We start from the raw sequence: 72,089 nt of genomic DNA, 5'->3' as shown, positions 1-72,089 counted from the left end.
GGATGGGAGAAACTTTCTGGAGCTCACACCAGGCTGTGCCTCGGGAAACTTTCAGAAATCCTGGGGAGGGAAATTCTACATTTTGGATGTAGGAAGAAAGTGTGATTTCATTTTAGATATAGTGACGTTTAAACATAAGTTACTGACATATCCAACACATTCATTTCCCAGATGAAGAAACGAGGGGTCAGAGGGAGACTGAGAGGGTCTGCTGTCTGAGGAGCACGTATCGCCCTTTGACAGGAGCGACAACACGGGGTCCCCACGGTCTTGTGAGGACTTCTCAACGCCTGCCTTGGCTTAGACTTCGGGTAACAGTGGTACAAGTGAGGCCAGATCACACAAACTCCTTCCCACACATCTTAAAGTGACTGAAGAATAATTTTTTTTGGAAAAAGCCAAAAGTTAACCAGAGTCAACCAAATATGGAAAATAGTACAACCTTATAATGTTGCCCAAAACCTAGCCTCTGTACCCCAATAGTTGAATTGAGAATTGGAAGCGGTTTTGGGGAGAATTAGAAAAGAACAGCTTTATTGTTGGGCCAGGCAAAGGAATCACATGCTAGGCTGATGCCTTAGAGACTGGGAGCCCGTCTTGGGGGAGGGTCCTGGGGCTTTATAGAAAAATAGGATCAGGAGGGTGATGACAATCAGGGTGTGAGCAGGGGCAACATTCCTTTCATCTTGATAAGAACTTGCTGTTGTTACAGAGGAATTTAGGAGGGTCTGTCCACTTTGGGGGGATTTAGTCCATGAGCTTCTTTCAAGACCTCTAGGGTAAAAGGCTAAGTTATTCTAAGAAAAGAGGCGCAGGGAGGGGAGCGTGGTGGCTGTAAGATCAGCTTAGCTAGAAGTACAGGCTGAGCAATTCAGTGGCCACCTTGTTTGTTTTCTGCTCTTTCAATAACGTAAGACTGAGAATGTGTCAAGAAACAGAGGATTCCAGAACAGAACGTTAGTTTTCTCTCCCCCTCCACACACCTGGAGCTGAGTGAGAGAAGAAGGTCCGAGAATAAGAGCCCAGGAAGTGTCTCCAGTACCTCACAATTTGGCACAGAGAGGACTGAGGGGCTGAACAGGCAGCCTGGGGAAAGCTGAGGAGAAATTCTAGGGAGAAACCCGTCAGGGAGGCCAACAGGGGTGGAGGAGTGGATACACCTGCTTTTCTAAGGCTCCAAGCTAACTTCCAGGAATGAGCCAAGCCCTAGGAGGAGGCCACACCCCTGCCAGGTGAGGAGGACCCTGAAGTGGGGCACCAAATGGATTTCAAGAGAGAGAGCGGAGCCCAGACCTGCCCCTGTGACCCTGTGACCCTCAGACCTCAGTGAAGCAGGAAGTACTCCCATCCCCTAAACGCTAGTGTCAAGGGAATGACAGGTCGGAGGAAAGGGTGTCAGGAGGAACTCACCCTCACACTTCAGAGCATCGGATGGTCCAGCCAGACCTACCCTCGCCAAAGTAAGAGAAATGCCAGGGAGGCTAAGCCCACACGCAAGATTTAAAAAAGAAGAACAAGAAAGAGAAAGCAGAGGCGGGGATGAGGAAAAAAAAAAAATAAGAAACACAATATGAAAAAGACAAAACCAGTCTAGAAGAAATCACTGTCCCAGGTACAGAAGAAAATTTCTAAGACTGCTTCGCACTGTAGAACAAGTATGAATACTTAATATTTAGTTAATCATATTAATTTAATAATTAATGATACTAATTTAACACTTAATAAATTATATCCATTTAGTAGCTAATTAATCTAAAGAAATTTAATGTTCAGGAAGTTTCATAAAAAAGTGCCCAAGGATGAGTTGATAAATCAACTAAATAAAACATAAAGGAAATCCAGAGTGAAGGTAAAAAATTAAGGACAAAAACTAGAGATTTATAGAACTATTAGGTAAGTTAGAAACATCAAGGAAGCTAACACATCTTCTGGCTCAGAGGAGAAGCTTGCAGTATAGTGAAGGTGGAGGAAAATGACAAAGTGACCCAAGCAATTAAGAACATGTTGCTCCACGGAGGACAAACACAAATCATCCAACACAGGCATCACTGGTGCTGAATTTCAGGTCAAGATAATGAGCACGAGGTGAGTCTCCCCTACTGCCCTAGCTTCCTATATCAAATACATCAGAAACCTGGATAAAATATAAAAACCTATTTTAAAATGACATCTCCTTCGGTATATTTCCACTTCCTTCGTCCACTTTTCTATTGAGTTGTATTTTTTTCTGAATAATTTCCACATTAGTGACATACGTCACATGTCATATATGACAAATATTTTTCCTAATCCATGATCTTTTCATTCATTCTATATATAATGGATATTGCCAATATAAAATGTTTAATTTTAAATACATAAATAAATAAAATGACATCTCCAAGCGCCAAGCAAAAAAGGCAACTCTCCAGGGACAGAATAAGAATGATACTGAACTAAACTTAGGTCTGCTCACCAGACACACAGCAAAACCAAATCTACCAACACTGGGGTTGTGGTGAAAGAAAATACGGCGCTTATTTTAGGGCACCAAGCAAGGAGAACAGGAAGCTCATGCTCAAAAGACCCACACTCCCCGATGTCTTTCAGGGAAAGGTTTTTAAAGATAGTGTGAGGGAGAGGGTCTCGGGGTGTGTGATCAGCTCATGCACAATTCTCTGATTGGTTGACGGTAAGGTAACAGGGCCATGTTTTGAGAATCTCCGTTTTCTGTGTTCTGGCTCCAACCTGTCTGGGGTCCACCTGCTGGTGGGCAGCATGCAGTTAACTTCTTCCTCCTGGTGGGGGTTTCAGTATCTGCAAAACAGCTAAAGGGCATGGCTCAGAATATTATCTACAGCCCTTGAGGAGGAATGAAAGGTCTTTGACTTTGTTTTATGGCTAAATTGTTATTACTTTGTCTTGCTTGACTGGTTTTTTTGGTTTGTTTCTGCATTTTCTCACTTCTCTGATTAAAGCCTAGGAGGCTAAAGCTTTTCTATAAACAAGAGGCCAGGGACCCAGGGGAAGGAGGGTGGGCTGTCCCTAGGAAGGCCCCACAGAATCCTGCTCAGTTTCGGGAACAAAGATGTAAATAAGAGCTGAAGCTGTAGGGCCCACAGGGCACTCACCCTGGGTGACTGTGGATGGGGTTTCAGTGAGTCATGAGCCCCGCATGCAGCAAAGTCAAGAGGTCAGGAGGCAGGACCATGCTGCCCCTCCATGAAGAGGACCAGCCGGAGGTTGTGGCTAAACAAACAAGCCACCTACCCAGCTATGGGTGGAAACAGAGTCAACACTCGTGGTCCACGAGCCTCAGACTTGGTCTGGCTGTGCTACATCCTACAGGACAACACTGAACCCTCCCTTGGAGGAATCCTCCCTCTGTAGCCCAGAGAACACAGGGGAGACGCCCCAGGAAAGATGACTGCTGTGGAAGATGAGCTTATAGGCAAGAATTACAAAAGCTATAAGGAAGACCAACAACACTAATGGCAGTTTTTAGACCCCCCAAAACAAGGAAATGTACACTTAAGGAACTGAAGATAATATGCAATCTTAAAGTGATTTTAAATTAAAATGTATACCAAACTTCAGAGAACTAAATGAATAAGCAGCCACCACCATAAAAAAGAAGAGGTGGTTATGAAACAAAAACAGGCAAGTATTTTACAAAGTAGAACCATTAGAAACTAAGAATGTAGTTACTGAGATAGCAAGACATAGGCTTCTCTGTGTTTTACAGGCATGCGAGTGCTTTTTATATACAAGCTTCCACATGTACATACACAGGAGATTTGGAAGAACACACATCAAATTGTGCATAGGGGTTAACTCTGAGAATGGAACTGAGGTGTTTTTTATTTCCTTCTTTTTGCCCACCTGTATCTTCTTTTTTTTTTTTTTTTTTTTTTACAGTGAATATGGAACGTTTTATCAAAAGAAAAATCAGTAAGGGGCATAATTTTAAAAGGATGGGGAGTTGGCAGGGCTTCTGGCTCAGCCCATGTGACTACACGTAAAACAACCATGACTTAAACTGTGAGAAGTTAATAAAATTGTATTATCACATGAAAATTGTTGAATAAATTTTGACCAAATGTTTAGAGTATATTCAGTATTGTCTAACATTTTACAGACTAAATGTCACACCCAAAATCCACCAGAAAGAGGCAGGCATCCTCCAGAGAGGCTACAACTGAGGTCCAATGAGAGAGAGACCAACGTGACTGCAGAGAACAGAGATGCGCCCTGTATAATCAGGCCCTGGGACCAAGCAAGCAAGTAGTGGCTTTGAGTATGAGCCACCCATCTAAAGCCACAGGGCAAGTGCTCGAAATTCCGGGCACTGACTGGGGCTCAGTCTGCTTCTCATGTGGGAAGCAGTGGTATCATCTGGGTGGAGAGAAACAAAGGTTATTTATTTAATGGTACCTAATGAGTAAGGCCACTAGTAGTACATTTAAATAATTTAAAGAACATGGCCTAAACAAAAATTTTCCAACCCCAGTGTAATATGTTCTCCCCAGACGCAGGGTCCTAAGGGAAAGGGTCACAACTGCGGTGTGACAGAAGTATCTTTGACTCCAGTCCCTTGCCCCTTATCTTTGGTAGGGGACTTTGGTATCTTATCAACACCACCTCGGCTGATAAAGCCTTTCTGTACTTCTCTTTGGTGCCATTCTCCTCTTTGCTTCAATGGGATTGCAGTGGGTTTTGCTGTGATTGCCAACCTACTTATCACCAAGGTGAATGTCATTGACTCCACATGTCACTGCTGGTGTTGGCCATTAACAATACAGCTCCCAGGTTTTTGTTGTCACTGCCACTGCCCAGGGAGGACATCGACCTATACTCTGAGCATGGCCACCACTACTCCATATTGTGCCCCTGTGCCATTTAGACCAAAGGATGCCCCTCCTCAAGACGCTAGACTCCTTCTGTCAGAAACCATCATGACAGTCTGATTTTGTTGGGATGCAACCCTTGGCTGCCGTTTGCTGGAAAGATTTGTCTCCAGTGTCTGCTATGTAAATGCATTTCCTCCGATGTGGTAGACCACAGTCTGCACAGTCTTCTGACCACCCTGGGGAGAGATGTCTCTCCTCACCCGTATTCATAACTTGTTTATAAGACGCCAAAAGGAACACTCCTGCTAGTTCCATTTTTTTATGGTCTCTTGGCTTCTTCCAACCAGAGCCAGGTCAGGAGTCATCAACCATCAACCACCATCAACCACACAGCAGTACGTTCAAGAGACTCATCCGCACTCACTTCAAGCCATAGCCTTCTACATTGGAGTGAACTCTGCCTACTTAGGCATACTCTTCAGGGGTCAAGGTCTTATTTGTCTCTATTTTTTTTTTCCCCTAGAGATGTCAACCTGCTCTCTGAGGGTCCAGCAGTTAATCCTTAAAGTTCTTTTCATTTCTTCCAGCAATCCTGGCAGGTTCTCATGCAAAGCAGAGCCCTGAAATCCCACTTGGATATGCCAACACATAGCCCTTCCCTTGTATACAGCTGTAGTCCCACACCATCGTGATCTGTCAGACAGACCCTACGCTCAGCAGCCCAGGCCTCACCTGCACTGAAAGGGTCCACTTCCCAGCACAGATTGCCTGCTGCCTCTTAGTGTTATTTACAACTCTTCAACAACCAAAGCCAACCCAACCTACGTTAAGGTGTTTGAACTAAACCAAGAAGCCTCTCCCTTTAAATTGGCCCTGGGTTAGATTTCTTGGAACAAGAGCATCTTAAAGAAGCAGACATGGGTCGGTGTTTAGGGAGCATCTCTGTGGATGAAGCTCCAGGCTTCACAGAGAGGGGGTCTCTAAGATGGACAGACAAGGCCTCTTCCGGGAAGAGGCTCCTGTTTAGTCACCACAGGCCTCATTTACACACATTGTCCCAGCGTGATTAGTATTTACACACCCTTTCACTCTTAAAAATGTCACGGTTTGGAGGCTAAAAGCTAGAGTCACCCTAGAGATAAGGCGTATTTATATAAAAAGAAAACAGAAATCCAGGGGGGAACACACTATTGAGTGCTGGGTAGAGGGCTGTCCTGGAGTTCTCAGAGGGGAAACTGAGGCTCCAGACCTTTAAGTGGCTTCCCAGGATCCTGAGGCCTTTGAGGACCACTGGATCCAGTATCTCAGGCTCCTTTCCCTACCAGCCCCGTCACACACATCTCCCAGGGCAGGAAGTGAGGCTTCCAGAGAGGGAGAGAGGTGCCTGGGGGTAGACACAGCATACCCCAATAAAGTCTGCTTTCCTTGCTTGTAAAGACAAATAAAAGGTTTAACACATTTTTAAATGTGTTTTTAAACATTTTTAAAACACACTAGAGAATTTTAAATGTGTTTTTAAACATTTTTAAACACACTAGAGAGTTATGGATTTTAAACCTGTGAGGCATTTCCACACCCACAGGTTGTGAATGCTGAGTGGAACAGAGCTGAGGGTCTGTGTGAGCTGTGTGAGGGCCCAGGGGGAGGCGGGGAATATACATCTATCCGACTGCACTTTAGAAGAACGAGGAAATCATTTAGAGGCTCACTGCCCAGGTTCGCCCAGCTCCTCCTAAGTGCCATGTTCCTGATTCTCCTGTTGCAGGTGAAAAGGGGAAGGCTCTCTTCTCACCAGTGTCTTCTGCCTTTGTCTGAAGTAAGAAGCTAATCAGGGGACATCTAGCTTGTGCACCAATTATCTCCCTTTCATGTGGTTAACTGACTACCCACACCCCGAGATGTCCCAAAGCACCCTGCTGATTAAGGGGTTTTCTTCTCACATTGAATTCACCTGGGTCCTGGGAGCCTTACAAGGGAGGGCAGGCAGTGGGGGAGCAAGACAGAGCCACATGCTGAAACCTCAAGGCTTTCCCCCAGGCCTGACAGAAGGGGCCGGAGAGGGAAGCCCCACAGGCTGGGCGACTGATGAAGACAGGCCAGCAACACTCCAGTCACTGACATCTTTCTGCAACCTGTCAAAGAATAATTTTCAAGAAGTTGAAAACATGGTAACAGATGCTAAGTGAAATAAGCCATTCACAAAATAACAAATACTGTGTGATTCCATTTCTGTGAGGTAGCGAAAATAGTCAGATTCATAGATCTAGAAAGTAGGATGGTGGTTACCAGGGGCTGCAGGGAGGGGACAAGGGGGAGTCACTGTTTAGTAGGTATGAAGTCTCAGTCCTGGAAGATGGAAAGGTTCTGGAGCTCTGTTTTCCAACAATGTAAATATTCTTAACACTCTTGAACTGTACACTTTTAAATGGTTAAGGTGGTAAATTTTATTTTATTTATTTTTTTGCCACACACACACACACACACACAAAGTCAAAAACATGATTCTGTGGAGACGGCACAAGGGAGTGTTTTGGCGGGGATGAAATTGTTCCGTTTCCTGATTGGGGAAGGGGTTACACAGCTCTTTAAATGGGTTAAAATTCATAGAACTGTACATGAAAAAAAGTCCATTTTGCTATACGTTAAATTTTTAATTAAAAAATTTTAAACATAGCTGTCATACAAATGTAGAATGAACATGTATCAAAAATGTATGTAACTAATTAATGAGAGAAACTGCAAGATGGTAAAGTTGCTTCAAAAAAGTACAGGAGATACTGAAGTATTGATAATAACTGAGAGAAAGAACATTGAAATGTTCGTTATATAAAATAAAGCCTTAGCCTTTTGACAAAAATATTTTTACTTGCATCACTATGTAACAACCCTGCACTGCTGTCAGTTTTCTGGCTTTCCCTATAAAGTTGTAAAAGACTAATCAATAGTAAAAAGCAAGTTAGACAAAGGTCTACATCCTAGAAAAGCAGATAATCCTCTGGGCAGGTCTGCTGGACAACACCAGGGCCCAGCATTACTCCAGGGCTTGCAGGAATCCCTTTGGTCCCATTTGCTAATCTGGGACAAGTTTCCCTGACTTTCCAGCAGGGGGCTATCAGGCCCAGAGCTAGGCCAAGGGGAGAGAGTGAGCAGTGCTCTCAAAGAAGTGAGGGGCCCAGGGTTGCCCTGCCGCCCGAGCTGGTCCTCGTTCTAGAAGAATTTCGGTTTTCAGGAATATGGGCATTTGGAGAAAGCACTGTGGGAAAGCAACTGGGAAGGGGTTGCTGGCTGCATGAACCACCAGGATAATCCTCAGGCTCACCAGACTCATTTTTTTTTTATTAGAGTTTTTTCAGTTTTTGTTTTTTTTTTTAAACAAAGGTACTGGGGATTGAACCTGGGACCTCGTGCATGCTAAGCATGTGCTCTACCACTGAGCTACACCCTTCCCCAAGACTCATTCTTGCCCAGGATTCTAGACTCATGAGGGAGTGGCCCCGGCATGGGCCTGGCCTCTCCCCCAGGGTCCACGGGCATCATCTGATCTCCGTGACTTCATGTGGATCCCCCAGCCTTTCTTTCCCAGGCACCGGAAATGGGGCACTTACAGGGGGTCCCTAACCCTCGCTCCCTGGAGCAGATCTGGGAGTAGATTTGGCCTCCTCTGTACACCTCCAGCTGAATGGGGATGTGGGGGGCTGGGATCTTGCCAGACAGCTCCAGGCCAACATCTGAGTACAGGTGGGCCCCCATGAAACCCTGGGTGGCTGCAGGGCTTTCCTTCGGGGACAGAGGAGAAGCAACGCTCCTTTTGGGGAAGAGGAATGAGGAAAATGTGTGTGGCAGGGGAGCTCCGAGCCAGAGAGGGGTGAGCTGGAGCCTGGAAACAATAGGCCTTGAGAAACCCGGGAGTGGGGACAGGAACAGCCTAGGCCAGGGTCCCTCTAGGCCGACCAGGTACCCTGTTTACAGCTCTGGCCACACTGGGGCTGCTGAAACTGGAAGCAGCTGAATTCTTCACCTCCTGGGTGACTGTGAAGAGCGGGCGATCAGTTCCCCTTGGCACCGGGGCCGGCCGGCCTCTCTCTCCCAGGGCTGAATAATTCAGGCCTCTCAACTGCAGGCCTGCACCGAGGCTGTGAGCTGAGGCCGTGGTTTCTCTTTCCCGCCTGTCTCCTGCACGAGATCCCAAAGGCTGCTTTCCCAGACTCTGAGCTTATGGTTGGGGGGGGCAGGGGTGCTTAGGCCAACACCGTCACTGACAAGACCCTCCTCAGGCCCAGCCACCAGCCCGGTTGTCCTGACTGACCTTCAGCCTCTGTCTGGGCTTCTGCCCCGTCTGCCCCTGGGGGCTGTCCCAGAGCTCTGGTTACTGTTCTCAGGCAGCCACTCAACGCCTCCCCTGGGAGGCTGGAATCACACCTCACTGGACACAGTTCAAAGAAAGGACGTTCTGGTCGCCTCTCTCTCTCTCCCTCTGTTCTGAGACGGCCCGCACTCTGTCTATGGAATGTGTACCTACTTTTAATCTGAGCACCCAACCGCCACACCTCATGGCCTTTCTCTTGCCTTTCAATGTATCTCTGAATAAATCTACCTTTACTTAACTGTGGAAAAAAAAAAAAGACGTTCTCATTATCCCCCTTCCTCCCTGCCTTCTCCTCAGCTCGCCCACCCCACTCCCCTGCGTCCTCCATCCCCAGAGCTGACCTCACTGACCTGATCTCACTGCTGCGTTGGGGGGACCTGCACAGCAGACGGCAGGACTCCAGCTGTCCTCTCACTTGAGACCCCAGACTCAGTTCCCCAGCTGTCGAGAAAGCCCCCAGACCACTGACGTGAGAGTGGGGGCGGGGGTGCTAGTTCTATGGCCCGAGCCTGTGGGCCAGCAGGGAAGGATCCTGATGGACTTCAATCCCTCTGGGGAGGCAAAGGGAGGGGCAGGTCCTGCACTCCTGTCAGGAGCCAGAGCAGGAAAAGTGGCCATTGAAAAAGACAGCTGCCACCCCAGACACAGGCTAGGTCTGAGCGTCCACAGCTGACCTGGGTTCTGGGCCACAGTACAGTGCACCATACTGTGGACACGCGAGGGTATGAACAGAGCAGAGAGAGAGGATTCCTAGGGGTGGAACTCTTCACAGGGAGCTGAAACGTGTCTGTTGCTGTAGCAGCAACAAAAACAATCAGCTCACGTGGACCAGGCAAGAAAGCCTTCTGCCTTGGCACATGTAGTCGCCAGCAGAGGTCCTGGCAGGGGCAGTTCAGGGCTTGCAGAGAAATCAGGAGAGGCCTGGGTGAGAGCCGGGAGGAATCTGGGGATGCAGAGGAGACAGAGGTCCCTAGAGGACCCCAGAGAGCTTCCTCCCTCTCGGACAGCAGGAGCTGTCTCAGTGGGGCTGAAAGTTTCTGTTCTCTTCGGTGAGGAAAAGCAGAGCACTGCTTTGCTGACTTTGGACCCAGACAGAGCCTGCTCGACGAGAGGCAACGAAGATAACCTCCTGCACCACCTTAGTTTACGGCTGAACTTCTGGAATGCCACAGCACGTCACTGATTCGTAATAAGATCACTTCGATTTGAGACTGCTCCACATTTGGTCTTATCACTAGGCTTCCTTTTCACTAGAGAGGATCCCCTCCCCTGAGCAGCAGGTGCCAGGGCTGGGCTGGCCCCTCACACCCTCACCATGGCCTTGGGACATGGGAGTTAGTACCCCAAGACAACAGAGGCTCCAAGATCAAGCAACTAGTCCTAAATTATCTGTGTCCCCCTTGAGTTTCTGCCAAGCCTGTTTTGGACCCAAGTGTAGGTTGTCACAATTCCATTCCATTCATAAGAAATGTCCAGAGTAGGCCAGTAGAGACAGAAAGTAGATTGGTGGTTGCCTAGGGCTGGGGAAGCGTTCAGAGGGTGCATACTTAAAGGGTACAGGGTTTCTTTTTGCATGAAAATGTTCTAAAATTGATTATGAAGATTATGAAGGTTGTACAACTCTGTGGATATAATAAAAGCCATGAATTGTATCCTTTAGATGGGCGAGTTGTATGGTATGTGAATGCTCTCTCAGTAAAGCTGTTAGGAAAAAAAATACTTGGTGCAGATTTTGACTCACAAGATGATCTGTCCTTTGGCGAATGGGCTCTGAATCCAGCCGCCAGTCAGCTATCCCACTGACCAGCACGCCCTCCTCAAATGCATTTTAAAAGCTCCTGGTACAAAGGGCTGTTGTCATTCACCCTTGTCCTTCCTCCAGCCCTGACTCGTGGCCATCACGCCAGCCCCAGCTGCAGCAGGGCCCCAAGCTCCATCTGACGCTGTCATGTTTACTCAGGTGGAGAAGGTTGCAGAGGCCCAACCGGCATGTGACCTGCCAGCTCTGCCTGGGAGCGTGGAGGGGAGTGAGCTGTTTGGGTTGTCAAGAAAGTGACTTGAAGAGATCAGCAGAGGCTCCAGGAGGAGGCAGGACAAAACTGTGGGAGACCCTCCACACCCCACCCCGAAGATTCGGGCCCCCAGAGCTATAGGCTTGCACATGGCCAGGGGTCCAATAAGGCCTTCATTTCCAAATAGAAGTCAACAGAAGATCTCTTTAAGCTGTACTTGCTCCTTCCTTGGGGTTGTGCCCAGGCCTTTGGATGGTCTCCCTAGAGGATCGTGTGCCTTAAGATACTGATTCTCCTCACTGGCTGGGGCCTGGGGTGGCTGCAGCTCCTGGCCAGGTAACCTCAGTCTGTCAACAGCCTGGGCTGGGGCTCCAGAACCTCCAGTGCACCCGAGCAAACCAGGTTGTGCCAAGAAGTAAAAATGGCTGGGTAGAATGGTTGCCTCGACTAGGGGTTCTCAAGGGGTGGTCCCACCAACATCACGGCCCCCGGGGAACTTGTCAGGAATGCAGGTTCTCAGGCCACCCCAGACCTGTCAAATTGGAAGCTCCAGGGATGGGGCCTGGCCATGTGTAAATGCTAACAAGCTGTCCTCGGCAGTCTGATGTACATTAGAGTTGGAAAACCACGGCATAGATTCCAAGGTCCATGAAGCAGAGGGACATTCGTCTGGCTCTAGTGTTTATCCTCAGCATCTCCCCGCCGGGCCTGCTGGTATATAGTGAGCAACTGTGGACATGTTATTGAATGAATGAACTAATGAATGAATGAATGAATGGTTTAGCGCTTCTTGTCACTGACTGCTTCTCTCCAACCAAGTGCCAACCAGGACATTTGCAAGCTGATAAAAAGAGAAGGGTGTGGGTATATCTGATAATTCACTCCAGCTTCTCGTTGCCTCAGGTTTGGTCTCTGAATTATTAAGCAGGACTCGCCACCCATTTCACATTTTCTTTTTACAGATGAGGCCTTGGCTCCTTGACAACTTTTTTTCTAATCTCCAGAAACAAAAGCACTTTCTATTTGACTTTGGAACCAAGCTGCTCCCCTACATTATACTGGCCCTGGAAGGAAAGGAGGATGCAGCTGGAAGGATGTTTTTACCTTTTCAAGTTAAAGTTATTATTATACAGCTACTCCCAGGAGACCCAAGAAATAGAGGCCAAGCATTTCTTGGAAACCCTGGGGTGGGCAGGTCACACACAAGGGACAGACCCGCTTCTCTCAGTGATCATTTGGTGGCCAGAGGCAGGGTGTGGTTCCGTGCTTTCCCTCATCTGATTCTGAATCCCAGGCTGACTTGCCGATTCTCTGGTATTGCTACCTGCCTCTAATGCCCCAAAGCTGGGATTTCTTTGGGCTCATATCTCCCGAAACCATCCATTTTGTCACCTAACCCTGTTCCCTTTCTCCTGTAATCGCACACATTTCAACTGGCAAGATGCTGGCCTCAGACAGGCTGGGCGCAGTGCCAGGACACGGAGATGCTATTTCCGGAGCCGTGGCTGCCTGCCGCTGGCCCTACCCTTGTGACGTTACCACACCAACTGATGTGCACTAACCACTGTCTGGGGCCGTCTAACCTCCACCGGAGGTCCAGCACCTTCTCTTTGTTTTACACAGGTCTCCTGCAGCACTGTGATCGAACAACCAGGCTGAGAAACTACCAGTCCCTTGTTTTCTGCAGGCTGTAGGCTCATAATGAAAAAATTCCTCCTAATGGATAACCAAGGCTTAAGTGCCGGGCTTTGGCTTCCCCTTGCCCAGAGAGGTGAGCCTTTGTTTTTATCAAGTAGCTAAAGAGCTGGTGGGATGGCTTGGAAGGTAGCAGGAGAGGGGAGTTGCCCAAAGTGCAGGAAAGGAAGAGGGGCAAGAGTCATACACCCTCACAGGTCCCTTGACTCATAGGGATCAGCTCCCAGGAGTGGTGGTGCTTCAAAGATGAGAGACAGGGGACCTGGGAACCTCTCCAAAGCTGTGTCTTAGCTTAGTTTGAAAGAGGTGGAGCTATGAGCCTGGAAGAGATTATGAGGGCTGTGGACAAAAGGCACTAGGAGAAGCAGCCAACACTGGACTGAAGATGGGGACTCTTCCCAAGCCTGTGCAAGCCTGAGGTTCCTATGCACGCCCACAGGCTGGGTGGGGCTTGAGGGCGAGGAATGGAGTGGGAAAGGAAGGAGGAACCCCAACGGATGACAGAGACTGTCTTTCCCACCAACCCTAGTCGGCAGGGAACCGGATGAGATATGATTCGTCATTCCTCACACTTTGGGGATCTTGAAGAAAATTTCACCTCTCTAAAAACTGTAAGCTCGTAGAGACGGGGGACAAGTCTTGTTCTTTTATATTCCCTCCCAGCACCTAACAGTGACAGGTTCAAGGTAGGTGATGGATTAGCTGGGAGTATGATCATTTCTTTGTGCTAATTTTCTTCCTCCCCCACTTCCCCTCCTCCTCGCTTCCTCTTCCTCATTCCACTTCCGCTTCCCCCTTCTCCTCCCCCTTCCCTCCTCCTTTTTTCCTTTTCCTTCTTCATCCTGTTCTTTTTCCTCCTCTTCTTCCACTTCTCTTTAAAGTAACTTTTTCAGGTGTAATTTACACAATGGAATACACCCTTTTTAGTGTACCATTCTATTAGTTTTTGTAGACCCATCACAATCAAGTTATAGAACATTTCTATCATTCTAAAGAGTTCCCTGTGCCCCTTTGCAGTCAGTGCCTTCCCCCACCCCAGCCCCAGCAATTTCATATCAGTGGGGTCACACAGCACGTTATCTTTTTGTACCTGCTATGTTTACCTGGCATGATATTTTGGAGACATATCTGTGTTTTTGCATGTATGGGCAGTTCATTCATACTTATTGCTAAGTAGTAACCGCTCACATGACTATATCACAATTTGTTTATTCATTCATCTGTTAATAGAAATTTGGTTTGTTATGTAATAAAGTGCCTACGAACATTCATGTATAAGTCTTTCTGTGGGCATGCTTTCCTTTCTCTTCAGTAAATACCTAGGAGTAGAATTATAAGGTCCCATGATAAGTACATATTTAAATTTTTAAGAAACTGCTGAACTATTTTCCAAGGTGCTTTTCTCATTTTACAGTTCTACCAGTAATGTGTGAGAGTCCCAGTTGTCCCATATCTTTGTCAACACTTGGTTTTGTCAATCTTTTCAATTTTAGTCATTCTAGCAGATATCCAGTGGTATTGTATTGTGATTTTTATGTGCATTTCTTTGATGACTAATGATATTGAGCATCTTGTAATATATTTGTTTGGTATCCACATACCTTCTTCTGTGAAGGCTCTGGTCAAGTTTTTTGCTTATATTTTTAAAAATAAATTATTATTTTGGAATAACTGCAGATTTACAGAAAACTTACAAAGAAAATACAGAGAGTTCTGATACATCTTTTACATTTTTGGTCATTTAAAAAATTGGGTTGTTTTCCTTATTATTATTGAATTTTAGGAGTCCATTTTATATTCTGATTCTGAGTCTTTGGTCAAATACATGAAATGCAAAAATTTTCTACCAGTCTTTGTTTTGCTTTTTATTGACATTTTTTATCTTTATGAGTTTCAATTTGTCAATTTTCTTTTCTTCCATGGCAGTGCTTTTTTGTGTGTGTCCTGTCAAGCACAGTTTTGCCAACCACAAGCTTATGAGTTTACCTATGTGTTCTTCTATACGTTTTTGTTACTCACTTTTCACTTTAACATAACTCGGGGGTGATTAGTTAACATCTGAAATGCCCTAATCATAAATCACACTCCAGAGGGGATTATTTAGCAGTTCAAAAATGCTATCAAAATCTACACCAGAGGTTTTGATAGTTAGCCTAAGGGAAGCTAGAAATGCATTTTCATGCCATGCAAGATATCATAGCCATATCAAGTCTGTCAGAGTCATAGTCAAAACATGACAGTTGACTAAGAGGTAGCAGGCTGCAGGAAGGAGTTACAAGGGTCTATCAGGTGGGCCTCAGGGTCTAACACCTTCCCTGAGGATTCCCCTGTGTCCCACCACCCACTCCCTCACTGAGAGGCCAGTTACCTGCCTCAGCCACAAGGCTACCTGATGCTGGGACCCAGAGAGTGTGACATCACTGAGACAGGAGGGAAGGGGACAGGGCACAACCGTTAAAACAATGACACAGCCACTGAGGATACAACAAAAACCAGTTAGAACCAACTAGGCCAAGGTGGTGAAAGATTTACCTTCCAGTAGACCTTGAGCCTCATTATAGGCTCACAGTAACACATTAGCATGCTAAATGTCGCCCCCACAGGCACCATGGCAGTCCCGAGGCTGACCATAAAAGGCCCAAAAGTGGGCGGTGGCCCAATCCCCACCCCTTCCCCAAAGCAGCTGGAATAATCCTCCCACTTGCTAGCCTGTGAAATTACCCAGCCCATAAAAAATAGCCCTGTACCCCAGGGCCGCTCTCGCTTTCTGAGAAGGCCCACGTTCTGTCTGTGGAATGTATCTCACTAAATAAATCTGTTTTCACTCTACTCTGGCTCACTCTTGAACCCTTTCCTGCATGAAGCTAAGGACCAGGGACTCGCCCGGGACCTGGGCTGTGACCATTCTCTCACTCCCCCTTCTCCTGCAGCATCACCTCAGAGAGGAGCTCTCAGTAAAGGGGTCAGGGGGGTTCTCAGGGCAGACAGCAGGGCTTCCTGCACATGCTGTATCACTGTTTTTGTGACTGTTTGCTGAAAACATTCAGGTATTTGGTGGATTTTGGTCTCAGACTTGTTCTCAGTGGAGCAAACAGCCTGGTAGGAGGTTGGTGTGACCTTTAAAGGATCCCAAACTGACCCAAAAAAAAACCTTGAAGCAAATCAGCTTCTGCTGGTTCATATCAGAAGGGAAAGAAAGAAATCATTCCAGGCGTACTATCTAGAATTATTGTGCAAGTATCTTCACAATGAGAATTATAACTGAAGGAAGGAGGCCTTCCAATTTTGAAGATTGTGGCCCACATCAGGCCCACATTGGGCCAGAGCTGTACAGAGCTGGGATGGGGACTCTGTGCCTCAGAACAACTTCTCCTCCATGGCTGCTGAGATGCTCCCAGACCTGACCCTGCTCCATCTGCCACCAGAACCCTCCCTCAGACTCTGAATTTTCTCTCTATAGTCAGGACCCACCTCTGATTATTGTCTTTTCCTCCTGATAACGTGCCCCTCAGCCAGGACCAGAGGGGCCTCTGCCATACAGGAGAACCACAACTGGCCATGCAGGTGAATCCTGCGGTGGGGGGCGGGGGTAGTGGCTCTGCCTTCAAGGGACTCTGAAGGGACCACTGTTTCGCCACATCAAGCCTTTATCCTGACTCTTTCATCCATTATCACACAAGCAATCCTTGTCATTGCAGACAAATCAGATACGTGGAAAAACAAAAAGAAAACAACCAAAATCCCACCAACAGGCAAAATTGAATAGACATTTCTCCAAAAAATATGTATAAACGACCAGCAAGTCTGTGAAAAGATGCTCAACATCATTAGTCATTAGGGAAACGCCATTCAAACCACAATGAGATATCACTTCATACCTATTATGATGGTTATTACCAAACAACCAGAAAATAATAAGAGTTGGTGAGGATGTGGAGAACTTGGGAAATCTCATATGTCGCTGGTGGAAATGTAAAATGGTGCAACCGCTGTGGAAAAACAGTTTGGCAGTTTCTCAAGAAGTTAAACATAGAATTACCATAGGATCCAGCAATTCCACTTCTTGGTATACAACCAAAAGAAATGACAATATATGTTCACAAAAGAATCGTACTCAAAAATTCATAGCATCATTATTCATGACAGTCAAAAAGTGGAAACAACCCAGATTTCCATCAACTGTCCAATGAACAAAATGTGGCATGTCCACACAGCATAATCTTACTTGGAATAAAAAGGAATGAGGCACTGATACATGCTACTACAGGGTGAACTGTGAAGACATGCTAAAAGAAGCCAGTCACAAGAGGTCACACATCGTATGACTTCACATCTAGGAAGTGTCCAGAGTAGGCAAAGCCATAGAAGAGATTAGTTGTTGCCAAGGACTGGGGAGGGGAATGGCTGCTAATGGGTATGGGATTTCTTTTTCAGGTCATGAAAATTTTCCAGAATTAGATAGTGGTGATGGCTGCACAGCCCTGAATATACTGAAAACCACCAAACTGTACACTTTAAAATGGGGAAGTGGAGAGGTGGGTATAGCTCAATGGCAGAGCTCATGCTTAGCAGGTATGTGGTCCCAGGTTCAATCCTCAGTACCTCCATTAAAAAAAAAAGCTAAAAAGCAAAACAATGAAGTGAATGGTAAAGTTTACGGTATGTGAATTACATCTTAATCAAAAGTACGTCTTATCAATCAACCATAAGCATTGAATGTTGAGATAGAGATCTTTCCAGGTCTATATTGCATATATATATGTACTTTTTAAAAAGAGACTCTAATATTTGCATTGTTTGTTAACATTTTTGGAATATCTATATGTCAATAAATTGTCTACTTTTATGGCAACATACATGCTGTCCCATGTGACAACTATTTAGCCAATCTCTTGTTGTTACATATTTAGGCTGTTTCTAGTTTTTACTATTAATAAACAGCATTCTTGAGTATACCTCTTGATTTATATTTCTAAGTATTCTCTTAAGATAAATTTCTAGGAGGACCACTGGATTTTTAAGATGTTGAGGAAGTAACTTGCTGCCCAGAACTTTGTGTAATTTTGTGCCCATCAGGAAAGGTGACGGAACCCCAGCCCCCAAATCTTCTCCCACACTAGGCGTTTTCATTCATTTCCATCTTTGCTTATTTGCAGGTGGAAACGTAGTCTCACATTCCTGTTTGATTTCTAACCACTTTCAGTTCCGAGACTTTGCGGCTCTCCGCCCTCTAAAAGATGACATTTGAGTTTCGTGACCTGGATGGACAGCATTGGGAAAGAAGCTCCTCTTTTATCTGTTTTCCCTTTCACTCTGAGCTTTGAGGCCAGCTGTTCTCAGATAGTAGCTCTAAGCCTTCTTGACAGCAGGCATTCGACCCTGCTGACACCATGACCAAAGTTACAAATAATGATAACACATACTCCAGAGCACCATTGTAGACAATGTTTTTGCTAAAGGAAGGCCGCCTGAGGTGACAATGTGCTGTGGACATATTGAGTAATCGGGACAAACGACTTTCCATCTGGAGCTCCCACAGCAGGGAGATTCTCCTGTGCACGCTCCACGATAGCCAACATGATGACACACACTGTGAGGGTGCAAGCAATGCTCAGTGGAGACAGAGATTACCCCACTCACCCACACCACGTGGGTTTATTCCTCGCACAACAGTTGGTGCTCAGGTCATATAGAAATATAGGTGTCCCGTTGAGGCCTGCAAGGGCGAGGCTGGGACTCTCCAGGAGAGTGAGGTCATTCCCAGAGTCAAGCCCTAGTCAGTCTGCAGAATGTTATCTCTCTCTCTCTCTCTCTCTCTCTCTCTCTCTCTATCTCTCTATCTCTCTCTATCTCTATCTCTCTCTATCTCTCTCTATCTCTCTCTATCTCTCTCTATCTCTATCTCTATCTCTCTATCTCTCTCACCCTAAGAATCCTGATGTCCTGGAATCTGAGATGCTCTTGGGTGGAGAGTGATAAGACGGTAGGCCCCACGTGGAGACCAGTTAGGAGCTAGGAAATCAGGACCTTCCCAAATCAAAAGGGACTTTCATTAATCACTTCATGGAGACTCCTCATGTGTTCTATGCTTCTTGTCCTTTCATTTGGACACGGGTGGAGAGGGGCTGGGACCAAAAGGGGAACAGCAAGTTCATCATAAAATGTTAAGTGAACATAGATAGGATTCTAAACTAAATTGTGTGTAATGCAGTCTCAATTTTGTGTAGCACACAAAATACATACTTGTGTTGATTTTTATTTCCTTCTGTGTATTCTATATTCTCTCCAATGAGCAATCAGTGTATGTTACTTTTATAACAAGAAACACGTAGACATTATTTTTAAACAAAGACTATTGCCAGGATTCCAGTTTACAAAGAACACCAGCTGAAGAGCTGTGAGTGGCAGTCATAGCTGATTGCTTACTCAGCTGCCCTTTCCTCTTCTTTTTTTTTTAATCGAGGTACTGGGGATTGAACTCAGGACCTTGAGCATGTAAGCATACACTCTAATCCTCCCCCTGTTCCTCTTTGTTCTTGATTACAGAAAACTCTTGATTCAGGGTCAGTATACCCAGCTGAAAAGGTTAATTATAATTGGTCCAAAGCTCTTTCTCTTTGTCAGTAATTGGTCTAAGGATGGGTACATGACCCACTCCTGGCCAATAAAACACAAGGAGGAGACTGTTATGGAAGATTTCACTCTTCAGTTAAGAACGAGAGAGAGAGAGAGAGAATCACAAGAAGAAAAAGCCTCCTAAGTGCTCCTTGTTAAAACTTCTGTTAGGATGCTGTCACAGGAAGACAGTATTTGGTGCTACAGCAGACATCCTGTGACCAAGAGGGGAGACACTGCCAACATGCTGAGATGGCAGAAAGAAAAGATGAGAAGACGCTAGGTTTTCAATGACATCACTGAGCCACCAAACTTGTCCTTAAACTACCTACTACCAGACTTGTTATATAAAGTAATTAACTCTGTATTGTTGAAACTATTTTAGTTGATATTCTATTATCTGCTGCCAAATACATCCCAAAAAATATTCACTATCAAGAGATAAGTTTAGAAACCAGGAGTTGAGGATATATTCAGATGCTTGAAGCCACTGGAAGAGCTAGGGAAAAGCCATGTTGAGTGGGACAGGTCAGAGATGATACCCAAAATATTTAATAACTGGTCCATTATGGACGCACAAAAAAATATGAAAGAACACTGGCCCAGCCAGGATGGACACCAGCCACAGATAACAGACAAGTCCATGTCAGTGTGTCCCAGCTGAGTGTCAGCCCCAGATAGGTAGAAAAGGCAACTCAGGGGACCCGATTAAATCCATGTTTAGGGATGAATTTGCTTGGACTAGATTCTGCCATTAAGGGACCAGGTGCTTTCTCTATTTCTCTAGACATGGTCAAAATGTGGCATTTTATGCCCTGGGTTTGGGAGTAAGAAGGCAGCCACAGTCCAAGACGTTCAATCATCATCCAACTCTGTTCAAAGAGAAGTCAATTTCTCCTTATACATCTCATTTTCTCTGAGAGAAACATTTTCCCCAGAAGCCCTGCTGCAGACTTCCCCTCACATACCTTTGGCTAGAACATGCTCATCCATAAACAGTTACTGGCAAAGAGGAATAGAGTTACAATTATTGGCTCATATCAATTGAGATTCATCCGCCAGGGATGGGGAAGGACACACTTTCTCTGAGCACTGCACATCCTGGTACCTGAACTGACTCAATGTGCTACCTGGCAAGAAAAAAGGCTGAAATGTTTATTAGGTAGCAAGCAAGAGGGTCTTCCACTGACACTCTGCTATATCCATCTGTATGTATATATGCAAGTACATTCATAGGTCAAAGTCCTTGCAGTGGACTTGTTTGTTCACTTAAAATATGGACAGACATCAGTGGATAAAAGGATAGATAAAATGTGGTACGTACGTCAAAGGGACTATAATTCAGTCTTAAAAGGGAATGGAGTTCTGACACATGGTATGACACAGACAGACCTTAAAGACATTATGCTAAGTGAAATAAGCCAGATACAAAAAGACAAATATTGTACAATTCCATTCATATGAGGTACCTAGAATAGTCAAATTCATAGAAACAGAAAGTTGAATGGTGGTTACCACGGGCTGGGGTCAGGGAGAATGGGAAGTTATTTTTGAAATTTCAGTTTCAGAAGATTAAAATAGTGCTGGACATGGATAGTGGTAATGGTTGAACAACAATGTGAATGGACTTAATAGCATTGAACTGTACGCTTAAAAATGGTTAAAATGGTAAGTTTTATGTTATGTGTATTTTATTATAAATTTTTTTTATAATGTTGATAGATATTGCCAAATTGTCCTAAAAGAGGCTTTAGCATTTCCCTCTCCCACTCCTAGGACATAGGACAGTGCTTGCGTTGCCCACAATGTGCTAAGCCCAGTGCTAGATCAACAGTCACCAGGTGGTGGCACAGAGGGTCTTCTTGGTGGATATAAAGACCAGCGGTACCTTTATAGGATCAGTAGCAGAAAAGTCCAGTTTCAGAACTAGAAGAGGAAGCTCCAGGAGGGGAGGGCTATTAGTCATTTCTCTGTCTTCCTGGAGTTTCATCCACCTCTGGGCTTCCTTTTCCGAATCACTTCAACCACCCCCCAAGGTTCTACTCCTCTTTGGCTGTCTGACCTCAGTGAGGACAGCGGTCTAGGGCCCTGCTTCCCCTTAAGGAAAATTAACCCCAAAATGGAAATTCAGCAGAAAGATTACTGTATGACCTTTTAAAGCCATATGACTCTGTGCAACAACCTGCCCGTGAGTCATCTGATTTTATGAGGGATGTAACTTGTTTGACCTACAATTCACAATTGGCTAGACCAGGCTCTGTAAAGCTACACTTAATGTGTAAAAGAGTGATAAGTTTTGCAAATGACTTTCTTTCTGGTAAAGATGTAAATGATTTCTGTCTGGTAGAAAAGATAAGCCCAAAGGTCACCATTTGATTGCCCAATAAGGACGCTAACCTGTTTAGTAACTCAGCCGTCTTATTTTAACATTCTTCCTGTTCACTGAGTGAATATCCTTCAGTCTGTTCGCCTCTGAACTAGCTTTGTTATCCTACTGGTTCCCTCCTTCATGAGCTAAAGAAATACTTGACAAGGGCTCACCATGTATTTGTATAAGAGCTCTGTTTTTAACTTTTTGAAAATTAAACTTTGACACTCTTAGCCCAGCTGTAGGAGGCTTTTGAAATGACTTTGCTAAACATGAAAGAAAGAGAATAAACAAGGAATTTAAGAAGCACCAAAGCAGTCTGGCTTCTGATCTGATCACATTTAAGGTGTTATCTACTTCAGGCCTTGTGGTGTCCCCAGAGATAACACAGAGTTGTGCAGAAGGCCACCCTGACCCTCCTGGGTTTCCTTCCTTGCTCCCCACCATCTGCACTGACAGGGCCATCTGACCAGCTGCCAACCCCATGCCTTCCCGCCTCCAGAGTTAGACCAGGAGAGTGTCAAAGTCTACCACTCAGGTTTGGACTGTGTTATGAGATCTGGGGCTCCACCCTTCCCAGAAGGGTTAGCAAGACTCTAAGGATCAGTCACTGCTGGATCCTCCGTCCTCCAGACTCCGCCCGGTTTGTTTGTTGTTTGTTTGTGTATTAATGGAAGTACTAAGGATTGAACCCAGGGCCTCGTGCATGTTAATCACGCTCTCCACCGAGGAGCTATTACCGTCCCGTCCCCCACCCCACCCCGGCACTGCCTGGGACTCTTTCAAGTTCTATAGGAAAACCCCATACTCACTGTACCTGACTCAGATGTGGACTGGGACGTCCTCAGCCTCAGGGAGTGGCCCCGTCCTTAAGCTTTACATCGAAATGGTTCCACCTGTGCCTTCCTGGGCTTTTCCCTTCTCGCGGACACCTCATGCCAGTTTCCTGTTTCCACATCACGCCTCAGTCAGGCACCGCAGCTGTTTCCTTCTCTAGGTCCTAGTCCTAGAACCCAGCTCTCTCTTTATTTTTGCAGAGCCATCACTTGCCCAGAGCAGCTGCGTGCAGCAGACCTGCATCTAGGCTGGAGAGAGGCCACCGTGCGGCCCCGCGAAGCCCCGCGTCCACACCTGCTGCCGAACCTGCGGGCGCCCCTGCGCTCTGGGCTGTTCCGCCGGCTCTCCCGCCGCAGGCCTCGCTCTGCGCTGTCTGGACGTGAAGCGCTCGGTTCTCCTCTCTGTAAGCCTCTCCGCGTGCCCTCCCTTCTCTCCCCTGCCTCGCAGCCTCTCTCTCCAGGGCTGCCTCTAGGAATTCTAAATTCGTCCCACTTCCCCTCGGAAGGCGAAGCCGTGCCTTTGGCCTGGACCTGAGTGAGCGGGCACCGAGGCCCAGAGGGATAATCCCGGGCCCAGAGCCACACCCCTCAGGCAAAATAAGCCGCTCCTCCAGGATGCGAGGGTGGCAGCAGTCGGTACCTCTTTTAAAAAGCCAGCTTTTCTTCTCCCACCACACAAGGGACAGAGCAATACAAATAAATAGAAAAATGGAGGAAGGGAAGAGGAAATGTCTCCTGTCACGGGGCTCTCAGGGAAACCACTCCTAAATTTATCATGTATTGTAAATATTATATTCTCTCTCTGAGTCCAAAAAAGAGCTGAATTAAGAACTGCCCTTAGGAAAGAACCTAGTTTTCCTAAAGGCTCAAGAAGTCTTCCGGGCAGAGATCATTCATATCTGACTCCAGGCACATGGTCTAAGGGCTCTTTGCTGAACCACAAAATAGGTTCCTCCCCCCTGGGTGCTGCAAGCAGCCATGAAGTGGTCAGAACCAAAACAGCAGCATGAGACCTGCTGAGCCAGCAAAATATCCTGCACCAGGCATGGACTCGGAGCTTCCATCCTTTAGGCAGCAAAAGAAATCAAGAAATCAAGGAACAGTTGAGCCGCATGTTGCCATTTCTTAAACTAAAACTAATTCTGAATTTCATCAAGGCTTCATTTTGTTTTGCTATACAAGGATACCTCGTTTTTGTGTGTGTGTTTTGCTTTGTTGCACTTTGTTGATACTACATTTTATACAAACTGAAGGCTTGTGGCAACCCTGCATTGGCCAAGTCTTTTGATGTCGTTGTTGCAACAGCATTTGCTCACTTTGTGCCTGACTGTCACATTTTGCTAATTCTCCCAACATTTCAAGCTTTTTCATTATTATTATGTTTGTTATGGCAATGGTGATCAGAGACCTTTGGTATCACTACTGCAACTCTCTGAGGGCTCAAATGATCTGATTTTTAAGCAATAAGGCATTTTTAAATTAAGGTATGCACTTTTTTTTAGACATAATGCTGTAGCATACTTAATTGACTACAGTATAGTTTAAAATTAACTTTTACATACACTGGGAAACCAAAAACATTCATGTGACTTGCTTTATTGTGATGACTTGGAACCTACCCTGCAGTATCTCTGAGGCATGCCTGTAGTACACATATGTTCTTTACCTGTTATTTTGTCTCAGTTTTCACAAAGGAGACTTTCTTTTGCATGGAGAGGCTGGCCAAAGAAAGCTCAATGTTAACCTTTCTGCTGACTTTGAATATGGGAGGACACTAGACTATATTGGTCCACTTGGGTTGCCATAGCAAAAAACCATAGACTGGTTGGCTTAAACAACAAAAACCTATTTCTCACAGATCTGGAGGCTGGGAGGCCCAAGATCATGGTGCCGGCAAGGTAGGTTTCATTCTGAGCTCCTTCTTTTGGCCTGTGGGAAGCCTCGATGTGTGATCTCTTCTTCTTGTGTGCACACCGGGAGAGAGAGCTCTCTGATGCCTCTTCTTATGAGGGCACAAATTCCATCAGGAGGGCCCCACCCTCATGACCTCATCTAACCCTAACCACTTCCCAAAGGCCCCACCTCCAGATACCATCACACTGAGGGGATTGGGGCTTCCATCTGTGAGTTTGGAGGAGACACAATTCAGTCCATAGCAGGGTCTCAGCCTTTGGGGCAGTCTCTTCAATTCCTAATCTTGTGATGTGAAATGACAACCAAGACCACATGTTGCATTTTCGACTCTGCAAAGTTGCCCTCTTATCTCTCATGACTAGAACTAGGAATGCATATTTTAAATTATTACCTTAGTTTCTAAAATTTTGGGGTTTTTTTTACAGTTCTCTTCAGATACTTCATTAGAATAGTAGGTAGTAGCATTCCTTTGAATTTCAAAAGTGTCTGCCAAATGGCCTTCTTCTGGAGAAAAAGAAATTCATGCTAGCTACAGGAAGATGACAGCTAAGTTCCTCTCCATGGCTATCTAAAAATATCACAGAATGCTACATGTAAAAATGCATTAAAAATGCAAAATGACATTCTCTCCGCCCTTTTAAATCTCCATTTATGGACTGTGATTCATAAGGATGCTGTCACTGGAAAGCATAAAAATCAAGTTTCACCATGGCATTTTTATGACTACCAGGAATATATATATGTAAGACTGAATGGTTCTTTCTCCTTTGGTCTTCTTTTCTTTAATGTGTGGTTACACTGTTGACTGTACAATCATTTGTGGAACAAGAGTAAACAATGATAGCTAATAACACTGATGGAATTATCCACACATGCCAGCAACTTGCCAAGGGCTTCCATTCCCTGTCTCTTCTAATCCTCACAAAGCCTCCTGAGGTAGATAGTATTATTATCTATGAAACCAGACACAAAAATTAATGTTAAGTATTTATAATTGCTTCCTTGCTCTCCTAAGAAGGTAGATTACATGGAGGTCTCTTTCTGTTTCTTGCTGGGGTGCTGTTGGGGAAAGGAAATAGAGAAGCCAGGAGAAAGGGCTACACTGGAGTAGAGAGATGGAGACTCTGAGGGGCTGTAGGAAGTAGAGATAAGAGGGGAGAGGATAAGGAGAAAGTGAGGGCAGAGCTGAGGGGCGAGGAGGCTGGCCAGGGCTGGCAGGTGGGAAAGGAGGCAAGAGATGAAAGAGGAAAGTGTCAGGTCACTACAGAGGGTAGGAGAATGTGAGGAAAGAGTGGGATATTTGGAAAGGATTTTCCAAAGTTCTGGTACATGAAGTATATAACCTATTCCTTTTCTCATAGCTCCAGGAAAACCTCAGTGCATAATCTGCCATATTTCATCTAATCTAAGGCGCCACTGACTGTACGATGTAATCAATGGCAAGATATATCATTTCATGTGCTAGGAAGGAAGGGAGGGAGGGAGGGAGGAAGAGAAAACTATCAATTGCAAGCCCCCATGGGTTGAAAACATGTATTAATTTCAGAGAAATACAGTAGATTATTCTTTAATCCTGTTGCATTCAGATTTATGGGGTTTTTTCCCCTTCTTTTTTATTTGTCAGCACAGTATGGAGCTAAGGCATGACCATCATTATTTGGTGAGGCCAGATCTGAGTTGCCCAGGAAGGCTTGGTTATATTTTTGTTAGATCCATTTCTCACATGAGAAAATTAAGCCTCAGAGAAGCTAAATTACATACCTCTGAGTTCACAGCTATTAAATGGAGAGCCAAAATTCCAACCCAAGTCAGCTTGATTCTGAAACCTGTGTTCTCTACTTTTTAAGATACATAGTCAATAGTTGGCCAGTATTTTATTAAATCTGTAGTTAGCAACAAAAATAACTTGAATGAAAAAATAACAGCTTTATATAACATCTTTCACTTGTAGCTATGATTCAGAACCTCCTGCCCCATCTGGGGTAAATTGTGAGAAACCGTGATTTGGGTTTTGTGACTCAAAAATTCCTTTCTCCTCTTTTCAAATGATCTTGAATCAAATAAGAGTAAGATGGTCAAATGTCCAAATATCCATCAGGAGGGTTTAAATTCAAAGCAGATACACCTCTACTAAGCAAGCATTTCCTCTCCAAGACAATGAAAGGGAAGTCTTTTTGTGATTTGCAGACATAGAAGAACATCAAGCTCTAGAAGCAAGATCTGAGGACAAGTTCTAAGACCAAATATATGAAATGTGAATAGATGAGCAGACCATGAACACAGGAAAAGCTGCTTAACCTCACCAACAATTACAAACATCCTGGACTCTCCAGATCCTAGCAGGTACCTGACCACACGGTTTTCCAACACAACTGGCACTTCTAATGATCTGTGCATCTTTGCTCACCTGATCCTCCATCTGCCTCACACCCCCCATCTTGCTTATCAAGATCATTCAGGGTGGCATCAAAAGCTGCCTGTTTTGATAATCCTTCCCAAATCCTCCAATAGAATTAAGGGCTCTTTTTAGAATCTCCTGTAATAATTCTGATTTTCTTCCTCCTTATTTTACAGGGACTTGATGAAAGACCTCTCAGCTAGATTATGGGCTCCCTTCAGGCAGGCTGGAGGCATCATTTGCTTGTTCATTGGCCTGTTTTAGATGAAGTCATGTTTGTAGAGCTTGAGCACAGTGGCTGGTGTGTAATAGGGGAGTTGACTGAGGTCCAGAGCAAGGGCCACTGTGAATATGCCCCCCCAAATATGCCTCTTCGGCTTAAGGATAATTTTGAGCTCATCATTTTAAGAAACTGCAGACACAGGAGAAACACTGAAAACAGAGTAGAAGTTACCCTTTCATAAGGGACATTTACGTTTACAAACGAAATCTCCACTTGTGGGGTGTCTCCCTCTCTTCACTCTAGGTCACAAGAGACTTATCAGTGAAGAAGGCACTGACTTAAAGCCGCATAACAAAACTTACCCTTGTTTACCATACATTTCCTGTCAGTCTCCCATAACTTACCTCCCCCCAACTTTTCTTCCTTTGTTTTAGCTGAAGATGACATTTAAGCTCACGTTCTAGCCACCTCTTTGAGTTACTCTTCCCATATATATGAGATACTTGTTAATAAACTTCTGTTTCTTTTTCTCTTGTTAATCTGTCTTTTGTAAGGCCCCAGCTGGAAACCTGGAGGTGAAGAAGGAAAAGACTTTTTTCCCTCCCCTATACCACCTCGTTAATGGTGGAATCAGATGGAGCTGAGAACCACAGCCCCAGTCTTCCATAAAACACGGGCTCCTGCTGCTGCCCCCTTGGGTGCTCCAATAGCTATTCTTGCTAACAACAAACATGCATAAAAAGCCCAAAAAGTTAGTACATAAGGAATAAAGGGAAACTTTGAGGGGGCAACGTTCTAGTCTTTTTTTTCTTCAAAATTAATTACGGAAATTGTCAAATCATTGAATCAAAAAGTTGAAATGGATAATAGAATGAACTTTATGTATATTTATCTGTTGTTAACATTTTTGCCCTTTTTTATTTTTGGCAGAATAATATGAAAATAAATTTTACAGCAAAAAACTTCACCACTAATTATTTCAGCATGCATCTCTTAAAAATAAGGACATTTGCCTACAAAACCATAATGATATTATCAATGATAATAAAAATACTTCCTAACATCATCTAATGTCCAGTTCAAATTGCCCCCCAACTGTCCCACAAATGTCTTAAAGCTCGGTTTTGTTTTGTTTTTCCAACTAGGATCTAACTGAGGTTTATAGATTGCATTTGGTTCTTTAGCTTCTGTTAATATAGAATAATCCTTGCTATTTTATTATTTATGACATTGAGTTTTGAAAGATTCAGGTCATAGTCTCACAGAAGGTCCCCTGTCTGGCTGTGCGCACCAGATGCTGTCTAACTTGTTCCTCTGGCACCTGTGTTTCCTACTGAAAAGAGGTAGAGGTTGGGTAATTCAGGTTAAGCCTTTTTTTTTTTTTTTTTTTTTTTTAAGCAGGGGAGGTATTTGGTTTATTTATTTATTTTTAGAGGAAGTACTGGGGATTTGAACCCACGACCTCATGCAAGCTAAGCATGTGCTCTGCCATTTTAGTTATAACCTCCCCCATCCCACCCAGGGTAAGCCTTTTTGATAAAACTGTTTCACAGGTGGCCCTTTATATTTCATAGAATCCACCAGAATGCATATGTCGGATGTTCCACTCTTGGTGACTAGGCTGGAGTGCATGGTTAACATGCTGATCAGCAGATATCTCCCTTTGCAATGAATAAGTAACTTGGGGAGTGACACCCTGTTCTGCCTCGTTCACTTTTGTAGCTCTCAGTTCCTAGCTCTGGCCAACCCCAGTAGATGCATGAGTTCTACCTTGGTCCTACAAACTAGAGTTGAGCACAAGCACCCAGATCTCACCAAGGCATTTCCTTTAACGGATTACCCTGGAGTAACCGAGACCCTGCAGCCCCGAGAGAAGGCAGTATAGATCCTGGCGCAGGTGCAGGGGGGTAAGCTTCCTCTGCAGATGCCTCACGCTGAACTCCCAGACCCACGCTAAGTGCTTGGGAAGAGCTGCTTTCTTTCAGAGACTGCTGGGGGCGGCTACCCAGAACTTGGTAGAAGGCAGAAAAACAAAGATTTTAAAAGCTGTCATTTCAAAGCTGGGAACAGTTTTCTGCCTGCAGTAAGGAAAAAAATCTCCTTTTTTTCTTGGAAAACCACCTGCCTCACTCGTTAATGTTATGCAAATGTTAAGCAGAAAATGAACCAATTGCTTATTATAATGTAAAAGGGTGTCTAATGTTTTTGCAGAGTCAAATTTCTTCAGTTTGTTAGGAGAAATATGATTTTGTTGTTGTTTTTGTTTTGGGGTATGTATGTGTGCACACGTGTATTGACTAAGCATGGTTTGAAAATTTTCTGCATGTTAGAGTGGATCTTTACTGGGATGAACACATTATCCAAAAGTTTCTTGGTTCCTGGAATTCTGAAATACTTTAAACCTTTTAGCAATAAAGATGGGGAACAGTCCACTAATCTCTACTTATCTCAAAACAAATATAAATCCCCCTTCCCAAGCCCCAGGGGCAGACAATGCACCCTAAGGATTCACTCTCCGTAGGGTCTTGGGCAGCACTGGGACTGATTCTGCATGGATGGATGTGGTTGTAGCCCAGGGTCAAGATATCAAAGTCTTGTCATCTTTATTAATTAAATGTTTTCGCCTTAAGAATATAAAAACAAATATATGTATATTTATGCGTGTATGTGTATGCATGATTGGGACATTGTGCTGTACACCAGAAATGGACACATTGTAACTGATGGTACTTCAATTTAAAAAAATGTTTTCACCTTAAGAATTTATCTATTAAGATAGTCATATAGTTTTTCTGTTTGAATTTGTTAATACGGTGACTTTAATTGATAGAATAAATCCTACCTGGTCATAATTATCCTTTTTAGCTACTGTTGGATTCAATTTGTTAAAATTCTGTTTAGAATTTTTGCATCTATGATTATGCTAAATATTGGTCTGTGGTTTTCTTGCAATGTCTTTGCCCAGTTTTGATATCAGAGCAATGGTGGTCACATTAAATGAGATGGGAAGTGTCCCTTCCTCTTCAATTTCCTTGAAGAGTATTTGTGAAATTGGTATTGTTTCTCCCTGAAATATTCAGTAGAATTCACCAGTAAAACCAGCTGACCCTGCCTGTATGTAAGACTCAGCTGGGCTCAGAGTGGAGAAAGCAGGAAGAAGGAATCCCAATCTCTGCAACAAGGAATCTTCTCTCCTGCTTGATGTGAATGGGAGCAGATCGAGGCTTTGTGGACCCTGAAGCTGACATAATTTTGTGACCCTCTTAAGAGAAAAAACAAAACTCCAAATATGCATAAATTTTTTTTCTTAAAATAAGGAAATTACAACAAATTAAAAATTGTATAAAGAGTAGAAATAAAGGAATCCTAACTCCCCAATTACAGATTTTCATAAACTGCCTAAGACCCTTCTATAATGCGTTTCCCCTACATGTTTTGGTCTCCACACTCTGATCGTACCTCACAGAACAACATTTTTGTGAAATGATTTTTTTTTTTAGAGAGAGAAGAGAAGGATCATTCAGTCTTTCTTCTACCATGTTTGATTAAAACTTTCTTTTCATGGATGGTTTAGAAAAACCATCATTTCAGCTTCGTAATTCATTTGTAATGCCATGTATATTGTTAGGATTCTTCCCAAATTTGGGGAAAACTATCAAGTTCCTCCCACATAGGAGCTATAACTAGTTTTAAGAACTTTCAAGTTTTCTTATTCAGTGAATCATATTATTCTTTGAATTGACTACATTTATCACCCAGTTTGCCTCCAACATCCTCATAGTGGCTTATTATGAGCTTTAGGTTATGTCAGTATTTCATATCAGAACAGCAGAAACTTAGGCAGACTCTACATAGAGGTGCGTGGGAGAGGCTATTTCAGGCAGAGGGTGAAGCATGAGCACAGGTGGGCCCAGCAAAGACGGAAGTTCCATGAATCAAGAAAAGGGTACAGGGATGGTGGCAATGGGTGATAAGAACAGGGTATTTGACTAGGTCGGAAAGTGAAAAATAGTGTCAAATGTAGCAAATATCTGAAGACAGACTCTCATGCCTTTAAGTTAAGGAATCAAGCCATTGATGAACCACTGAGAAAATGAAAGTCAGTGTAGTCTAGCATTAAATCCGTGAGATGAGCCTTGGACTGAATCCTAAGTTTGCCAAGTACCAGCCTGGGAAAATTTGCTAGTAACAGTGTGACTCTACACAGAAGGACTGCAAACCGCATGCATGTATATCTCTCAGTCCCACAAAATGTCTCTCCCAATCAACTTCTGCTTAGTCAGATCCAGTCAGATCCTCAAAATGTCCCCACTCATTGCTACACCACCAGACTCAAGAGGAAATATGAGGGAGGGAAAGCTGAAGTAGTAAGAGGCACCAGCCCTTACTGATTTCAGTTAAAATATTTTCTGTCCACTTTACAAAAACGTATGACTATGTGAACATACTGCTTAAGACTTTCCCAGGGCTGCGCAAGGGGATTAGGCAAGTAAGGGGCCCAGAAATTTAAACCTCACTAGTTTCCTAGTAGATCTATCTCTTGGTGGAGAGCATAAAACAAAACACATGCACAATGTATCATTTATCTCCTGTTGAGTAACAAATTATACCAAAACTTAGTGCTTCCACATACATTTATTATCTCATAGTTTCTAAGGGTCAGGAATCTGGGCACAGCTGAGTTGGGTCCTCTGCTTTTGGTCTCTCAACAAGGCTGCACCCACAATCTGTTGGTCTAGGGTCTGCAGCCTCACCTGCAGGCTCCACTGGGAAGAAGCAGCTTCGAAGCCCATTCATGCGGTTGTTGGCAGGACCCACTTCCTTGAGGACTGTTACAGGCCTCGTTTCCCAGAGGCCACTCTCAGTTCCTTGCACACAGTCCTTTCCAACGGGACAACTTGCTCTATTAAAACTAGCAAAAGAGAGAGTCTGCTAACCGGAAACCATTTATAACCTAATCATGGAAGTGACATCTCATTATCCTTGTTGTATTCCATTGTTTAGAAGCAAATCTCTAAGTTTAGACACTTGGAACCTCCATGGAGAAGCTGGTCTCTGGAATAATTTTCTATCTCCTTCCACTGGCGGGGACACTGGGCAGGACTTGACCCAGATGGTTGGCCTACAGTGTGGGGCAGAAATTAGGAGTATTTGTTACCCACTGTGGCTGTAGGCAGGGCTGGAGATTGAATGGCTGACTCCAGTCAAATATCTCGTACTGAGATTCACGTCCCAAAATGAGTCCTTCAAAGCAGGACTGGGACAGACATCAAAGCTAAGAGCAGAGGCACACAGGAGTTGGAGGACAGGACAAGAGTGATCCAGGTAGTCCTTGAGGTTAGTGACTGGCACCTGTGGCCAGGTGTTTACTATCCTCAGGTTATTCTTGAGTGGGGGTTTGAGTCCATGTAAGGGGCCAGGATAGGACAGACAGAAAGGATATAAGAGCCAGTAGGGGGATGAGTGAAATGGGTGAGGGAGATTAAAAGGTACAAGCTTCCAGTTACAAAAAAATGAGCCATGGGGATGACGTGTACAGTGTGGAGAATACAGTCATTAGTAATGTAATAACCTTGTATGGGGACAGATGGTAACTAGACTTATCTGGTGATCATTTTGTAACGTATATAGACAGCGAATCACTGTGTTGTGTACCAGGAACTAACATAGTACTGTAGGTCAATTACACTTCAAAAAACAAACTCATAGAAACAGAGATCAGATTTGTGATTGCCAGTAGAGGGTAGGGGGAGAGGGAATTGGATGAAGGTGGTCCAAAGGTACAAACTTCCAGTTACAAGATAAAAAAGTACTAGGGATGTAATGTACAACATGATAAAATATAATCAACACAGCTGTCTGTTATGTATGGAAGTTGTTAGGAGACTAAGTCCTAAGTGTTCTCATCAAAGGAAAGCCCATATTTCTTTTTCTTTTGTTTTGTATTTTTATAAGATTATGGATGTTTACTGAACTTATTGTGGTGATCATCTCATGACGTAAGTCAAATTATTATGCTGTACACCTTACACTTATACAACGCTGTCTTTCAATTATATCCAATAAAATTGGAAGAAAAAATATTCAGGTAAAAAGCGCCCCACCCAAAATAAAATAAACATTAAAGAGTTAGCAATGATGTGGAACAAACACGTCCCTGCTCGCTCTTCCTTTCCTCTCTGGAGACCTTTTGATTGTCACGCTAACTTTTCTTCCTCCAACAAATACCACCACGTTCATCTATTCATTATTCAACAGCTCTCTACTGAGCTCCTATTATGGACAAAATACAGGGGAAACACAACAGATACCTGCCCCTGTGGAACTTTTCACCTACTTTCCCATGAAAACCGAGTGGAAGAGAACAAAGATTAAATTCAAACCAAATCAGTCAATCTGGTTAGTACAAAAGCTTAAGAAAAACACTGGAAATCTGAAACTATGATCTATTGGCTCCCATACGTCTTCTTTCGACAAATGTTACTATGTTCACGCATTTATTCAACAACTACCTCCTGCAGTCCGATCGTGGGGGGGTGCAGAGGTGAACAAGACAGACACACCCCCAACCCTGTGGAGCTTCTCTTTTGGAGGATGGGAGACAACAGGCAGACAGATGTCAGTGTCCTGAAGACAAGAAAGTGGAGGAACAGGACAGCAGGCACCAGGGACTCGGGGACAAACAGGACAGACTCGGCCTCATCGTGGGTGAGCCCCTGTCTAACAGGGTGACAGATGGGAGGGCAGCAAAGGGACTGAGCCAGGAGAATAGCAGCCTTCGCCCCAACTGCACCCCTGTTTCCAAGCAACCAGCTCACAGACAGGCAGGAGTCTCAGGGCACCGTGGAATCAGAATGATAGAATTTCAGCATCAGAAGAGATGAGGCCTTTGATTTGTCACCAGAACTGGGAAGAAGCGTATGGACACCTGAGGGGAAGCGTTAAAAAGACAGTTCTCATGGACAGTAACCCTCGGAGAGCCCAACGTGTCTGCTGCTGGTATTGGAGGAACAGTCTGATTCGGCTGATTTGGTCTGTTTTGTGTAACACTTGGTATTGAGGCCCTGCCTTACCTTTTTTTTTTCTTCAATATGGTGACTTTTTTTTTTCAGTAACAACTTTATTGAGATATAACTCATATACCACACAAATCACCCATTTGAAGTATACAGATCAATAGCTTTCAGCATATTCACAGGGGTGGGCAGCATCACCACAGTGAATTTCAGATGATTTTCATCATCGCCAAAAGAAACTGCACACCCTTTATCACTCCCCATCTTCCTCCACCGTCACCTCCAGCCCTAGGCTATCACTGACCTGCTTCACCTTCCACTGCCGCTTTGAAATGGAAAGGTCACATGATCTAGGAGCCTCAGTCTTCTCACCTAACTGTATCTTCTTGGTGGTCACACATCTGCATCAACTAACACTGTGGGTCCATGAGCAGGACACCAGGCTCTCTCTGCACAGTGAAGTGCCAGGGTGGGGCTGGGGTCTGACTCTCAGATGACAAAACCCGAGTGGAGTAGCTGATGGAAGGGGAAAAAAAAGTCTCTAGACAGTGGGGTCAAAGGCCAAAGGACAAATACAAGCTCACGGCTGGGGACCTGGGCAGAGATGCCCCAGCATTGGTGGCACTTCCTGGGACTGTGATGGCCTTGCTCATCCTCCTCTGGAGGGTCTGGGGAGACAGTCCCGCAGCAGGGTAGAGCCGCTGCACTTTGGAGTCAGACACACCAAGCAGACATTCTGGCTCCCCACTTGCTAACTGTGTGTCTCTTTCCTCACCTGTGAGCTGAAGGAGGAAACCACGGCGGGGCTCTGCGGTCACAGGGCACAGACACCCTGAACCTCCCTCCCTGCAGCGAGCATGCTTGCCACACGGCTGGACACCTGCCACTCCCTCTGAGGCATGGAGGTCTCACCTCCCAACACCTGCCAGCATCAAGCACGTTTTCAGGAGTGGCTACGTGGACTATGAAAGCAGGGGACCGTCGGTGAGTGGTCTCAGGCCCAGGAGAACCCTGGGCAGTGGGGAGCACAGAGCTTCCTAGTAAGCGCCCATCCACCTCCCCCTCATGGCTGGGCCGGGCTGCTCGTTACCCCACCGTGGAGCTGCCGGGGTCAGAACCCAGACTCTCCCCCTACCAACCATAGACCCCACACAGCACAGCTGCATCCCACACACGGGCTGTACAGGCAGCTAATCCCTGACCAAACTCTTCCCGAACTGCTAGCATCTTCTTCCAAGGAACTGGATTTCACACAAGCAAACACACGCATGCATGCCTCTTCCTTTTCTTTTTTTGGCTCTTCACGTGTCAGCAGAGCAAACACTTACAAACTGAGCCTATAAACTTGACCCTGAGAGAGAATCTGTAAACTCTCTCATCCAGGGATCTCCAGCCCAGCACTGGACACACTGTGGGAGAACGGAAAGATGACTTCTTACTCCCAGCTCCTGCTTCCTAAGTTTTTCCACACAGATTCTTTGACCTAAGACAAGTATATAAGCTCCCATCCTCAGCTGCCTAGTGGGAGCAGCCAACTTGAAGTCGGGTGCCTTGGTGTAGGAGTCTGGAGGCATCCTCAGCTGGGCTCAACCTAGAACTCAGGGCAGGATCTAGGCTTCTTGGGTCACTCAGGACCAAGAAAGCCAGCTCCAGCAAGCCTGAGAGCAAAGGAAACCACTGCCTCACATAGCCAGGAAGGCCAGGGGTGGACGTGGACCCAGGGCTCTGAGGCACCCACGTGTCACCATTGCTCTCTCCACCCCCTCTGCCTGTGGCCACACGTGCGCCCTTATTCTTTCCCTCTGCCGGTGGGAAGCTTCCTGCGGAGAGTCAGGGAGCTGGTGGGGGAACTGCCTCAGCCCTCTCCCAGCCTGGGAAGGACTCCTGTGGGCCCTGGGGGGGTCAGGTGCCCAGCCCTCCTGTCCTGAGGCTCAGTCTGCCGCCTAGAGGAGGAGGATGGAGGAGTGCATGCTGCAGGCAAAAGTAGTGTTTAAACAGGCCCCTGGATGGCAGCTATTTTCAAACATGGGAACTTCATTTCTGTGTCAAAATAAAGCCCGAGTGTTCTCAAGTAGGGGAAGAGTCTGGAGGCCAAGAAGTCTGCCAAGAAGAGCCATTCTGTAAATAAAGCTGTGTGTGCCAGAAGGACAAGGAACCTCCTGGAAAGCAACCCGCAGCAGGCATCCTGGCGCACAGGCATCTCCTGACCTTGGCCGAGGAGCCCCTGCTCTCATCTAGAGGGAACCACGGTGGCTCTAACTCGGGCACCCTTGCCCAGAGCAGGAAGCAGGGGCTCTCCCACAGTGGGTCTTGGAGCACCCTCCGCCCCGCACCTGAGTCTCCTCCGCCGGTGTGACCCCGAGAGTGGCTCAGTGCAGCAACCCACCATTCAATGGAAAAAGCTCCACTTTCTACCCAAGAAGGTCTCCCTCTGGCTCATTCCTGTTCCAGGCGTCAGCGAGGTGGGGGGGTCTCTTCTTCAGCCTGTCCCTCCAGGTCCACGAGGAGTATGACCTTGGGTTCTCGGGTTCTGGTTCAGATTCCACCCCAAGGGATATGGGCCAGCAGGGCGCCCCCAACCAAGGTCACCTCTAAAGCAAGCACACCGTGCAAAGACAGATGAGCCCTTCCTCCTGTCATCACGACGTCCCCCTCACCCTGGAGTAGTGGCAGACTCTTGCCCCACCCTGACCCCCACGTGCCGAGATGCAACCTTCTCGAGGCCGCAGATATTCTGAATGAGGATTCCAATTCCAACGTGAGGAAAGGACCAGGACAGGTGGGATCAGCAGGGGATGCAGAGGATAATGAAGGGAAAGGAAGCAATGCCAGAGGAAAACCAGGGACAGAACGGGGCCAGAGGCAGCAGTAATGGTGACGATGAAGAAAAAACACAACAGCGCCTTCAACGAGCACTCACGACACACCAGATTCTAAATGCTTCACATGCACCAACTCAGTTATTTGACAGAATTTCAAGTGGACAAACGTCCTCCGAGACATTCCTTAACTGCAAAGAGAAAGATAGTACCTTGCAGAGGAGAAACCCGGTGAACAAGGTTAAATATGCCAGGAATAGGACATATTGACCCCAGGAGCCCCCGACATGAGGCACTGAGGACAAAACATCGCTTCTGTGGTGTTCTTGCCAAAAATACATAACCTCGTGCTAATCATAAGAAAACATCAGACAAGTCCAAACTGAGGGACATTCGACAGATAACCAGTACTCTTCAAAAGTATTAGTCATGACAGGCTAGGAAAGGTTTAGAAACCAGTAGATTGGAGGAGGCCAAGGAAAAACAACTAAATGCAATGTGGGCCTTAAACGAGATTCTAGAAATGGACATTAATGGCAAAAACTCATAAAATTCCAATAAGGTCTGTATTGTAGGTAACAGACAGACAATATCGGGGTTTCCTGTTGTTGGTCGGTCTGATGTTCATTTTGATCCCTGTGACACAGTTATGTAAAATGCTAACATAAGGGAAAGGTGGGCAGAGATACACAGGTACTCTCTACTCTACAACTTTTCTGTAAGTCAAAAATTAATTCAAAATTAACATTTTCAAATTATTTCTGAATTTAAAGTTTCTAAGTGCAAGATTCCACAAACAAATCAATCTCATCTCAGAAGAGTAACTTGTTGGGTTGGTCTCCCAATGAAGAAAAATGCCCAGACTTTGAATGAAGCAAAAAACATTTTCAATGTTCACCATATTATTAAAAATCTGCCACAGCTAGGTTTTTTTAATTGCTATCCTATCTCCTATGTGTCGAGCAGGTAGTCAGTGGGGGGAGGGGGGCCCACACCAATTTCTGGAGGTGTGACCAACAAGACAGGACGTGAAAGGCACCTCCTCCACCTTGCGGGCCAGCAGGCTCTCCCTGGGGCTGTTCCGCATCTTCTGTTTGTCTTGTTTGTCTACTTCTTCAATCCAGTAGGACTCCGTGTGTGAGAAGGTTCTCCAGCTTTCTTTTTTTTTTTTTTAACATTTTTTTTATTGAGTTATAGTCATTTTACAATGCTGTGTCAAATTCCAGTGTAGCGCACAACTTTTCAGTTATACATGAACGTACATATATTCATTGTCACATTTTTTTTCACTGCAAGCTATCACAAAATCTTGTATATATTTCCCTGTGCTATATAGTATAATCTTGTTTATCTATTCTAGATTTTGAAATCCCAGTCTGTCCCTTCCCACCCCCACCCCCTTGGTTCTCTCTTTCTTGACCGTGCATCACAACCCCTCCTCCATCATTCCTTCCACCCTGACTCACCGTGGGAGGCTTTCGCAATCAAATAAATAAAGGCATTTCCCACCAACTTTAAGCCAGACAACTTTACCCCTCAATGTTCACCTTGCATTTCTCACGTCCCCCAAGAGGAAAAATACATGTGAGATGATTGCTATTTATTTCAGGTTTGCCCACGTTTGATCATTTTCTTATTTTTCTCTCTTTGTGTTTCTCTGGGCATCTCCCATCTCACCAGCCAGGAGGATAACAGCAGATCAGAGGCTACAGAATCTGCAGCTCTGGCTCCTGGTTGACTGCTGCTCTAGGTGTGCTGGTCCTCAAGGTCCAAGTGGCAAAACAGGCAGGACTTGAGCTTGGTCACTGTTCCGGACCTTGGCACTCGTCATCTGACCGTGGGTCTCTGCACAGTTAGGTTTTATGCTAGGCCCCCTTGCAAGCCTGCCCCTTGGCTAACTTTGTGATGTGCTAACAAAGTTCTGTGTTTCCCTCCTCTTCTCTACCCACAGACTGGAAATAAATTATCCAATGATTAGTTAACATCTCGTGACTGTTATCCCATTTTGCAATGAGGTGTGACAAGTGGGAAAAAGCATTCTGATCCCAGTGCCTTGAACCCTTGAACAAGAGGAGAAGGAGTCTAGAGGGCCACTGATTCAAAGGAGGCAAGAGCTAGGCCTTTCTCTAGTGTCCAGGGAGACCTTGGGTAGGGCCAGACTGTGGCTGGGAAGGCCTGGCCACTTCCCACCCACTCAGGAATTTTTGGCAGCTGAAGGCGTGCTGCCTGGGCAGAGTCAGATGTCTGTGAACCAGCCCCAGAGCCCCCTCCCTGGTCATCTCCCCACCTCCACCCCACCCCTCAGTACCTTCAGCCACTGAGCTATGCATGGGGGCAGTGTGGAGGACAGGGCAGGGGAACACAGCTCTGCCCCAGGCCCTTTCAGGCCAGTCCCCATTGTCACCACCAGGAGAATAAAGACAAACAAGGGAGGGAAGGAGAGGCCTCACTCCAAGGCAGTCAGAGGAAGGTCAGAGGTGCTCTGAGGGGGAGCACAGGGCAGATATTAACGAGGACAATGCAAGCTAGCAAGTGCTCTGACCCCAACAACAAAGGAACTGAACTTCCATATTAATATTTTTCCTTGATCTGAGGGGCATTCACACGTCCAGCACACTCCTGGGCAACCCAGAGCCACTTGGAGGGGAACTGAAGGTCTGCACCACCCCACCGCACTCCCCACCTGCTCCAGAGGTAAGAGCATTCAAAGAGATCAGGAACCAAGGACCAGTCCTTTTAAATCAGGGGGAAATTCATCCTAGAAACCATACAATGGAACCCCTTCCATTTTGTAAGGCCTCCCCCAGACCCAGGGACTTAGAGCCCCCCTTTCCCAGGAGGGGGTGGAGGCAGGGGACACTGCGGGGCTTGACTGAGATCCTAAGCAGCCTCTACCTGTGGACAAGTATGACCCCGGGGAGTCTGCTGGGCTCCGGGGAGAATGCAGGCAGGCAGGTCCTGCGGAGGAGGAGCTGACTGAGGGAGAGGAGGGAGGCTCGCCAAGGAGAAGGCAAGGTCTCCGAAGAGGGGCGGAGGAGGGGCAGTGGGCGAGAGACAAACTTGAAAGGTTTCCCATTGGTTCTTCACTGGAGGTAGACGGGAAAGGGGACTCAGTGGAGGGGGCGCCCAGAGATAACCTTGAGGAAAGCAGGAGGAGGACCCTAAGGGAGACGCCTGGAGGAGACTGTGGGAGCTCAGAACCAGGGAGGTGACAGGATTAGGAGCCCAAGGATTTCGCGGTGGCGCAGGGTGGGCGGGAGAGCGCCGAGTGCGAGGCTGCAGAGGTTCCGGAGGACAGGGAGCAGTGCCCGGGAGCCCAGGTCAGAAAAGCGCAAGGCCAGAAGTGTTGGCCTCCTCCCACTGCTCGAATCACCTTGAAATGACAATAAGGAATACAGAAATGAAGAAACCCAAGACAGCACCGACAACAAGGATGGTACCAGCAACAGAAGATTTCCTCTCTGAAAGATGGGAAACACACGGAATTGTGTTAACGGACAAACTAGGAGAGCACAATCCAGAACATGAATGAGAGAAGGCGCAGGGGATAAGGGGCCCACCTTCTCGAGGGAGCCCCACATAGGCTTCCTGATTGGAGGAGGTAGTGGGGGTGACTTGCTGGGGAACTGGCTGCACAACAGCTGGATTAACACCCCACCCCTTATACACAAAGTTGGGTGAGCATGAGCTCAGATGCTAAGAAATGAGCAGAGATGCAGTTGTGCAGGTTGGGAGAAGCAGAGCAGAACACCCCAAACAGACCCAGAGCAAAAAGAGGAAAGGCAGCTCTAGCACCTGGGGTCAAATCTGCCCGTTCCCCACCTGCTCAGTCCCTGAAAGGACATTGGCCTAAACCAGTGACATATACTCATACAGACCCTCACTCCCAAAGCAGGGAAGTGGCCTTCGGGTGACCAGTCCTGAAAAAGAAATCCTTCTCAGGAACGTGTATGTCAGTTCAGTCCTTCATTCATAAAATGGCAAATAATCACTCTCTTCCCTAAAAATTGATAAACTCAGTATAACAAAGTCCTGAAATAATTCATGAAGAATTGTCGAAATAAAAGTCTAATTTATTCTCTTGAAGGAAGTCATTGCATCCAAAAAGAACAGGCTGCTATGGAAAGAGGAGTAATCAGAGAACAAGACCTTGTTTTGGAAATAAAAAAAAAAAGGGAAAAAGATGGCCAAATTAAAATTTTCTATAGAGGGCTAAGTAATAGAATAGTTGTAACTGAAAACCAAATTGTTTCTGCAGTGGATCGTAGCAATAGTCACAGCACAACCCTAATCTACCCAAGGTCACTGTACACTTGAAATGGGTGAATATTGTGGTAGGAAATTTATATCTCAACAGAGCTGTTACAAAAAAGGAGCCCAGCCCCCTCAGGCCGGAAGGTGGGTCACTATGAGGCCTGTTTCCTGCACTGTTCTTCAGACTGAGCTCCAGTTCCATGCTGCCAGTTGGTTTAACACACACTCCACCTATTGGCTGCCTTCCTTCCCAAAGTTACTTCCCCATGAACCATGGACCTGCACTTCCCAAAACACTAGAGAATAGAATCCTCCTAAGATCTATTTCTGGAAGAACCCCAGCCAAGAATAGGATAATATTTTTTCATTTTGATTCAGTGATTTTAAAAGAAGAGGTGGTTGATGTTGGTGCCAGGATGAGGGTAACTGATGACATTTCAGTAGGATGGTTAGGGAGGCCAGTCTGGGGGAGGGCTTAGCTGATGAGCTGGAAGAGAGTGTCAGTTGAAGACAGGCTAGGAATGGGCTGGACGCAGGATGGCAGGATTCCAGGCAGTGGATGATGCCATGCTGTAGCCGGCTTACTGCTTGAGTAGAATGAAAGAGCATTTCCCTGATGCAGGGCAGCTGTCGGGAAGCTGCAAGCACCACTGTTCACTGCCAGGCCCCTGACTTCAGAATAAGCTCTTGGATTACAATCAAATTAAAAACTACTTCTGCTGCTTCAGCACAATCAATACATCCCCTTTCACAATGCACAATAGACAGGAAGAAAACAACTGCCAGCTCAGAAGCCACTATGGTTGCTTGGGTGAAAATTCCTGACCACAGATCAAAGTGAGAGAGGCAGGAAATCAACCTAAATGGGACCCCATCTTCCAGTTTAAGGGCGCGCGTGCGCACACACACACACACACACACACACACACACACACACACACACAGAGGATTTCAATTATTCTAAGATGTACTATTTCACATTTTAACACCTCTGCAATTGAGGGATATCATACCATTGATACAAGTCACATTCAACTGGCAATGGGTTTTTTTTAGTGGTATACAGAAAGTATTGCATCTTACAATTAATAAACATGGGATTTCATATGTGATGTGAACAAACAAGATTTTTGGCACTCCTTAAAGACAAAAATGCATCATTCTCGGCCTCTGTCTTTCAAGATGATATTAAAGGCAAAAACTTCCAAGTGTATTACTTTCAGACCTGAATGAATTATATTTTAATTTTCCAAATTGATTGTTAACTCTAATAAGGTAAAGTTCAATTTCAAAATTGTTTGGCAGATGTTCCGAACATTTAAAAAATAAAGCCAATGTAGAACTAACAGAAAGGAAAAACGAATTGATCTTATAAATACACAGGCCAGCACATGAAGCATTTATTTTCTGTTCTAAACAAGAATTTTTACTTTATCTGATATTTTTCTTAAGGCAACTCACAGAGAAGTTAACTTTCGGCCCAAGTAAAGGCTTTGTTCATTGCAGCTTTCCTGGAATGAGCCATCCTTTACCTTCATAAACTTATTCTCCCCTTCTGCTTCTGAGGGAGCCAAGGCAACCCAAAACATCAGAACTTCCAGATCACACCAATTGGGGGTAGAAAAGTAGGAGATAGTCAGGGTGCCTTTAATTCTAGATTCAACTTCAAGGGTGACTCCGACTTCCTGCCCTTTTCTATTCTCCCTCAACCAACTCAAGAAAGGAAACCAGGGTCAGGGATGGAATGAGTCGTTCTGGTCGCTTTCATCCTTTCCCTCTTAAGGCCGGGCTGGTTTATGAGAAGTCCAAACTCTTGCAATGCTCCTTTAGCCTTTTGACCTTCAAACTCAAGACCAACATGACTTGGGAGTAACCACGAAAAAGGTTCAAATACCAATTTCCCCTGAGGTTTCAGGTGTTGAACAGTTCCCTAAGAATGAATTAGACTCTGACGCTTACATCCAGGAGCTGGAAGCTCAGGTGAGAATCCGTCTCATGGGCACCAAGAGAGGGCTTCATAGATTTAAGGACCAGTCAGGACCAGAATTGAGCCCAAGTGTGTGCAAAGCTCTAAAGCCGAGTATCCCTGTGCTGGAAAGCCCGTGAGGTCAATGACCAGTGCTGTGGGCGCAGGTCATGACTGCAGGAGAACTTCCCCCAAATAAAGAAGAGCAGAGATCATCTCACCCACCAAGTATCATCAGCGCCAAGGACTTCTGTTCAAACAATGGCGCGTGTCAAGTGGAGGCTCACAAAAGGCCCTCAGTAGCCCTTCCAAAGTGTTTCAAAACCTGCTACGTCTCTTCTGTCTCCACAGACTTGAAATCTCAGTGGAGAACCCATAAAAGAAAAAAATTAAAGAATTCTTCCTCAAAGGAGAAGTCTATTACCTGAGAAGGCCTGGCCAAGTTATATGGACAGAAGCAAATGGTGAACCAATTACTTGTGAATGTTCTTAGAGCTTCATTATTCTTCTCTAAACCTGACGTGCTGACGGAGCCCTCAGGAAGAGGTGCTGGCAACCACTGGGGCAGAGAGGTCAGATGCAGGCACATGAAGCCTTTAGGAGGACCAAGCATACAAGTCCCCAAAACCCACTTCACACAACTGTGCCCTCACATACACGGCCTCCACGTGCCCAGCGGGAGAGGACAGTGTGCCAACTGTTCTCACAACACTAATCCTTCTGTTTTTTGAGTTTCATCAAATGTTTACTTGTTTTTAATTGAACATTAGCAATTTCTTCTCAACCTAAGTCTAGGAAAGACACTTGAGTGATCAGAGGCTGCTCTATATTTCATCACTGCGGATACAAACCTCAAAATGGACATGGCTTACAATAATACAGTCTTTAAGATGGTGCTCCATGTCTTAAATTCCTTATACTCACTGGAAATAGGAGCATAAATAAATATTCATATCATCCTTTAAAGACTCTACATGGGAAAGCACTTTTACAAATTCTAAATGCAAATACAGATGACCCACTGGGACAGGGAAAAAGGTAGACTTCAATATTATGGTAATAGTTTCTAGGGGAAAAAATGGCCTCTTTGGGGTAAAATGCAATTAAATACAGGAAACAGATGATAGATTACTACACATTACACATGACAATTAAAAATACAGAGACTTTATTTCCAACTTCTTACAGTCCCCAGTTATCACATCCGGTAAGAATCCTCATCTCTATAAACACAAAAATATCTCAAGAAAGCATGTTACAAGATAGAATATATAAGCAATAGTTTGGTAGAATTTTATCAATTCTAGTAGTTCACATCCCCCCCCCCAAAAAACCCAAATTTTAAAATTCAAAAATAACAATTACCTTTATTTAACACATTACACATTAACACTTAAAATATCATGCTCTAGTTAAATATATCATCAACAACACTGTATACAAATAAAATATTACACAAAATATATTTAAGAAAATGTTTTGGTCTTTGATCTGAACAATAAATAAAAACACAGGCACTTCTACACTGAGACAGGGAAGCAGTTGCTACTCAGAATAATTATTTTTGTATAAGCAACATGTGAAAAGATGGCAAGTATAGAAATCCTGCAGTTTTAAACCAACAAACCATTCATGAAAAGGTCTGCAACTTCAATCTTTTCACTTAAAGTTCAAAAGTTACACATGTTTTCCTGGTCCACAATGAAAAATCAGAAACATAATATGGTTGCTGGAGTCAGGTCAATCTTCAGTTTGAAGATTATGGAATTACACTCATTATTTTCAGATACTAAAAATAGAGAACTATTATGATACCATCCAGCAAACCAAATACAAGACAGTTAAACTTTCTCCTGATGACTATAAGACCATAACAAGATAAACTGGACGCCACATGGTGATGATTCTCATTCTGTAAAATCACTAGATTAGCTTAACAAAATACTGTTGGGGTGGAAAGAAATTTTGACAGAAGTCAATTTTTCTAGACAATTTGAAAAATGAGTCCAAATTTCATGAAAATAAACATAATTCCATTTCACAAAAACCAGAGTCCAAACAATGAATTTGTAGCCAATAGGTGTATGGACACCTAAATTGCAGATAATTCAGTCATTATAATGGGAAATAGGAATATTATCATGTGAGGGTAAAACAAAAATAACTTAAAGTGGTCAAGTTCCAGGAACATGATTTCAGATAACAAGGAGGGTAAATCAGAAACTAAGGCGCACTGGACAGCAGGAAGGGTCAGAGCCAAGTGTCTCACGACAACCTCCATAAAAAATCCATCTGCTCTCCCTCTTCAGAAAGTACCACACAGTAGGGTTTAGAAGCCCTCAAATGGACACTATTTATGAAGGCAATTTTGATGCTTTAACATAGAAATTACCCCTAATGTGAGAGAACACAACAAGGGAGCTATTCGAGATATGTCTTTCTATGCAAAATTTAGTTTGTATATAGTTTAGCAATTTAAATGAGCGTTTTGCAACCGAGACCAAATATCAATCATCTCTTGAGGTTTCCTACTGTGTACTAACATCAGATCTAGATAGGAACAAATGTTATTCTTGTTTTTCTCTTCTATATCAAATGTCCTGAAGCCTTTGTGTTTCTCTGGAACAAGGCCGAGTTTCTGAAGGCACATTCCAGTATAAACGTCATCAATGGGGTAGAGGAGGACCCGGTCAGTTACACTGTACAGCCGCAGGGCCAGGTGGCCCGAGTAGAGGAACCCTCCTCCCCCTGCATAAGGCGGATACACGCCAGTGTAAACAACTTCCGGGATGTAGTATTTCAGTTTCTTATCCCGATGAGGTCCAGCATTGTGAATCACATCGCCTATGAACAAATCTTTGGCTTTGTTCTTGGATAAGCTATTCAAGTAATTCAGGATGTGATGAGTGTTCACAAAAACATCGTCATCACCCTTGAAAACGAACTCGGCATTTGGGCAGGAAGTGCTCACCCACCTGAGAAACAGTACTTCTTTCAGGGACAAGTTGAAGAACGTGTCTCTGTAGCTCCACATGAGGATGTCTTGGTGCTTCTCACTCTCAAATTTCAGCATATCTGAAAGGTCGGGATGGTTGTCCTCTGGGGGAGTCTGGCCCAGCAAAAAGACTCGCACCACTGTTTGGTTCCCCACATTAGTTTCCTTGCCCCAGGATTCTCGAATTGCCTGCCTTCTATCGAAATGTGAAGTGAGGGACTTAATTGCCAGCAATAAGAAAGGCTTCTTTGCACACTTATCTGGTTGATCAATAAGCAGTGAATAATTTCGACATCTCAAATACAGCAGAAAGTCTTTAAATCTGTCTGGCAAATTGTTGAAATCTGAAACCACGGATGTGACCCTCAGGTCAGGTTCACAATAATTCAGATGGCTGATGTTGGAAAATCCGGATACTTCCCCTGTCTGGTTGGGCAACATGTTCAAAATGGGATTGTACCTCCTGTTCAGCTTTTCTTGTTCCCTGTTCCAATATGCTGTGGAAGGCTCAGATATCTTCCAGAACTTTTCTTTGGGTATTATTACTTCCCCCTTTCCATTTTTTTCTTGGCTACTGCTTTTGGAGACTTCCACAATCAAATAAATGAAGACATTTACCATCATCAGGATTCCCAACAACTTTATTCTTCGACGTCCAACACTCATTTCTCATATCTGAAATAAAAGAGGAGGACTGTATTAATTAGCTTGTTGTCCATTTGCACATGCTCCCATGTCACTTGCCTCTTTGTCTTTTTTTTTTTTTTTTTTTTTTTGGAGAGGGGAGGTAATTGGTTTGTTTGTTTGTTTTAATGGAGGTACTGGGGATTAAATCCAGGACCTCGTGCATGCTAAGCATGTGCTCTACCACTGAGCTATACCCTGTCCCCTCTTTGTCTTTATGTCCTCTCAGAATAGCAGTTTAGAGCAGATTCTAGACTTGTGCTGTCTGGGTTCTAATCACAGCCCTAACATTCTAGATTCGAACTCTGTGACTTCAGGCAAGTTGCATAACCAATGTCTCAGATTTTCCATCTATAAAATGGGGATAATAACTCATGTCAGAAAATGGATGGGAGAGCTATATGCTTTTCTATGTAAGCTTATAAAACAGTGGCTGGCCCACAGCGAGCTGTACATAGTGACTGTTAACACTGGCTGTTTTTGACACCAAAGGACAGAGATATTCATTTACTAAATAATTCATAGGTGGTTCAACTTCCTTGCTTAGACAAAGAAATATACAAATCAGTGTGCTGCAAAGGAATGTGCTCACAACTCATAATAACAAATACATTTTATATTTGTTATTATGTACGCACATGTACAGTTCTATGTAATTCATTGATTCTCTATTTCATTCTATTTCTTCTTCTTTTTTTTTTTAACAGTGGTTGCAATCTTGAATTGTTTCCCAACTTACCACTTTACAGATGAGGAAACCAAAGCAGAAAAATTAAGACATTTGCCCAGGATTGCAGGGCTAGGAGGTGAAGAAGACACTAACTATACTGAGTGTTCAGAGAGTTAAAATGAAAAGACGCACACCAGCTTTATCTGAATAGCCCACAACTGACACCAACACACATACCATCAACAGAAGAATAGATTATGAAACTGTGATATATTCAAACACTGGAATAACCCCCAGCAATAAAAACGAAAACTACTGCTACTAGCAACAGCAGTACAGTACTAGCGAGAGACAGACCTCAAATTCCGTTTACGTTAGGTTCAAGAAGGCAAAATTAATCTAGGCCCTGCTGTCTATAGCAAGAAGGAAAAGAGAAATGAAAATGACATTTCAGTGAAATATCAAAGGCCAAGAATAGATTTCAGGCTGTGGGCAACAAAGAACAAAGAAAGAGCAATGAGATGGTTTGCTAGGGCTATAACTCCAGTCGAACACTCTGGAGATGGATGACCTGTCCAAGAACAACCAGTTAGATAAGCCTGACATTAAAAAGACAACCTAAAAACCAAAAAAGTGGAGTGGCAATACACTGCAAAGAACTTTCTTATCAGGTTAATTCTACAACTGAGAATGTATCCTTAGAAAACAATCCCAAAGTAGAACTCCTTCTCAGGCACTGGGCACTGTCTCGATACAGTGAGCCTATGAAGTAGGTATTGTTACCTTTATTCCCATTCTATACTTGAGGAAACAGATTTAAAGAAGTAACTGTGTCAAGGGCAGAGCTGGAATCCTAGCTAAGGGGACAGGGTTCCAAGACCACCATGTCAAATGGTAGCCACTCTTCTCTGACTTCTAGAACAAAGTGTTTTTTTTTTTTTTCTTGCAAGGGGGCAGGGGGTTAACAAACACTGATTCTTCTAAAATTTCAGTACAGATTGTGAAAGCTGAAGAAGAATGGTGTCAAGGAAACAATTTGGTTGGAAGAGCATAGGATTTTTTTTTTCAAGTATAGTTGACTTACAACGTTATATTAATTCCAGGTCTACCACATAGTGATTTGACATTTTTACAACTCATACTCCATATGAAGTCATTACAAAATATTGACTATATTCCCTGTGCTGTATATTACAGCCTTGTAACTTGTTTAGATTTTGTATTTTAATCAAGGGTAATGTTTCCCTTTTTTTTTTTTTAATATAAGATTTTTAAGTTCACTGGGTTCTAACAAATAGCCCCAAGGTAGAAAAAGTATTTGTCATGCTGAGAATGCTATGAAGCTATCATAATGTTGAACAGCCCAGATTAGATCAACAGGAATTCATGAGCTGTTTCATGTTTCTTAACAACTGTCCATTAGATCCTAATCCAGTTGTTTGTATTTACCACTGATAAATAGTTTTGGTTATGGACATATAAGTAAAACAAGTTTTTAAAAAAACTGTCCCTACCCCATACCCACAACTCCCCCAGAGCCTTGCACATCTACAGAACATCGCAGATGAAGTGGGTGCTCTCAGCTCACTCAAGTAAACAGCCTCCCATCACCACCCACCACCCCACTCTCCCCTCACTTCTCAACCACTGCCCACCCTCCACCCCTCAAGAATCCCACTACTGAGCGATCAAGAAAGGGCCTTCTTAAGCTTCCTCCAAACACAGTGGTTTGAAGCAAAAAAAATCCAAACCCCACAAGATATTTTCTACCCATAAATTACAGTTCTAAAGGGCCCCAAGTCACACACAACCTGAATAATTCAGAACGTCCACACCTAAGGCTAGAGTCCACACCCTCCTTAGGTCAGCTCCTTTCTGGGGAGCCTTTGAGCACAGCTGCTGAGAAACTGAAGGTCTGAGTCCAGTACACCTCTGGCCACCCACACTACTCTGCTCGGGGCCTAACTTGCAAGGACTAGAGAGCTCAAATAGACACTTTGAATGTATTTGCGTGGGAATCTGATAGTTAAAGAATTAGTCATCTTTTTAGCAAATAAATCATGGGTGGTTTTAAGCTTTTTTTTTTGGCTTCCAGATTTGAGACAAAACACTTTTCAAAAACAAACAACTCTCTGAATTAGGATGAACAATCCTAAAGTTAGAGTAGCACCTGACCCATTATCACGGGTCCTGTGGTCTTGCCCTTTTACGTGAACAGGCTGAAAGGAAGACAAGGAAAAGTATGAGGGTGAACAGAGAAAGACGACAAAGAGGAAAAACACCTGGAAGGGTTCTCAGAAAACACAGCACATGTTATGAACAGCTAACTACTTGGCAGAAATTTTCAACTCAGAAAAATAATATGGGTATCAGTAGAATATTCCTGAAATCTCTAGAGTCAAAGATGACAGCGTAACGAAGGGAAAAAGAGAAGCTCAGCACTTTACATAACAGGTTATGAACCTCTAAGCTCATTCTCCCAGGGAAAGATTCAGGGTAAATAATACGACATGATCCAGAGCAATGAGCCAGTTATGTGTCCAGGTGAGGGGGCAGAGCCATGGGTACCTGCCATCCGCCCAGAACTGTCTGAAGTGACGGTGTGAGGTTTCTTATCACTGAAAACACTGGTCCTTCTTTTGGGACTACTTTTTGAGGATTACATTAGGTTTGCTGACACTGGCTAAGGTTTCAGCTTCATCCACGGCAATTCAGGCTTTTTATTTCTACAGTCAGGATCTAGCCAAGACCTCCCATCCCCTCAGCCAAAACAGGGCTTTGTGGCTCTCAAAGGAAAACCACACTCGCCTTATGTCTGCTCAGGGATTCCAGTCTGCAGAACACCTTCCTGCCCATTTCTCATTTGTGCCCCGTAAGGGAAGCTGAGAGGATACCACTTTACCAGTGAGAAAAATGGAGGCTCAGAGGGGGTTAATTGAGCTGCCAGTTACCTAAGACTTCAGTGATAAGGCTGAGATAACACAGCCTTCAGGCTCCAATCCAGGGCTCTTTGGACCTCCTACTTCTACAAGGCACGGCCACATTCTTGTAACCTGGTCCAGGTCAACTGTATAGTTGCAAGGGCTGGCTCAAGACTGAAAAGACCCAAGGCAAATCATCAGGATACATCTGTTTGTTGATAAAATTCTCCCAAGAAAGGGAAATGGGAGTCTAGAAGCTCCCAAACCCTCTTCTGAGAAGGGGCCAGCCTTCCTTATCTAAACTCCCAAAATGCAGCTCGGGCTAACTCTTATTACTATTTCTAAAGGGCATTTCTTCCAAACCAACCTGAGGAGGAAGGATGGGAAAATCACCAAGATTCTCAGTTACACATTTCCGTTAGGTTTAAATGTCATCTTTCATTTGTGACCTAGGCGCAGCCCCTTGCATGAGAACTAGACACTTCCAACAAACCAAAGTTCGTGGAAAGGATAAAGCAGTGACCTCCATAAAAATATCTGTGGGAAAAAGCTCTCTGAATATCTGACTAAATATTCCCATTACAGACCTAAAACCAATTCCATGTCCTTTTTTGAGCAGGAAGTTACACTGCTCAAAAAGAATTTGAATGAGAAAACCTACCCTGAAGCTAGGGAAGATGTTACACAATCCTCACTGTGAAACACAGAACATTGCAAATAACAGAAATAGAAAATCCCAAATGCAAACACAGAACAGCCTTAGCTTTCACCTTGTACTTGGGAGTAAATTCTCCCCAACAGGGACTGAACAGTCTTCAAATTTCTCAAACACTTCAGCTGATTTTGTTTAACAACAACTTCCTTCTTTGCAATTCAAATGTTTAGAAAGGTAGGGACACACACACAAAAATGTGTGTTAGCTGAAAAAGGATTATGGAACAGTACAGATGCCATGCTTAAACAATGTGAAAATCCAGATAAAAGGCCACACAAAACCTAAACCGGTTTAATCGGGGCAGGAGGATTACAGGTTATTTTGAAGTTCTTTCGTGCTGCCACACCGTCTCCCCTCTTGAACAGCCTCTATCCCACATGTCTAGACTCCCCGGGGGGGGAGCACGCCACACACAAATCCTGCTGCGGGGTCCATTTCCACAGCCCACATCACAGCCCGTGCCTCGGCCCCACAGTCCCACAGACTCTCCCACACAACAGCCGTCCCTTCCGCAGGCCCGCGCTGTCTGCCTGAGGCCATCTATTAGAAAGGACTCCTAAAAATAAGAGTAAAATATGAACACATCTGCTTTAATACATACTTAGGCGCCACTGGCTATGTCCCAGGTACCAGTGATCCCTATGAAGCAGATACCCACAAAGAGGTGACTGAACTTGTCCAAGGTCACACAGCTGGCAGACGGCAGAGCCAAGATTCAAACCTAAGCGGTTCAGCTCCAGAATCTGAGTTTTAAACCATGGTGCCAGTGAACACTGCAGCCCAGGCTTATGATTAAAGGAATGAAAGGGATGACAGTCTGATTTTCAATGGTTAATCTTCTTAAAAAATCATTTAAAATTTTCAAAGCTTTATATCTATACATTTTAACCCTCAAAGTACCGTCAGTCAATATGGGAGGCAGGGTGATATCGTAAGTAACATCTGCTGAATGACTATTCTACAGTCATTTTATTTCCCAATATGCAGTCCAAACAATCCCAATGTTTCATTCCTGGACATGAGACTGGGAATCACTGAAGAGGATGATCCTTAAAGGTTTCCTCCAGTTCTGTCAGCGAAGTGCTGGCCAGAAGACATTTAAAGTGGTCATCGGCAGCCAGAAGGACTCATTCTCACAAAATTCTGAGTCAAGGACCGACTCCTCCCCCACCAAGGGGCTCAGGCATGTTAGGTAGATGGCCACCAAGAGCTAGTGACGGACACAGCCAGCAACCATACCCAGGCCCAACCCAAAACCTGAGTACAAGACTGTTTATGTGCCACCCTCCACCAACCTACCCAGTCCTAAGGTTAAGGAGAAAAGAAATGAAATGATGACATTTCACTGTAATCATAAAATGAAATGACCAGCCACTTCCGTCCAGGCAGGCTGAAGCTGGGAGGCTAGAAATCCAAGCCCCTGATTAGGTGTCAGGGGTCTAAGCTAGCAGCCTCCGTGTCCAGGGGGTCCTGCTTCCTGTTCCCTGTCCTGCACAAACTGGACACACAAATCCTCAAAGAGAAAGAACCCAACTCCTCTGCCATGTCATGGGGGCAGGGGACTTGAACGTTACTCTGCCTGCCCAATCACCAGCACCATCTTCCTCCCCGCTCCCCATCCTGGCCCCAGAATCCTGGCTGGAGTGGCTTTCTGAAATCCTTACCTCCCAGGCTGCTAACATATGCTGCATGGTCCTTGCCAGCCCTCTCCAGGTTCCACTCAGATAAAGAGACAAGGACAGTTTGCAGCTAAGTGATTCCGAGGGAGAGAGAACACACCCCAGCACTCAGGGTAGACAGCAGGGTGATAAGGGTGTGAGTGCAGCAGCTCAGTGGGAACAGAAGAGATGAATATACCTAGAGCTTGTTCCTTAACAGGAACAGAAAGCCTGGCCTGGGTTCTTGCCATGGCCGGGGAGCCCCAGGATTCCCCTACCACCTCACCTAGAAGCTGGCACGAAGAGGAAATGTGTGTCTGACTGCTTTCTGGTCTGCAAGTCACGGAACTACTACCAGCTAAATTCAAGGACTTTGGCTCATGGTCACTAGTAGTACCCTTCATGTTCAAAATTTAAAGGGAAAAGTATATATGATGAATCAATTCACCTACATGTCCCCACAGGTGACATTACACATCAAAGTGTCTGCTGGACAAGTTCTGGTCTCCACTGATTATAGTTTCCCCAAAGCCCAGTGTGGCTGATTTTCTCAAGTGGTATTTATCATTTAAAATCAAATCAATCACCAAGTTCATTCTTCAAATAACACATACAGAACTTTCAGAAAAGGAGGAAGAAAATTTAGTAAACAATGACAGGGAATTAACCCTCTCAGAGGCCATGATGCCCCTGTCTTTAGTAAAACTGGTAAGAGTTTTAGATCTTCAGTCTACAAGATTATGTCATAATAAAACAAGGCTGGTAGATGTTCAAGGACAGAAATGTCCCAGGATCCATTTTTACTTTGGAAAGTCAGCCTGGTACCCTGAGTCAGACAGCCCAGAGTTAAATTCTGGTTATGCTACCTACTCGCTGTGTGACCGTATGCAAGTTACTTGTCCTCTCTGCGTCCCAGTTTCCTCATTTGTAAGATGGGGATGATATAACCTACCACACCAGTTTCTTGTCCACCAAGCAATGGGCACTCAATAGTTCCTCCTGGGTTCCGATTTCTCCACCAAACACTAAGCGCATTTTTCAAGTTTCGTCATTCATTGCCTTTCTCTAGAAACCCACCTGAATAAACAGTATTTTAGTCATCTGGTCAAGTTCATGGAATACAGGTGTTCAGTAGAAATTAGATTAATTAAATACACACTTTCTTTGAAGAAGTGACACCGGAGAATCTCATGTGTGCTGGGCAACGACATACATATATTTATGTAACTCTGCCTCACTTTATAAAGTACTATACTAGGAAGAATTTAAAGGATTTTCTAGAGTTTAGGGGCGATAAGGATATCAGAAGTAGTGAGTCCACATTAGACCTGGGGGTTGGGGCAAGATCTGAAGAGGTAAAATTGGGGTGAAGAGCCCAACCCAGCCCTCATTTCCCACCAGCAGCCCCAGACCCACCCATGTGGGAATGCAGGCACACGGGACTCAGAGGAGCTTCCTGCTGAGGGCTCCGTCCCTCCTCCGGCAGCACACCCAAGCCAGCAAGCCTCCACCCATCCCTAAATAGAGGAGCCTCCACACTTCCTTCCTGGTGAGGGGAGCACCTCCAGCAATTGTTCCCCCTACTGAGGCCATGACTGTAGAGGGACAGGGTGAATGTGCCTAAGGGAAGGAAGGCCCTTGGTAGACACTTAAAACTTGGGGGCATCTATTTGCCTGAGTGGGAAACCATTTCAGAAAAGAAATGCTGCATGTAATGCAGGCAGTCACTTCCTGGGAAGCTTAATGTGTCTGGAAGCCCTTGTTGAGAGCCTGTACGTGGCTATGGCTTGGTAAGTGTTTCCACTCCAAGCTCCAGAACCTACGTACAAATGGGTATAGTCTGGCAGGCTCTCAAAACACCCTGAGAGAAACCTTCTAGAGATTTCTCTCAGATTCATCCTTCTGTTAGCTTAGGTGGGCGACACAGGATGCATTTTAGTCTGGGTCCAACCAGGAGGCAGAAACCACATAGTAACTGAAGCAGGGGAAGTTTAAATATAGGATAACTAGTTTGAATAACTATAAAGATAAAATAGAACTCTAAAGGGTGCCCTGCACCGGATGAAAAGTACTGAAGCAAGGATTAATGGAGAAGAAAGGTTCAGTGCTTGCAGTAGAAGCTACAGGTGGCAGCTCCCGGGTGCCCAGGCCAGAGGTGGTCCAGTCACCAGGAAAGCAGGAGCAGCACTCTGGGGTGCAGGCACAAAGCCTGGAACACACTTATCCTTTCACCGTCCAGCACCCAAGAGCACGGAGCTACCCATGTTGACTGTGGACACTGTCCTTCTTTTTAAATCTTCACACAAAAAAGGAGCTCTGCTTGTTTCAAACGACCCTGTCGTTCACGTGCGTCCTTCCTGATTTCCACTCCTCACGCCCTTTGCCCATTTTCTATGTTGGCATGTTCGAATCTCATTAAATCTTCACAAAAAGCTAAAAAATGTGAAGCAATTATTCTGAGGTCACAAAGCTAATCCGGGTGGAGCCAGCACTTGGACCCTGGACCCTGAACCCAAATCTAAACTCTTACTCAAAGAGGATTTCAAGAATCCCCCAATAAAGTTGTACCTAAAAAAAAAAAAAGTTAGGAAATTAAATCCTGGCATTTGTGGGTACCTGGAAGATGTAGGTAGTTCCAAGGAAAGCCAGAGGGTCGTTTTATTTTTCAGCAGCACGGAAAAGTAATGACGTAGACAAAATCACCAGCTGGGAACCACCTGCTGGCGGAAGGTGCCCAGAGGTCCCGGTGTGCTAAGGCAGGCACCTGCCCTGCCACGGGTGGAATCCCTGCAGGTGTGTGTTAGGTATTTTTCCACACTGAAGGTAAGAGACTGGCATGGGCTTAAAAAGTGGCCTGGTCTAACAAACCCATCCTTGCATCAAGAGCCATCTACACAGAGAAAAGACTGCCTTTCCCCCCACCTCGCCTCCCCTCCAGCACCACAGCCTGAGGCTGAAGGGATCCCAGCACAGTCCTCCCACCTGCTAGGGGTTGACCCCGAGCTGCCTAGAACCCAGCTCTCCCGGCTCTGAGAGGAAGGGACACCAGCTTGTGTCAGAAAAGGTGACGGAAGAGCAAGTGTTGGCCACAAACTGTGCCCTCTCACCCTCTTACTTGTTTGCTCTGGAACACGCACACACATTCCACACACAGGCCATATCCCGATTTCATGACCACAAAGAAGCCATGAGAACTTTTCCCAGGGCTGCACAGCTCTCTGACTCCAACCAGCTCACTTACAGAAGAAGAAACCAAAGCACAGCGAGAGGCACAGAGCCAAGGTCAGCACAGGGAGGAGTCCCTGAGTGGGAATCATCGGTGACAAAATCCTCTTCTCACAGTTTATAGCTTCAATTCTGGGCCACTGACATACAAAACACAAGGCCAGAAAGGCCAATTGCCCCAGCATCACCTTCTGTGGTGCCTTCCCAGGTCCCTCCCCTGCCAGACTATGGTTTTATTACTTCCTCTCTGCAGTTTTCACACCTCGCACAATTTCTCTGACTTACCACACCTTGTTGGTAACAACTCCACAGGGCCCCCAGGGCAGAGGCTGGGCCATGTCACTTCTGCATCTGTGGTCTGCCCCTCAGACAGTACAATAAATAATTTTGAGGACAAGAAGGACATAAAAGGGGAGGGGCAGTAAAGAAGCAAGGACTAACTAAAGGAAATCTGTAATTCTTTGATCTTTTTTGCTCTCTTGCTCTAAACAAACCAGCGCTGAGTAATTTCACACCCAAGCCCTACATTTCCAGGCCCCTGGGATATCCTCCCTGGCCCTCCACTGTCTGTCAGTCCAGGCCACTCCTTTTCATAACCATCATAAGCCTTTCCCAATTCCTGCACTTTCCTCTCAATGCCCCATGCCTCCCCAACCAGGGCAGCATTACTGGATGCCATTTCAATGCAGGACATCACCTAAAGAAATCTCAGGAAAGTCTCATACGACTAAATAAATCTGTAAACAAACATAGGCCCAAAGGATGAGAGGAGGGGAGGAAGAAGGCAATTAAAAATTAATAAAAATGCTTAAACATAAATTACAGTACTGGGCTAGAAACAGAATCCCATTATACAAATTAAGTTATCAAACTGACCTTGTATAAATGCTTCTGGAAACAAGCAGGCCATGAGCCATGGCTGGGCAATCTCAGTGGGCAGAGGTGGGGAGGAGGAAGTAATTTGGTGCTTGCTATGTGGGCAACTTGTGCCTACAGTCAGTCACACACAGAAACACTGGCGAAATCAATTAAGAAAGAATATTTTTATATTTTTTGGAAAAGAATCTGGAAAAGAGATTACTGTCATTTTACACAGCAAAATGCATGAAAAGTTCAATTAAGACTAACTGAAGAAAATTAAAAGTTGACTTCCCTCACAGTTTTAGGATTGACTTTCAAAATTATATCATTCCTCACCACTTAATTCCATGGGTTGTGATAAATGACCACAAAGAGAAGTAAACATTTTCTTTAAATATTTTATTTTATTTTGGGGGGCAGGGAGGAGGTAATTAGGCTTATTTATTTATTTACTTAATGCAGGTACTCCCTGTGAGAAGTAACATTTTAGACTTTAAGACAATCACTTTAATGTTAAGCACTCAGGCAGCCATTTTTTCTGGCAAAGAGATTCACCTATGTCACTTCTGAAAGGTATGCTATAAACTCTTCCAAATCAATCACTGCCCTTCTCAATCCTATCAAAGTATATCTGGCAATTCTTGTCCCCATGAAATGTAGTTTCACAGTATCTCCAACAATACTTGCAAAACAAAAGTTTACATGTGTTCACATTTATTTCCAAAGTAAAACCATAATCTCAAAATAAACATTGTTTGAACATGCAGCCAGCTCGCACTGCATATGGCATTTTAAAATTAGCCTTCTTTTGTAACTTCAATGATATTTAAATTAATACCAATGACATTCATTGCGTTTATCGTAAGTAATTTAATAAATTATCTTGGGAAATCTCAATTTCGTGGCTGTTGGGATGAAGGCTGCTGGTGACGCATTTTGGTACAACAAAGGGGATGTTTGTTAAGGAGCATGAATCACCTCACCTTGGGCTCCAGGACTCCCTGCTTGGCCATGTGGAGTCTCTCAGAGAAGCAGCTTTGAGATAACTGCCTGACTTTCTTAAAAATACACATGAAAATCACAGAGAGTTGTGCAGAATTGGCATGGGCAGAGATTTACATAATGTTGTATTAAAATAAAAGGAATCAACAGGTCTGACATTTTGGGAGAGGGGAAAAAGCCATGAAATGAAGAAATGGGGTTGAGGGACCAGGGACACTCCTTACAACAAGAGAAATGAATGAGAGCACACCAGCCCCAACCTGTTCTCGGGGGCTCGACCATGTGCACAGGCCGGGAAGCGTGCCAAGGGCCCAGTGGGATACACGGTCCTGGGAAGTGCTTCCTGAGGTTTTCTCATCTTACAGATAAGTGAACTGAGTGAACTGCTTCCAGAAACTTGTCTGAGGTTCCCAAGATGGAGAGTCAAGGGAGGGAGCAGAAACTGGGGACCCAAATGGGCAGCTCCCAGCCCACCAATCCACCCCAGCAGCTGTCAAACTTGAAGACAGGCATGGAGCTGTGTGGCTGGCACAACCCAGATGGAGGAGAGTACACATCCCTCACTACGGGCTCTCACAAGACTCAATCCTAGATCCAAGTATGCTACCCTCAAAAGCCCCTTCTGGGCCTCCTGGGCCCCAGCCCGGCTTAAGAACTGCTGTCCTCATTCACACCATGGCTCACACTGGCTTCTCCCAGCCTGAGACATCCATTCTCTTGCTTCTTAATCCTGCCCCTATCCTTAAAGGCCCAAGTTCAAATCCCTCTGCCTCCTCCATGACAACACCCTGGGTTCCCCCAGTGCACAGCATTTAATCCTCTCCTCCTGGCACTTGGGGTCCCCAAAACAGAGGCCCCTCCAAAGGAGTACCAAGAGCTAGTTACCTAGAACCATCTCCACCCTCAGCAATGCTTCCTAGCCCGAACAGTTCCAGGTGAGCTGAGAGCCGTTCTCTTTAACACTGAGGGAGGCAGGACCAGGGGCTCCGCACCCTGGGGGCTGTACCAGTGCCAGGGTGGGGGGAGCACCTACCACCTACTCGCTGAGCACCAGGCACTGCTCCTCGCTCACACATATTGAGCATCCAATTAAAATGGGTGCTCCCCTGGGATGCCACCTCTGCTCCAGAGTCAAGGGCCATCCTCCTCCCAGAAGACAACCTTTCCAGTGACAAGTGACTCTGGGGTGGCAACTTCAGGATGGGGTACCAAACAAGCAGAATGATTCCCCCTCTCCCTCAGCTCCCGTCTTCCAGATGCCTATCCTGTTTCTTTTCCCTTTCTCAAAGGCTGTTAAATTTCAACAAGTTACTGATAGATGCTTGAAGATTGTTTTTAGGGTTATTTTTTAATATCAAAATAAACCATATGAATTTAAAATATACATCCTCAAAACAGTGACATTTTGGTCTTCTGTCCAAATGTTCTATTAAAGCAGAAGGTATTCAACCAAGATTTATGTCTACACATTTAAAGAAGGGATGAAATAGTAACATTGCTTTCTCTGGCCACCTGCCAAGAAAAATTTATGTTGCCAAAATAAGAGAGAACATGCTGTTTGCTCAGTATAGGAGCACACTGCTGAGCAGCTCAGAAATTGGGCCTCTTTTACCAAGCAGTTTAAATCACCTAATTCTACATGTGTCTGTGAATGTTACCTTCATATATCATACACTATCACCCCCATGGAAACATCAGGGACCATGGCAATCCCTGTGTCTCCCAGCACCGTTTGTTCCCCCTGTCCACTCCTCCCTACCCCTGGGGGTCCAATCGCTCCGAGAAGTTCCAAGTCTCTACACTGATGACTTGCACACCCATCCCTGACTGTCCAGCACGGGCTTGCCCTCCCACTCTGGGTGGTGTCCAAACAGCCTTTTAGTCACGCGTGGGGTAGGGACAGAAAAAGAGAGGCCACTGTGCCAAAACCAGTGATGGCCACCTGAGGCTTCATTACATCACTCTGTGTATTTGCACTGGCTTGAAAATTTCCATTATAGTTTTTTTTTTTCCCCTCAAGAGGAGCCATCAGAACCTTGAGAAAAGAAAATTCAAGAGAGAAAACAGTCAGTTAAAAATAGGAGTATTCATGAGAGATATTTTAAGTTCATTTGAAGAAAATAATTCCTTATGTGGTGAAGGGAGAAGAAAAATAAAAGGCTGCATCTCATTTACTTAAAGAATAAAAGCTACATGAGTTCCTTATAAACAAGTATCAAATTTAGCTATAAAATAATAAATGTAAAATACTCTGTCATTAGTTCCAAAGGTTAAATATTTAGAGCAGGTGGTATTTGTACCAACCCCACTTTAACCCTTTTAATGTTAGACAAATAGATTTGATTCTGAAAACATCACCAGGCTTTCACTGAACAATCTAGAGCCAGACTTAAAAGTTGTTTTTTGTCTTAAACATAACTGTGCTACCCCGTGATCAGGACTCAAAAAAAAAAAAAAAAAAAAACCCACTTCTGAGAAGCATTTGGATGTTGAGTGCTTTTCAAAGAAAATAAACAACAATAGAATTCTGAAGCACAAATTATAAGTCAGCAAGTTTATGGTCCATGGAAATAACCTCGCTGGAGTGTTAACATTTTCATATTCATGACTGCACTGGATTCAAACAATCAACATAGGAGCTTGGCTGTGCAGGCTTTTTCCTATTAGGCAGGGGGTGGAGAAGGGGAGGGAACCTACTAATTGGGTTACCCTGGTTACAAAGATATTTGATGTCAGCTCAGGGACCCAAATCTGCTTCAAGCTCTCCACATGGACCAGTCTCCCTTTTCAGTAAGTCGCTCCCCAGTCTCTGCAACATTACTGTCCCTCTGACAGCCCTGCTGACCCCTGGTGTTCTGTATCAACTTCACCCTCCCCTCAGAGCTCTCCCTCTCCAGTAGCTCCAGCATAGGCTCCACCCCTTCTCCATCAACTTCCTGAAAAGGTTCCATTCCTGGTACGCCCCTGTGTTGTACCCAGACCTTCCCAATCCCCTTCACTCTCTAGAATCTTTACAGTCCTCAGCCTCCACTAACTTCCCGGAGCACCTAACACTGCTGGCTCTCCACTGCCTACCCCAAGTTCAAGACCACCCCCAACCCCAATTCTCTACTGGTTCTCTTGCATTTTGGCAGCATTTGCTTCTGGTCCCATCTCCTGAAATGGGCACTCTCCACAGTCCTGGGCTCAAGCCTACTGCTCGGTCTTCCTTTGCCCTCCACTCCTGTCCTGTAGACCCACTACCAGACACCACCACAGTCTCCAACGTCCCGACGTTAAAAAAAAAACCCAGTATACCTGCATCTATGGGCCACTTCCTTCACACCTCCCTGAACTGGTTTCCACATCTCATCCCATGAGAATCTTTCTCTCACATTCCCTTTCAAATAGATCACACACATACACTTTAATCCTTTACCATCCCTGACCTGCTTTGGACCCTCAGTTTTCCCCCAGCAAGACTGATGCAGTGACCTAATTCAACAAATATCAAGCATCTACTTAAGCCAAGCAAGGTTTCGAACAGACCACAAAAAAATGAAGTTACGTGGTCGATTATCACAAAGTTGATAAGCATTTAGACGCAATAATACAAAGCACAGCACGCACGCACAGTACCACAGTACGGGGAGAAAGATGGGGCCAGTCAGAGAGAGAAGGTGGAGTGAAGGGGGAGGGAAGATTCCAGGAAGAGGAAACAGCCAGTGCAAAGGCCAGAGACAGGAGAGCTCGAAGGCCGAAGGCCAGTGTGAGCTGGGGGAGAGGGAGGAGCAGGAGAGAACTGAGCCAGGGGCCTGACAGGTGACACAGAACTTTGGTTTTACTATGAGGGAGGCTGGAGGATTCTGAGCAGAGAAGTAGGTAAAGCAGTTTCAATTTTTAAAGATTCCTTCAGCTCCTTCCAAAACAGACTATTGCAGGGCAAATGGGAAGCAAGGAGTCCCATTAGGAGGCCATAAAATGACCATGATCACACCTGCCTCACAGCCGCCTCTCTGGCTCAAGCTCATCTTCTCAAATGCAAGCCTGACCATGACATGTCACCACATCCTCTCCACGACAACTTTCCACAGCTCCCCAGGACCTCTGTAACTATCGAATGCCACTTCTCTGCACAGTCACCGTGGCCACACTGTGTCCTATTACCCCTCCCTAAGCACCCTGCCCTTCAAACCCATGAGATCACCTGCCGTTTCCCTGACACACCACAACAAGCCTGCAATCCTCAACTGCCTCTGCCCTCCTTTCTTTGCCCTTGAGAAGTTATTTATTCATCTCTCAACGCTAAGCCCCATGCCACTTCCTCAGGAAGCCTTTCTTGGCTGCCCCCCAAAATGCACTTTCCTTGCACCTCTACCAGAGCACTCTCTCGTTCATTCCTGGTTAGAGTTCCCCCTAGACTGCTAACTCCTTGACAGCAAGAACTGTGCTGACCCATCTCGGAATACACAGGGGCCAAGCACAGTACAAGACATCACAGTGCTCAATCAGTGCATGCCAGCTAAGTGAACAAATTGATCCTTTTGTTATATTTCATCCTGAGGTCCTGGTAGGGGGATTGGGGTGGGTGGTGGTTGTCCAAGGACAGGTTCACCCCCTTGGCTACTGTAATCTGGAGGCCAGGGCTCCCTCTGATGGAGCCTCTGGGGACTGCATGGTACAGACACAAGTAGGGGCCAGAGTGGGGATGGAGTTGAACCCAGGCCTTCAAAGCCTCTGCCCTCTCAACCAGGTATCTCTAGGAAGGCCCACAGAATTTGTTCTACATTTGCCTACAGTGTTGGCAATGTGTTTTTCCTTGTCTCATTCTACAAGTACGCAGATGTAGAGAAAAGCTTCTAGAATGATCCCAACCAAGTTAATAGTAGTTAACAGTATTAAGAGATGATGGAATTAATTTTATTTTCCTTTACTTTATCTTGACTTTTTTCTCCTAAATAAACATCATAAGAAAAAAGTCTTTTAGAAAGAATGCCAAAGTACCACCAAGTTACCTTTAAAGAATGGCTCCAAAAATAAAAACATATTAAAAAAAAAAAAAAGGAACACATAAACACTGGAGACAATTGACTATACAATACCACTTATAGAGGAACACTATAAAAAGAGAAAATGTTTTAAATGGCTTGTCTGAAGCATGCAAGTAACAACTAGTCTTGTGCTTTCATTTCTGAATTAATTATTTCACAAAACATAAAGCAGGAAAATGTTGTTCTGGGCATCCTGGGTACTTACTGATGCCTCTTAACTAAATGAAACTCTTCCATGGGCTTCATAATCGAGTGTAAACCAGCTGTCATCACTGCACCCTAGCTCATAACACACAGGTGTCCGATCAGCTCTAAATGGGACACTTCAATGACTGTCATTTTATGCGTAACAGAGGAAAATGTTAATTAAAAATGATAAGGGACCAGGGGAAGGTCTAGCTCAGTGGTAGAGTGCCTGCTTAGCATGCAAGAGGTTCTGGGTTCAATCCCCAGTATACCTCCATTAAAAAAAATTAATAAAATGTAAAAGAAAAAACTGAAAAATAACAAGGGATCAACTATCAACAAATAATGTCTTATTTCAGCTAAATGCTACACCAACAAAGTGTTAAATCAACAAAGATTTGGCTTCTAACTTTCAGTAAAAGACCTACACAGCTTTTACAGGGAAATAGCACATTAAAACACAAAAGATGTAGTTGCTTTAGTTATCACCTTTTTAAAGAAATAAAAGGAGGACAAGGAAACTGTATGTCAAGGCATGATGCTAGGTATTTTATATGTGCCATCACATAATTTTCTTAGCAAATCTGAGATAGGGCTTTATCTCCCCTATTTCACTAACTAGTAAACTGAAGCTTAGAGTAGCTCATCACATGGTGCCCACAGTCACATAGTAAGTGGCAAAAATGAAACTCAAATCCAGATCTGTTTCACAAAAGACTACACATTCTGTAAATTCCACTTACATGAAGTTCAAAACAGGCAGAACTAATCTATGACAATATGAGTCACACCCTAGATGATATGTCAGAATTACAGTTCCCTCTAGGGGCTGGATACTGGCTGAAATGGGATACAGGGACCTGCTGCGGTACTGAAAACGTTTACCTCCTGACCTGGTGGTGGACGCACATTCATGAGCTGCACACTTAGTATCAGTGCACTTTACACACTCTACTATATGCTACACCTCAAGGTAAAAAAAAAGTCCTCCTCTGATCGACTCCAGGTTCATGCTCTTTAACCACTAAAACACCACATGACCATTTTGACAGAATCTGGCCACCCTCTAGAATTGATTCCCTTGGATAATAAGTTTTTTTAAACACTCTGGTAAGCAAAGTACATGCTAATCGCATTAGAGTGAAGACATCTGAACAACAAACCTGTTTTTAAATGCCACAGAATGAAAAGTAGAAAGTATCAATTTCCTTGCTACTACTGGGAATTTCCCCTCTGTAACCACATCAGAATAAAAACAATTTTGAACCTTGCTCTAAGGGAATGATCATAGATGCACAGAAAATAATTTGTAACCAAGTCCTTAGAGTTATCTATGGAAATACCTAAATCAGACTACACAAAATATTTCAAGAAATACGTTATAACTTTATCAACAATGCCCGCTCTCAAAAGTTCGAATTTCGTTACAAAAATTAAGACAAGGCAAGAAGACAAAGCTTAAGGGCAAAGACCATTAAGGCCATAAAACTCACAGCAGGGGCAACACGCAGTGAGTGTAAAATCTCTGTGCAGAGTTGTAACAAACAGAAAACTTGTACAAACAACTTTTTCCAGTAGTGAAGTAATTGTGTCACGTATGCCCTAATCAGTTCTCCATCGGGTAGCAAGCTCTTCCCACCCAAGCTCTGCTCAGACTAGCAAAGCCTCATCATCAGCTGGTGATGATGAAATCATTACATCAATTCACTCGAAGGCTAACCCTACACATACATATACCTCTTATTCAAACGGTAATTGCCTCTCCTGAGAGAGGAATTTATTCATCCTCCAAGTTGGAGACGTATTTAGCAAGCACCTAGTAACAGTTATCCCACCTTGGGGGAAGGTGAGAGGGAAAGCTGGATCCACACCTGTTGGGTGTATGTATGTGCTTTGGTCTTTACTGGGTGCTTTTGATTTTCCAAGTCAGGAAACACAATTTTCAAATGATCAGAGCCCAGTTTAAATCATGTTTTAACATTCCGTACACACCAAAAATGCCAGGCAAGTGACTGAAATGATTTTAGTTTCTCCTGACCATTTGCATATAAGATCAAAAGGCCTTTATGAAGATTTTGCAGTACCAGTAACTTATGCACCACCGCGGGCATGCTGCAGTGGGTTACATAACCAAGTATTATCCCAGACGCAAGAATGTCAATGTTTATAAAAGTAACCACTTGCATTTATTAATTTTTAAAGTCTTTAACAAACTGTCCAATAAAACTGTCAAAAAAGAAAGTAAGTAGAGTCAAATATTGTGGCTATTAAGCAAGTTAGGATGAAATTTAAAACACTGACCTGGTATGTTAAGAACAGAGTGTGATTCAAGCACATTCACAGCCCTGGTTCAGCATTCCTAAATTATGGTTTAAGAAAACACCCCAGGACTGTCAGAAAACATTAAAACTTAAAAGTTTTGAAGGGGAGCAGAATATGCCACCCCAAAATATGTCACTTTGACACACTGGTTATTTTGAACTAAAATTACTTGAGAAAACAGCCAGCAAAGGACACTCTGACCCTCCTTTGTCCCCCCTGAAAGCAGGAAATAAATCTCCCACGTGAAGGTATCCTCCCTGCACCATGAGGGGAGAAGGCATTCTTATCAATAGAGATAGGAAATTCAGGGCTGAAAAGACTATACAAACAAACCTCGTTACTTCTTCACTAATTAGCTACCCTAAGCCCAAACTCCTTTGTTTTGTCAATCCTTCAGAAATTGGTTTCCTTTGGTCATTTCTTTGAGTTGTGTACTTTTATGGGATCCTGTACACAAGAAATCAAATTTGTTCTTCTCCTGTTAATTTGTCTTATGTCAATTTAAATATTAGAGAGCCAAAGAACTTAGAAGGGAAGAAGAGAAAAGTTTTCCTCTCTAGTTTCAAAATTCGAGAAACAAAGGATTTACCTTTTCTCTTATCCCTGCCTCAGCTGAAAAAGTCCCACACATTTTTATCCAGAAATCTTAACTTTATACCAATGGTGCATCATGTAAAGCAAAATGATTAACTTTTTTGGATTCTCATTAATTCCTAATGTGACTCTTCTTTTTTAAAAAAAGCCACACACTTCAACAAACTGTAGAGTGTAAAATCAACCATGAATTATCAGTTCCACTTCCTACTTTTAGCAAAACTTTAGTATCTTAGAGAAATGTGAATTGTGAATTTGAAAACAAGGAAATCTGCAAAACTACAAACCACTGATGTATACTCAGCTTTTCATCAGGGACTCAAGAAAAAAAATCAATTCATAATTTTTATAAGCATATTATGTTTATTTTCCTCAAAAGGTTACCTCATTCCCTGGATTTTAAAAACTATCCACATTTGCCAAATTTGGCTGATTTCAGTCTCAGTCAGACAAATCTAAATGGTTATTGTTTTTGGTAAGGGGAGCTGATGTCTGGAGGAACTTCTATATTGATTATACAGTGACCACCACTTACTGAGCACTTCTTCACCCCCATGATGCAGAGCTAGGAGTTTGGCAAACCTTATCCTATTTGTCCTCGAAAACAATCTTGTAGAGCAGACACTACCATTTCCAAAACCAGACATGGAAAATGAGGCAGGGATGATAAACAACTTGTCCAAGGTCACTGAACAGTATGTGGCAGAATCAAGACCAGTGAACAGTGAGGGTGGGAACTTGGAACTCCCAGGGAGAATTAAGTCTTTTGTCATACACGTGCCATTTGCGCAAAAACTAAATGAAAAGCAGTGAGCTCCTGTAGGGAGATTCCCAAGTGAAAAAGCAGTATTCCAAATTGAAAAAGTACTTCCAAAGAGAAGACCTAAAGATAAAGACATCAGTAAAGGCTCGGCGGAGGAGAAAGGTTTACTCAATTAGAGTTCTGCAGAGCTCCCGAACTTCCTTGGTCTTAAAACCTAACTCCCAAATTCCACCAGGCTTACTAACCTCTACTCAAAAGTAACAGAAGGGGGAACTAGGACAGTGGGAAGAAGTGACCGCCCAGCCCTGTCCTTCCTCTGAGTCAGCTGTCAGATCCGCACGGGAGAGACCATGAGAAGGCTGGGATTGAGAGCCCCAGGCCTGGGCTGGGCTGGGCTCGGCTGGGCCCCCGCCTTCCTGGCCCCCGTCCTGGCCTTGTCGGCCACCTCTTTAACCATCCCATTACCTCCCGAGGCAAAATTACTGTGGAAGGATTTGTTATAACAAGCCCATATTCACCAACTGGCTTTGCAATCTGAAATCTACAGCAAGGCTCCAACAAGGGAGCGGCAGGAGAACATGGTATAATTGTTCCACTATCGTTCTACGAAGTTGGGGAAGTTCAGGAGGCCATGAGGGGCAGGAGAGACAAGACAAACACACCACCCCTACGTTTTAGGAGAGGGAGCCTCCTCGCCAACCCAAGTTTAAAATGTAGATACTATTTTCAGAGATGAGCTTTTCCTCCGCCACTTGTGGAGAATATCTAGGCTGTTCCTCCCCACTTGATGGGTAGACAGTGGCTTCTAGGGCTCCCCAGCTCTGAGTGGAGAATACAGTGGCCTGGAAATTAAGGTGACTCGGTTTTACTGCCTCCAGAAGGGTCCCCCTGCCGTCCCGGGGCAGCTGCCAGGACCTGAGCCTCAATACCTCAAGGAGTCGGCACCGAGCACCCCCACGCCCACCCTCCACGCCAGGTGTTTTGCAGCAGTCGGCTCGACAAGCTCCCCGCAGCACCCACCCTTCCCCCTGCCCAGGTTTCGGTCAAGTAGCGTGGTTAATCATTCAACACGGGCGGCGTGGAATATTTTTGTAGAGGTCAAAGCGAAAGGTTCTCCCTAAGTTTCACAGAAACTACCCTTTAGGGACCCGGAGGTAGCAGTGGTAGGCGGGTGGGGGTGGGGAGCGACTGCTGGCGGCTCTTTGGCTCACAAAACACCTGATCTCCCCATGCGGCACCCGAGGCAGCGCAGTGTGAGGGTGTGGGTGCGGGGGTGCCAGCGCAAAATTAAGCACAGCCCCCTCCCCAAAACGCCCGTGCAACCCAGATGAGGACGCTTGGCCCCAGATGCCCCCTCCCAAAGCCTGCATCACTTCGACGCGGGCTCCCCCGGAAGTTGGGGTGCAGCGGGGAGGGGGAATGTTCCCTAGTCCCGGGGGAGTGGAGGGTGTGGAATGGAGCAAGAGGCTTTTTAGACACGCTGCTGCGGGTTTCGTTATCCACTTCCTCTGGGGTAAGGAAGGTGGCCGGGGACCGAGGGGGAGTACGGAGACGCCTAAATGCAGCAGGAGACACCTAGAGACAGTTTCCTCCGCTGCGGCGCCGATACGAAGCCGGAACCGGCGAGGAACCGGGTTGTAGGGGGAGACAGAGGGGCCAGCGCAGGGGAAGCCGGGGACTAGACAGCTAGGAGGGAGCAGAGGGAGCCTGGGGAGGTGGGGGGAGGGGAAGTGGGGAGGGAGGCGGCGGGAGTGCACACTCTCCCGGCCCTACCTTGTCCGGGAGCAGCTCCTGCTCAGCGGGGCGGGGGCGGGAGATCGCGGCCGCATCCACGTCCCGGCCGCTCCGCGCGGCTCAGCCCGGCGACCGCCGCAGCTCTCGCTCCATGCGTTGTGCCCGCGATGGGCGGCCGGACTGTGTCAGCGGCGGGGTAGCTCCGGCTCGGCTCGGCCTGGCCTGGCTCAGCTCCGGCACTTGTTGCCGCCGCAGCCGCTGCGCCTCACTCAGGGTTCCAGCTCCCGGCGCCGCCGCCGCTGCCTCGGGGCTCCTTGGCCCGGCCCCGGCCCTGCCCGACGCGCCAATCAGGCCCGGCACCGCCCCTTACGTCACCGCCCAGCCCAGCCCAACCCGCCGCCCCGCGCCCCAAGTTTGGAGAAGGCGCCGCTCCTGCCTGTCTGCCAGTGGGTGCCTTGGGACCCGCCCAAGCTCGTGTAACACCTGGCTTCCGGGGACCCTGCGGGCCCACACCTAGAAAGCAAGAGGTTAAAAGGGGAAAAGCGGACCCCAAGAAGTAGACCTTGTGGGGAAAAAGGGCAGCTTAAATTTCAAAGAACTGTTTTCCAACTCCAGTCTAACTTAAATCCTCCTTGCAGTCGCCCCTTTTGTAGACATCTGATGTTGGAAGACTAAGTACGTGGCCTTGTGAGGACTCCAGTGGCCTCTTCTGGCCGGAGCCGGTTTGTGACTAGTGCTAGACCGAACCCTGGCCACCCAAGTGCTTGGGCAGATGTGCTCCCCCTCCCCAAATCCAGGGTTCCACCATGGAAAGTGGGGCTTGGGAACCAAAATGGGACTTGACCATTGCTCTCTGCCCACTTGGTACCTGCCGCCACCTCTTAGGTGCCCAAATGAAGTCTACTTGGCACTGCTACCCGATCTTCGGATTTATGAAGTCGCCCAGGACATGGGGAGGGGGTGGTTTTAGTTCTCCTCTTTGTGCTGTCTTGCAGAGAGTTCCCTCAAAGCTCCAGGCGACTCTCGGGAAGCCAGAAACTCAAGGTACCCTGATGCTGGGCCTCGAGTCAGCGCCGCAGCCCAAGGGACAGGGTGGATACCTAGATGCAACCTTAATGGCTGAACTCTGACACACATACCTCCAGCTCCCTCTGGCTGAATGGGGACTTGGCGCCAACCACACCCACCCGCCGCAACTCCCGAGACCACTGACGCACCCTCCTATCCCAGCGCCCCCGTCGGCTCGCCAGAGCATTGCATTCTAAGGTGAGTCCAAGCTGCGGCTGACACAATTTTGAGGGCCCCAGGTGAGCCCGACGCGACCCTGGTTTAAAAGGTCCAGTGCAGTCAGCTCGTCCTCTACACTCCGCGGGGAGGTAAGCCCAGAGGCGCACCTGATAGCGCTCCCTCTCCTCCCTTCGTCCTTATCTCTCCAGGAAGAAAGCAATCCCTTTTAGATAATCTGACTAAGGAATTAAGAACACCACAGCCTCAATTATTTGCATTTTTCAGAAGTCCTTCTGAGGCAGAATTAACTGAAAGAGAAGGAACTACTAAAGTAGTAATTTCAGGTTCCTTTGAGCTCAGCGTACTCAACAAAGGGCCCTTACGCTTATCCAAACTCAGAGCAAAAGAGCAGGTTGCTGCTGGATGCCCTGAGCCACGTGGGTGCTGTCCTAGAAACAGGAATTCTGAGTCAGATCTGGGAAAGTTTTGATTTGCAGTCTTCAGACCTTTTTATTTTTCTGTTAATCACATGATTCTCCTAAGACTGGGACATAAAGGCCAAGAAACAGGTGGATTTTTATATATTCATAGAAAAACATCTGGAAGGAAGCAGACAGGCTGTTAACCACCATTATCCCAGATGTGGGATTGGGGTATCAGGAGGGGAGATGAATTTTATACCCTTATTGACTTTGAATTTTTTTTCCAGTTACATTAACTTTCATAATTTAGAAAACTAATAAAACATTTTTAAAGAGATAAAGGTATAAGAAATTCCTTAAGAACTCTACAGAAAGTATAAATGAATAAACAAATGAAGCCTATATCTTTCATTCTGTGTCAAAATAATTAATCCTGAGTCCATGTTCATAGATTTAAATAAGAATACCTTCAGGCTGCTCTTCTGATTTTTAAACGCTGTGATGGGACAAGACTGGCATCTGAAGACTCTTTTCTGCCATCAGATGAGTATATTGTTTCTACACATATGTGTCTTCCCTTTAAATGCACTCCCAGTAGCCACAGACATAGTCTCAGGGACTGCCAGCCAAGGAGTTTTTAGTAAAGGAACTGCTACAATGTCAGCTGGCAACCAACAAGGAAATTAAGCTGTATCCTCTACAGCTGCCAAAAGCTGCCCAGGCCCTGAAATTTAAAAATACGGACATTCTTTTCATAGTGCCGTTAATTAATGCAGCTGGGAGTGTATCTGTAACAGTTACAATGTGTCTTTAGGGGAATTACTCAATGCTGAATTCCACTATTCAACTAAATTACTCAACGCTAAATGCCCACTTGGCTAATAGTCTGCTCTTGAGTTGCAGCAGAGTCCATCACCAGTAGATAAAGATGTATGATTCATTTATTTAACAAATATGTGTTGATCACCTACTAAGTGCATGGCACAGGGCTGGGCACTGGAGTGGTAAACACGGCAGACACGCTTTTCCCTCTTGGAGCTCACAGTCTAGATGGAAAGAGAAGAGCTTAACAATTAAAATGCACTATCAACTGTATAATTACAGTTGTGATATGGGCCAAAAGGAGTGCAAAGTAGAGGGACCATTTGTCTGGAGAGTCCAAGGGGAGGCGACATTTGAGTTGAGCTCTGAAGAGTGAGAAGGATTTACTCAGGCAAGGAGCAGCATGGAACAGAGTTCCTGGCTGGTTCAGGCTACAAAAGGGGGTGTGGCTGAGGAAGAGGTTGGAGAGGTAGGCAGGGGCTAGATCATGTACGGTCTACTATACCATTTTCAGTAAGATCACTCTGACCACAATGTGAAGAAGGAATAAGGGAGGGGGAGATGTCGGGTGAGGGACAGTTAGGAGACTGTTGCTATAATATAAGTGAAAGGGGATGCTTGTCTAAGCAGTAGAGCAAATGGAGAGGAGTAGATACCAACAAGACCTGGTGATTGCTTAGCTAGGGAGGAATCAGGGAAAGCCCCAGGTCTCTGCTTCTTCAACCAGATGGATGGTGGTGCCATTTTCGGAGCTGGGAGACCCTCAGAGAAGGAGGATTGAGAATACCATCCCAAGGTTCACATTTGGTCAAGGTGGATGTGAGGTGCCTGTATGATGTCCAAGTGGAGATGTTGAGTAGGTGGTTAGCTGTAGGGTCTGGTGCTTCAGTCTGGGACTGAAGTAGCTGGTTTGGAGGTGGTAATAAAGTCACAAGAGTGAGATGGCC

At 45.1% G+C, this 72,089-nt stretch overlaps 1 protein-coding gene across 1 annotated transcript; it reads right to left on the bottom strand.

The window, feature by feature from the left end:
- Nucleotides 1–44,455: 44,455 nt before the first annotated feature.
- On the bottom strand, nucleotides 44,456–68,946 carry B3GNT2 (UDP-GlcNAc:betaGal beta-1,3-N-acetylglucosaminyltransferase 2). The gene is made up of 2 exons (XM_032497638.1): nucleotides 68,711–68,946; nucleotides 44,456–46,981 (listed from the first exon to the last, which is right to left on the bottom strand). The coding sequence occupies exon 2, from the start codon at nucleotides 46,970–46,972 to the stop codon at nucleotides 45,779–45,781; it is 1,194 nt and encodes a 397-aa protein (XP_032353529.1). The 5' UTR covers nucleotides 46,973–46,981; nucleotides 68,711–68,946; the 3' UTR covers nucleotides 44,456–45,778.
- Nucleotides 68,947–72,089: the final 3,143 nt, after the last annotated feature.

The sequence above is a fragment of the Camelus ferus genome, chromosome 15, assembly GCF_009834535.1.
Source record: "Camelus ferus isolate YT-003-E chromosome 15, BCGSAC_Cfer_1.0, whole genome shotgun sequence".
Taxonomy (NCBI): Eukaryota; Metazoa; Chordata; class Mammalia; order Artiodactyla; family Camelidae; genus Camelus; species Camelus ferus.
The sequence above is the reverse complement of the archived record's forward strand: the minus strand, read 5'-3'. Positions and strand labels throughout refer to the sequence as shown.

Bases quoted from the DNA above. Each gene is read 5' to 3' on its own strand.
- B3GNT2 (XM_032497638.1), bottom strand. From the start codon at position 46,972: ATGAGTGTTGGACGTCGAAGAATAAAGTTGTTGGGAATCCTGATGATG.